General features: G+C 32.5%; 12 protein-coding genes across 12 annotated transcripts in view; 6 read left to right on the top strand and 6 right to left on the bottom strand.

Moving 5' to 3' along the window:
- The window catches only part of HELRODRAFT_77866 (hypothetical protein), a gene marked incomplete at both ends in the record, with an annotated part of 5,198 nt that extends 4,055 nt beyond the window's left edge, over positions 1–1,143 (top strand). Inside the window, 2 exons of the mRNA XM_009018402.1 lie at positions 1–48; positions 1,005–1,143. The exon at positions 1–48 is cut by the window's left edge and continues 152 nt beyond it. Of these exons, the coding sequence (XP_009016650.1) occupies positions 1–48; positions 1,005–1,143 (187 nt within the window). The remainder of the gene's footprint in view (positions 49–1,004) is intronic.
- Positions 1,144–2,440: 1,297 nt separating this feature from the next.
- On the bottom strand, positions 2,441–12,747 carry HELRODRAFT_191446 (hypothetical protein). Its single transcript, XM_009018401.1, has 16 exons — positions 12,425–12,747; positions 12,272–12,329; positions 11,572–11,675; positions 11,388–11,448; positions 11,275–11,323; positions 11,110–11,204; positions 7,643–7,732; positions 7,468–7,510; positions 7,067–7,164; positions 6,516–6,632; positions 6,215–6,359; positions 5,469–5,546; positions 5,028–5,210; positions 4,214–4,297; positions 3,819–4,058; positions 2,441–3,658 (listed from the first exon to the last, which is right to left on the bottom strand). The coding sequence occupies exons 1-16, from the start codon at positions 12,594–12,596 to the stop codon at positions 3,551–3,553; spliced, it is 1,725 nt and encodes a 574-aa protein (XP_009016649.1). The 5' UTR covers positions 12,597–12,747; the 3' UTR covers positions 2,441–3,550.
- Positions 12,748–16,355: 3,608 nt separating this feature from the next.
- On the bottom strand, positions 16,356–20,270 carry HELRODRAFT_171707 (hypothetical protein; the record flags this gene model as incomplete). The annotated part of the gene is made up of 3 exons (XM_009018400.1): positions 16,356–16,472; positions 18,716–18,906; positions 20,165–20,270. 3 exons carry the CDS (start codon positions 20,268–20,270, stop codon positions 16,356–16,358), a joined length of 414 nt encoding a protein of 137 aa, XP_009016648.1.
- A 1,418-nt stretch (positions 20,271–21,688) lies between these two features.
- HELRODRAFT_152409 (hypothetical protein) lies at positions 21,689–26,759 on the bottom strand (the record flags this gene model as incomplete). Its single annotated transcript, XM_009018399.1, has 2 exons — positions 21,689–21,771; positions 26,471–26,759. Coding segments are annotated over 2 exons (372 nt in total), but the record flags the coding sequence as incomplete, so codon positions are not given.
- A 474-nt stretch (positions 26,760–27,233) lies between these two features.
- On the top strand, positions 27,234–28,205 carry HELRODRAFT_171705 (hypothetical protein; the record flags this gene model as incomplete). Its single annotated transcript, XM_009018398.1, has 2 exons — positions 27,234–27,323; positions 27,621–28,205. The coding sequence occupies 2 exons, from the start codon at positions 27,234–27,236 to the stop codon at positions 28,203–28,205; spliced, it is 675 nt and encodes a 224-aa protein (XP_009016646.1).
- Positions 28,206–33,779: 5,574 nt separating this feature from the next.
- On the top strand, positions 33,780–40,959 carry HELRODRAFT_77785 (hypothetical protein; the record flags this gene model as incomplete). The annotated part of the gene is made up of 12 exons (XM_009018397.1): positions 33,780–33,967; positions 35,309–35,460; positions 35,583–35,737; positions 35,868–36,011; positions 36,122–36,203; positions 36,362–36,600; positions 37,198–37,305; positions 37,626–37,798; positions 38,621–38,715; positions 38,917–39,041; positions 40,337–40,498; positions 40,645–40,959. The coding sequence occupies 12 exons, from the start codon at positions 33,780–33,782 to the stop codon at positions 40,957–40,959; spliced, it is 1,938 nt and encodes a 645-aa protein (XP_009016645.1).
- A 1,436-nt stretch (positions 40,960–42,395) lies between these two features.
- On the top strand, positions 42,396–46,629 carry HELRODRAFT_185515 (hypothetical protein). Its single transcript, XM_009018396.1, has 4 exons — positions 42,396–43,048; positions 44,862–45,005; positions 45,182–45,363; positions 46,231–46,629. Exons 1-4 carry the CDS (start codon positions 42,634–42,636, stop codon positions 46,246–46,248), a joined length of 759 nt encoding a protein of 252 aa, XP_009016644.1. The 5' UTR covers positions 42,396–42,633; the 3' UTR covers positions 46,249–46,629.
- A 3,059-nt stretch (positions 46,630–49,688) lies between these two features.
- HELRODRAFT_77652 (hypothetical protein) lies at positions 49,689–53,742 on the top strand (the record flags this gene model as incomplete). The annotated part of the gene is made up of 9 exons (XM_009018395.1): positions 49,689–49,820; positions 49,963–50,000; positions 50,135–50,174; positions 50,260–50,341; positions 51,204–51,280; positions 51,900–51,999; positions 52,355–52,457; positions 53,270–53,414; positions 53,527–53,742. Coding segments are annotated over 9 exons (933 nt in total), but the record flags the coding sequence as incomplete, so codon positions are not given.
- A 2,797-nt stretch (positions 53,743–56,539) lies between these two features.
- HELRODRAFT_171698 (hypothetical protein) lies at positions 56,540–57,154 on the bottom strand (the record flags this gene model as incomplete). Its single annotated transcript, XM_009018394.1, has 2 exons — positions 56,540–56,689; positions 56,828–57,154. The coding sequence occupies 2 exons, from the start codon at positions 57,152–57,154 to the stop codon at positions 56,540–56,542; spliced, it is 477 nt and encodes a 158-aa protein (XP_009016642.1).
- A 1,585-nt stretch (positions 57,155–58,739) lies between these two features.
- HELRODRAFT_171697 (hypothetical protein) lies at positions 58,740–61,424 on the top strand (the record flags this gene model as incomplete). The annotated part of the gene is made up of 4 exons (XM_009018393.1): positions 58,740–58,899; positions 60,380–60,470; positions 60,538–60,707; positions 61,303–61,424. The coding sequence occupies 4 exons, from the start codon at positions 58,740–58,742 to the stop codon at positions 61,422–61,424; spliced, it is 543 nt and encodes a 180-aa protein (XP_009016641.1).
- A 529-nt stretch (positions 61,425–61,953) lies between these two features.
- HELRODRAFT_171696 (hypothetical protein) lies at positions 61,954–65,422 on the bottom strand (the record flags this gene model as incomplete). Its single annotated transcript, XM_009018392.1, has 3 exons — positions 61,954–62,050; positions 64,505–64,923; positions 65,018–65,422. 3 exons carry the CDS (start codon positions 65,420–65,422, stop codon positions 61,954–61,956), a joined length of 921 nt encoding a protein of 306 aa, XP_009016640.1.
- A 1,463-nt stretch (positions 65,423–66,885) lies between these two features.
- HELRODRAFT_191443 (hypothetical protein) overlaps positions 66,886–72,089 on the bottom strand; it is a gene marked incomplete at its 5' end in the record, with an annotated part of 14,041 nt that continues 8,837 nt past the window's right edge. Inside the window, 5 exons of the mRNA XM_009018391.1 lie at positions 66,886–67,221; positions 67,329–67,548; positions 68,572–68,725; positions 69,224–69,304; positions 70,776–70,905. Of these exons, the coding sequence (XP_009016639.1) occupies positions 67,150–67,221; positions 67,329–67,548; positions 68,572–68,725; positions 69,224–69,304; positions 70,776–70,905 (657 nt within the window). The 3' untranslated portion in view covers positions 66,886–67,149. The remainder of the gene's footprint in view (positions 67,222–67,328; positions 67,549–68,571; positions 68,726–69,223; positions 69,305–70,775; positions 70,906–72,089) is intronic.

Genomic DNA, 72,089 nt, shown 5'->3' with positions numbered 1-72,089 from the left:
AAACATTAACGATAGTTTATGCTTCCTCCATCATAATTTTAACGTTTCGTCCACGAGTGATTTTTTTAGTGAATCGTATGAAAACATTTCAGAAGTTGCAGAGACAGCCAGGTGAGACTTGTTCAATAGCCAAAAATAATGCTTTTAATTATCAGGGTGTCGAATTAGAGGTTTGCCGAAGTTTAAGGGATTCGACACTTTAAGAACTGTCGGGTCGGAGTCAAATTTTTTTACATCAAGTTTTGTAAAAGATAAATTGACAAAGTGTATAATTCCAACTGTCCCTTAAATTAATGATAATGAATTTTCATCTATAAAAAGTGATGGCTGACTTCGACGTTATACGAGAGAGCCGTGGCCGATTTTAAAACTTTTTAAAAGACAATTTTTATGTATCACTGTCCTGAATATTTAACAAATATTTTTATGTTATGTAATAACGTAACAGCGTTTGTAAAAATTATTCGTGGTTTGAAAGCCGCGTGCAGTTTTTAATCAGTTCTTTAATAATGCAAGGCATTTTATCATACTTTTATAATATGCCCTTAACGTTTGAAAACTGCGTTTGAATATTTAAAAATAATTACTTCCAAAAAGTTAGTTACCCAAGCAGACAGGAATAAATTAGCTGATTAATTATATGTTGTTGGAGTAGCATTGTGATTCGTATGTTATAATAAATGTGGCGTATTATTATCAATTATTTTAAATTTCCATTGTTTCACGATTTTACTGATATGAACTTCATTTTTCACCAGCTATTTTAATCAAAGCAGAGCAGGGATTACGTAAAATAATACAGATTTCATAAAATTGTCAATAGCAAGCTACCTTTTCTGTATAAGTAGCAGGTTGAGGGTTTGTTTTCATCACGTAAAAGTTGATCAATGCATAGTTCTTGATCAAGTCGTCTGAATCGCCGAACCATTAATAATCCGACACCCTGGACGCAAGCGCAATTAGGATGCAAATTTAATAGAATAAATTATAATGTCACGTGGCAGTAATTATTCCGGGAGTTCAATCTACCAGCTGTCTTACATGTGGTACAGTGCTTTGGCTGTTACGACGGCCTGCCTCTCTGGTCTTGTGGTCAGCTTCATAACAGGTCTAACGCGTGTCTTTCAACCACTTCAATTATAATTCAACTATGTGGTTTATGTTTTTTGTTAATAAAAAAGATTTTTCTACAACAAATAAGCTTGGAGAAATCAATACAGTTATACTTATTTGAACCCCATAACATTAATATTAGTATTACTATTATTATTATTATCATCATCAACATTATTATCACTGGAGACTGAAGTTTTTATAAAGCGCTTTTCTATTGATCCCAAAAGCGCTAACCAGAGTGAGTGACACTAAATGATTTTGGCGAAAGTAGTGAATAAGATTGGTGATATTTGGTGGATAAAAGTATTAAATATATATCTGTATATGTATTATTTATTTATTACTATTCCAGATTTATTTTGAACCAATTTTTGTAAATTTATTTAGGATATACACGACCGTCTGATGTCGATCCAAACCTCCTGAGTCCAATCCTCACGCTCATTTCAAAGCTGTTGCCCGAGAAATTCAGTTTACGACCAGCGACTCAAGTATGTTTAGTTCAAGAATATTCTACACAGTTCATATTCAACATAATATAAAGTAATTGCTATCTAACCCAAGTTGAACGGTTTGTACTTTCTCATTATTAGCCAGACTTCTTTTTTAAAATGATTCGTGTTCTGTAGTTTGTTAGTTTAGCTAAGGTACAAGTTTCATTGTACGCAAGCAGATGCATCGTGTCAGTCAATGTTGAGTTGATGTGTTTTCCTCTTTTAATTCAAAATTTTAATTAGCTTTTGAACAAGCCATTTTGCCCCGGTCCGTCTTAACACCAGCATCCCTAGACGCAGGTCAAGTTTACTTAAATTAAATTATATATTTCCGACCGAAATTTTAATCAACAAAAATATACTAGCACAAGTTTTAACGATATTTCTATCGTCGAAAATCAGCTAAAAACTTTCTTGATACGTAATTCAGGATAAACCATAAAAAGAAGCGCAATCATTTTCAGGACTAATAATAATACTGAGCATGATAAATACTGATATTGTCACAATAAGACTTCAGTAGGCAATTTTTGGTTAGACCATATATTAAGAGTTATTACATTTAATCAATACAACAGGAAAGCTCAAAAGAAATAGTGACTTTGCCGTCAAGAAGATTCGTTGATAAACTGATTGACCGGTGTAGGAGCAACGGCAAGAAATCATTTGATGTTTCCACAGCACATTATAATGGCACTACCAAGAAAAAAATCACTGAAGAAATAATCAGCACTCATTTTTAAACATTAACTACTGAGAGGAACTTATATTGAAATATCATATTTGTATTTATTAATATGCTTGCGAGAATTTTTTAGTTTCCCCACCACGGAATAAAATGTATGTATTTTTATAAAAGCGGATTGCAATTTCATTGAAAACTCATGCAAAAAATTAAGCAGTAAAAATAAGAAACACCCAAAAGAATCAAGAACATGTTTTAACAAATTATCAACTAAAAATTATTTTATTGAGAACAAAACATAGTGACATATTGTTGATTCAAAAAATGAAATGTGTTCTCCAAAATAACAACTACAAATCATTCTTAACGAATAAAAAATGTTAACAACCCTGCATAACTAACACATCATAATGTTGAATAAAACTACCAAAACCTAGTAATGAACTAGATTCATAAAAATCTAAAATATAAAAATATTTTCCTTAGGTAATTCTAAGAAAATATTAGGCTATATTTATTAATACATTCAAAACTATTCTATAATCCGTCAACTTTTTTTCAGTATTAATTTCAGTTCATTTGCAATTTAAATATATTATATTTAATATTGAAAGTGACAAAACGAATTAAAAATAAATTCATTTATATAAAAAAGAATAATTTTAAGTATAAATATATTACGTTCAGCAGATACATTAAACCGATTTAAAAAGATTTGTTTCAGGATACTCTCAACATACAAATAGCGAATTTTCACTTGAAAATAAAATTACTAACACGAAGTGACAAATAAACCAGCAACAAAATTATGTAGTCATGTAATTATTTGAAAGCCTAACAACTTTCTCTGTGCCAAAGAAACTTAACAGATCTCATCTGGAATAAATCAATGAATAACACCTACTAACAATTAAAGAGTCATCAAATTGAAAAGGATGGCTAACCAAATGCATTTTAAATAATATTAACAATGAGAGATAACTGAATTAGCTAGAACATTGAAACTGATAGAATGTTTCCAATTAAATGACATCAGTGAAAGAATCAATGCTAATGATAACTGAACTTTTAGGTAATCCATATTATAATGGAACTTTCCCTTAAGTTAACTTAATATGGCAAAAAATGTTGAAAAATATTTAAGGGCTTGGCTGTATGTTTTAACATAAGTATGTATCCAGATAACGAATAATGTAACATTTTGTTATTATTTCATAAGGTAATATTGTAAGGAGCGATTTAAATAATATAAAGATTATTGTGAAGTGACCTGATGGTCACCCCGATCGCGAGGAGGTGAGACTGACCGAGCCTGTTTTGCTGTTTGCAGGTTCACAATTGTCCTTATGCGAGACAAAGCCCCCTGAATCAAATATTTCAAGGACCATTCATTCAACCAAGCCAGTCTAACATTCAATGTGATCAAACGAATTGGCTACTGGCGGCAATAAATCTTACATTATGAAAATCCGAAACAAACAACAAGGAAGATAAATGAAGAGCAAGAGAGTGTATGAATGTACCTGAGTAGCAGTGAATGTACCGCAGACTTCGACTAATGATTCCTCATCACTAGCTCGAGGATCATCTGTAATTCTAACAATGGCTCCAGTCACCTGTTCAATGTCGCGGGCATTCTTGCCACCTTTTCCAATAATTCGTCCAACAGTACTTTTTGGGATTGTCATTAAAGTCCTCAAGCGAACGTCATCGTTACCGGCAAACCCTTCCATTTTCATTTTCTCAAAAATGAAAAAGCTAGCCTGGCAAAAGTATTATTCCAGAGCATAAGTTTTTAACATATTATTAAATAAATGTTAAAGATTGAAAAAACATAAAATCTCATGACTCTCTTTAATAAACGGTTTTTGGGGTGCCATGTAGAGAACAATATGTAAAAAAAATGAAATGAGCGAACCCTCCAAAATGCATCAGGAGTTCCCTTGATAGTCACACTCCTGTCTGAAGCTGGGTTGGCATCAACATCTTTCTTTGTTTCAATCTAATATACAAAATGGAGTTTTTATAGGATTTGTACAATAGAAAATATTTATCTCGCAAAATAAACTTAAAAACATTTAAATGCCTAAATAGAAATGCATGTTGTCGACGCAAATAAATAGAACGCCGATTTTCACAGCTCCTTTATTTAGCTAAATTTCAATAAATCATTTGATATTAAAATTATAGTAATAGAAGGGTAGGCAATTCACTAGATTCTGACAACTGGCAACCTTTGATGAAACGTATAAATCTACAGGTTTATGTTTAAATTTAAACAAGCCTTCGCCCAAACTCAAATCCTATATGAGAATAACAAGACTGAAAATAATCACATTCACGAAACAAATGTTACAGAGGTGGATTGGGATGCTTGTTATTTGCTACTAACTAAACTGACCAGTTAATACAGGCAGTAGATAAATTGTTTGAACGTATCTATGGACTCGACTGGAGAAATATTTCAACAAGAAGGGAGGTGCGAATTGCCATGACTAACAATTCATTCAACTTTCAATTAAATTTTTTTAGTTAAATTTTCTGCAATCAATTTTCTAACCATTATTTCTATTTTTCGAGGTATAGTTTTTCTACAACAACATTATGACGGATTCACATGCATTTCCTTTTATATTTTTTATTTCTGACTGCAAGTTGTTAGGAGAAACTTCTGATAGAGGCCAATTTTGAGAGTATACTATAAATAATTTGTTACAGAAGAAGAAACGTACAGTAACAAAAGCATTGGAATCTCTGATGATTTGTTTGATGTTTGAGCCTCCTGTGCCGATGATTGCGCCAACCACAGTGTTTGGCACAGTGATGTAATAACAATTTTTTTGGTTGTCCACTCCCGACGACCCTCTGACGCCTGGTCTCTGGCGATCAGCTGGCGAGTATGTTCCTCTGTTTGCCTGCAAAGTAGCATCAACAGCTTACAAAACGTGTCTACGTTGAATTAACATATGCCATTAACTAGTTTTTAAAATCAAACTTTTAAAGAGAACATATTTTTATGACATAAAAGTCTCAGTTGAAAAATTATTGGTAGTCGGTAGTAAAGGATCAATGAAAATTTAACAGAAACCTGGAACATCATTCATATGTAAGAAACAACGTAGGTTCAATGAGGTTAGATTGATGTTTGGAAGAATAACACGAAATGAACTAACCATTCCATTGTATCTTGGAGTGGAGTAACTTCGGCCAGCAGAATATGATGGTCGAGGTGCAACATAGTTATTATACTGCTTGAAAATATAATTTATAATACCTCTTAACAATATTCATAACGTTTCACGGTATTTCAACAACAAAATAAAGGAAAAATTATATAAAAAAGTTTTTCATTTCTACGATCACATATGTCTTTCATAAGGCACATCTCTTAGGGCAGTAACTATTAAAATTTGAAAATCCCCACACCATAGTGATTCAACAAGCACCATCAAAAGAATCTGTGTAATAAAAATAAAGTTTCCAGTTCTGAATACTTGTACAGCTGCCTCTCAACGAGGTTATCATCTTGCCCCTCTAAAATAACAATTTGAGTTGCAAAAATCTATAATATTAGAAAAACCCATCAGCTTCAATTTACATCTAAAACGAGTCCCAGACAATGATTCACCATTATTTACTCACTAATTTTCTAAATGTATGTATCAACATATTATTTTCAGGCTACTCGTGAGGATATTTTTCTTCTTAAAAGTAACATAAAAACATAAGATAAAATATATTTTGCAGGTGGGATTCATAAATCATGGGTTATTATAAGCCTCAGCAACATTCTTATTGGCATTTGTAATTTCTCTCTAAACTTGTCTTTTCAGCTTGTGTTGCAACAAGGCTCTTGAGGCAATAATTAATACATATTTTTAAATGCACGCTATAACTCGTGAGACCAGGTATGTCTAACCATTCCTGTCCCTCTTTGCTGCAGATCTTTCTCCATACATTGGTAGAGAATGGATGATATAGCTTCTTCAGCCCTTGACATGTTATCAACAGTTCCTCTGATGACAATGATACGATCAGGGTAGGTTGACATCATATCGTCGGATCTGTTTGTAACAAATCTTGATCAACTCTCAAATGTTTAAAACTAATACCAAAAAAAGAAAAACTTGCAATAAAGAAAATTTTAATCAAAATGAAGTAAAAAATATTTCTTATTGCAGATAAGCAAATGAAGCCAAATAAAAACAAGACACACCAACCCTGAGACAACAATTTTAGTGTCAGTGTCCTCTCTGATCTTCCTAATGCTCTTGCCTTCTTTGCCAATCACGCGACCACAGTAACGATCATCTGCCAACATCTTTAATACTGCCTCGCTATTTCAATTAAACAATGACACAGACTTCAATATCAATTTCTGCATCTTAGGTGAGAACATAACTTAGTAGGAATATAATGCTTATATAGGCTTAAATGCACCCAACAAAATATATATAATATATGATGGAAATAGATCCAATATACAAACTATAGCAAAATTTGCTTATAAAAGACTCTTTTACAGATTAGAAAATTGAAACAACGTTTCTGAAATTTCAAAGTTAATAATATTAATTAAATTACATTAAACTGCAGAGATTAAGTGAAAAAGCAAACATAAACATGTTTCACTTTTTTTTAATTTTTCATCAATCAGAAATCTAAAAAATTCTCAGAAAAAAAGTTGCACAAACCAAAGTTTTTCAAAAGTTAACTGTGAAGTTATTAAAAAATGAGAAAGAAATGGCAAATAAGATTCGAATGTAAAAACCTTCTATTATTATTAGAAGCCTCTTGTTGCATAATCTTCAATATTTCTTTACAGGCACATGATACTGAACTCAATGACTTGCCAGCAATAAATATTGCCTGAACAAAACAAGTTTAACAATGTTTAACATCAAACTAAAAACTTTCTTTAAATGTAAAAATTCATAGCATAATGCAAATGATGAGGCACCCTGTTTCAATTTCCTGTTAAGTGCTACTTTCTGCAATTTCTTACATTTTCGTAGCAAAATAAATAATTAAAAATACGTTAGAAACTGCCAGCCTTCTATAAGTTAGTTTGATTTAAAAGTGCTGGTTTTCATCCACAGCATACCGACACTACACCATCTTGTCACCTTATTGAAAACTAAATTATATTAAAAATTAAAGTCCCTTGTTAACCTTTTCAATAAAACCCGAGCTATCTTTTCCGTGAACATCAATCCTATATGAAACAACAAAATGAAGCTATATGAATTAATTCATTCAATAAAAAAGCTGTTTTGTTAGAGATTACATTGAGTTAATAAATGACCTAATAAAGAGAATAAACAATAAAACATTAAATGAAACTGACTTGAGCACTTTACTTTCAGATGTTATGTTCTGAATAGTCTGCCCCCTTTTACCAATGATAGCTCCGACATATTCACTTGGAACCAGAAGCCTGTTCCATTTTGAAATTTAAAAAGATATTTACAAGCTTTTAAATATAACCAACAGGTTCAATCAAAACTGAACATTTAATTTATATTCTTTACTGTTCAGTTCTAGACCCTTATTTGTTCTTGCAAAATATGAAAGATAAATCCCAGACTATCAATTCGTCTGGATTTTCATGCCAAGCAACTGAGCTTGAAACGTGTTACACGTCAATAATAAAGAACCACATTTTAATTTGTTGAGCAATTTTCTGTAGTTACGTCAGTGCAGAATGTAATAACCAGCAAAGAGACCACCTGTGAAACCAGCTGTGAGACAACATGCCGATGTTTGACAGTAGCATTTGATACATCTTCAGTTACCAACTATAAACAATGAAGACATTGCATTTTCACTTCAGCAGTTTGCTTGATCTCAAGTTGACAATGAAGTATCAGAATAAAATGTCATGCTGATTAAACTCAAATAATAACATTTCATCAGTCAGTCAGAGAACAAATCCAGATCAGTTGGTTGGAATAATCTAAAACTTCAATTTGGGCTACTGTAATGGTTTAGCTTCTTTTTGCTGATACTTTAAAACTGTTTTCTGAATGATTTGCTTTAAGGGCTCTCAGAACATCAAGACTCTTGTTCAATAGTTTCAATAAAATTTTGAAAACCCATCTTAATTTTGAAGATGCAATATCTTAACCGTTTAATTTCATATGATTTCAGCCATATTTTGACAATATTTTTTTTTATTCAACCTCAAAGAAAAATATCTTGTTTAATGACTGAATTGTATTATACCGCAAGTCTATTGTTTAGTATTTTTAATTCTCGAAATCCATTGTACGATTATGCCTGAAACATGTGTGATCGCATAGGTGTACTCACGCATGTTTTGGGATTATATATCTAAACCACAATATGTAAGCTTTTGTTTATTTTGTACATATGTATATGTTTACATTACGTTTGTTTGTTTATTTATTGGGTATTTATGTACAAACAATTTCGAATGTAACTATGTTCAAAATGATTCTATTCTATTTAACATTCTTGTTAACTTAAAAATTTTCAACTGATCAACAATCAACTGATCAACATATTTGTTAAAATTTTTACTTTTTCTTTTGACATTACATTTACATGTTAATTTGGATTATTTTCTATTAAGGTTACTGTGCACGATGAGTCTCTTAAAGACTCCCTACAGTAGTCCTGTACCTTTATTTTTCTTTGAGGTCGAATAAAAAAATATTGTATTGTATTGTATATTTTGACATCAACTACCTAGTTAGCCTTCTATAAATAAGTGCAAGTAATAATAATAATAATTATACATACTTATAATCATAGAAAAATGCCTTTTCACAACTTCATTTATTGCAGATTTAGACATAATTGTGCTTACCTATGTGCTTAGTTTAAATGTGTTTATACAGTTAGGCTATGAAATTTTGTCAAACTGCTGACAAAAACACTTAGTTAAACTCGTTAAAAACAAAAAAGTGAAAAATTATTTCTGTTGATTACACAATTTTTGATCAAATGTTTGCAACCACATCATGTTCTGATTGAGGTCACATGGTTCCTTTCTAATTACCAAACATTTCCTTGCAAAAAAACTTGTTCCTCTTGGTTATAAAGTCCAAGCACATAAGTAAAATTTGATTCAGAAAAAAAATTTTGACAATGTTTGTTGTGCTTTTACAAAGATGTACAGTTTTCAATAACAAAGAAAATCCCGCATATAAAATATTTTAGTCCCTCTGAGTACACTGAAGGATGCATGTCGTCGTCATCGCATATGATGGTTTGGCCATGTGAAGCAAAGCGGAAACGATACGATAATTTCCGTCACTGAGCACCAGGTGCTTGGCATCCGCCCAAGCATTCGCCCAAATTAGTCCTGGATGCAGACTATACTGGAGGATTGGTCTCTATAGTGTGGCGGTGCAAGGCACTATGGATGGAAGGATTACTTGTAGACCAAGGGGTTGTAGGTTTGGTACCTGGAATGTAGGCACGCTGACAGGAAGGAGTTTGGAAGTGGTGGAGGAGTTGCAGAGGAGAATGGTTGATGTGGCTGCATTACAGGAGATCAGATGGAATGGAGAGGGTACAAGGTTTGTGGGGGCTAAAGGGGGAAAATATAAGTTGTGGTGGAAAGGGGATAATGGTACGGGAGGAGTTGGTGTGAGGGTAAGAGAAGAGTTGGTGGAAAAGGTGTTGAAAGTGAGGCGGAAAAACAATGGTGTAATTGTGGTATTGTGTATAGGATGTAAGAAGTTGGTGCATAAAAGATGTAGTGGTGTGAGGGGGGCACTGAAAAAGGTGGAATGCACGTTCAAATGTAAGAAATGTGTTCATGGTGTGATTAATCGGACAGATGCAAAGACGGGGTTGAGTGGTAATACTAAAAGAGTGGAAAGCTTTGTTTATTTAGGGGTTAAGCTGAACGCAGATGGAGGATGTTTGAGCGCTGTTACGGCTAGAGTTCGTGTGGGGTGGATGAAATTTAGGGAACTGGGTGGGGTATTGTAGAAAAGAAATGGTCAGTGAAGATGAAAGGGAGGGTATATAAAGCATGTGTGAGAGTAGCGATGGTATATGGTGGTAAAACTTGGGTGTTGAGGAGAGAGGAGGAAAGTGTACTGCAGCAGAGGGCTGAAAGAGCTATGGTGAGGATGATGTGTGGGGTTAAAGTGAAGGATAGGAGGAGTAGTACAGAGCTGATGTCAATGATGGGACTGAATGAGGACATTGTGACACTGATAAGGAGATCGAGATTGCGATGGTATGGACATGTGTTGAGAAAGGATGAAAGAGTCGGGATTAGGCGAGCGTTGGAGTTCGAGGTTGAAGGAGTGATAGGAAGGGGTCGTCCGCGATTGAGATGGAGAGAGCAGGTGGAGAAGGACAGGGTGAAAGCGGGGTTGCGTGATACTGAGGCGAGTGACAGATATGAATGACGTCGAGGGGTATTTTGGTTTCATCATAGGTAGCTAAACGCAACCCCCGATCTCGTCTAAACGTGTGTTGTCGTTGTTGGTCTCAAAGAGGTAGATGTAATAGTATGATTGACTTGGCGACAGAAGCTGATGGCTGGAATAAAAAAGTCCAACCCATAATGGATAGAGACTAAAAACGAGGATTGATAAAATATTTTAGTACTTGAGCAGTAAAATAACAGTTACCCAGACTTACAAGCAAAAATAACTTTTCAGTTGGGGTTGCTACACCATAGAAGAATAGTATTATAAGAGTTGCAACAGTATGAAGATTGAGAACTGCTAGTTTAAATAAATATGTAAACCTGAGAATGTATCATATGATACAAGCCATAAAAGGTATATATGTGTGAACCTATAAAAGGTCAAAAAACGTCAGCACCTGAGTATGTAGACACCTTCTGTCTTGGCAGCATCTCCGGCTAACTTGTTGACATGTTTACTAGCGCGACTCTCTCGAATATTCATGAAATCAACCTTTATTTAATTTTGGAAAAAAATTTTAAAATATAATTCCAGTGAAAGAAAATGATCTAATATAACAAACTTGCAACACAGATCCATGATATTCGTAATTGTTTAATTCTTCTAAGGCTCTGAACATTATAAAATTAAAGCATTTTAACACAAATATACAATTAATGATATAAAATGTATTACTTTTGTGCTTCTTCAACTGTATCGTAGACAACAACTAATTGTTTGTCTAAGTTGCTTTTGACTACAAAAAGTACAAAAGGTTACAAAATTGTTATTTAATAATTACCTATCATTAAAATGTTATTTTTATGTACAAAAGCCAAAAATTTAATCAAAGTGAAGGAAAAGAAATCACTCAATTAACCAATATCACATTTTTGAATTTTGCCCTTTGAAGCTAGTAAACTTTTTATGTCTTCTGTGTCCAACTGATCAGGCAGATTGGTGACTTGAATTTTGTTACTCTTCCTAGTTTCAATAAACAGTCATTGAAAAAATATGGTCAATATTCAAACTTAGTAATACAGTCAGTTAAAAACTGATAATCAAATTGAAATATAACAAAAATCAGCTTAAATTTCTATAATTAAAAAATAAAGAAAAATATGCAATAAAATGATTAGCTATTTTTGATTATAGGTCAAGTTGAGGTAAGATAACATTTACTTAATTTTCTCATTATTTATCATTTATAAAAACAGTTTACAGAAAAAAAACTGAAGCAAAGAATGATCAAGTTTAGATTATAAAGTAAAGATAAAAACTCTATATTTAAAATTGCATTATCAATTAATTAAAGATTATTCTGGGATGTGCTGCAAAAAGAATCTTTAAACTTATATAGGTATGTCAGTGAAAAATAGTTACATCTTGTGAGCGGTTAACAAAAAAGCAGAAAAACTAGATATTCAAATTTATGATCATAGAAGACATCTCTCAAGCTATTTGAAACAAAAGCTAAAAAAATTTCCAACCTTTAAAATAATTTTTTTCATAGTTTCTATACTTATTTTTATAAATAAGTAAAAAAATGAATTTGCAAAACTTTTTATTACAGTTTTTACCTTCTTTTGGATACTGTGGAAGGCTCAACTTGCAATTGCAAACCCATGAAAGTAAAACCTTGACAAATTAAAATTTAGTTGTGAAGTCATCATGGTTGTTAGAATGTTTTCAAGTAAATATTCAAAATTAAATTATGATGATGATAATAATACCGTTGAGTTTGTCGATTGTTTTATCAAAAGTGTTCTGGTCCGGACAATCAACGAATCCGTAGCCCTTTTTAATAAGAATGCTGGAAGGCGTCAAGTCGTGGTCACTAAATAACTGCTGCAGGTCTTTCTCAGTAACGTTGTGTTCTAAGTTTCCGAGATAAACTCGGTACATTGTTTTAATTTGGGAAGCCGTTTTGAAAAAGTTTAGGTATTATTATGAAAAATTATTGAGGAATCGGCCTGCGAGGGCACAAATATTTTAATACATTAAAATAACGAAACTTTTTAAATAAAAATCTACGTTACTGGTGAAAATCTAAAAAAGATTCTAAATTGCTTCAAGGTAAATGGGAACTTTTAAGTAAACTGATTTAATACCGTACCGCAATTTTGTGTATATCATTTAAATTATTATATATTCAATGAATTATATTTATTTATTTATTTATTATTATTTTCCTATGAAGAGTTTTTGAAATTTAACCATCAACAAAATGGTTAATTGAAAATTAATATTATGAAAGCATCTCTACCGAACTAAGAAATCGCTTTAAAATTTTTATCAATGAAATTAAAAAACTTAAAATTGGAAAAGCTCAATTAATTAGATATAAAACTGAGTTAGCTAATAAATTAAATGTAATCATAAAATATAACGGTCAAAAAGAAAATCAATATATTTGATTGACCAAATTCATTTTTGGACAGGTTTGGTTTTAAACCGAAAAAATAGGATGATTATGAGAAAAAATTGTTAAAACCTAGCTCAAAAAAGCTAATACGATCAAAAAAACCGTGTACAAAAATTTGATGTCTAATGTACCGGTGAGACACCTGAGACGCCTTCTCCACGTCATTTTGACGTCGCTTAAGTTGGTTATGGATGAAATTTATAAATGTTTAATTTGAAAAAAAATGCCAAAGGTCACTCGTCTTACATTTATAGGAATCAACAAAACGCCACAAACATCGTATACGAATACGTGCTAAACTACGCATCACACACGAAGTATCAATATATGGTAGGCGGGTATCGCTATGTCATATAATCCAGCAGTTCTCAACCTTTTGAGAATCAAGGACCCCTTAAAAATGTGTCTCAACCCACTACTGAAAATTTTGCTACTGGCACACTAGAAAATTATATAAATAAAATTATTATTTCATATGATGACGTAACAGCTACACATAGTATAACATAGTTTTTAGTATAACTATTAGACTTAGAGAACTACAGTTACCACACTTGATTATAAGGTGTATTAAAATTGTTATTAAAAATATTTGCATTTTACACTTTGCACGCGGACCACCAGGCAAATGTGGTCTGGACCACAGGTTGAGAACCGCTGATTTAATCGAATCGAACCCGATCACTGCATTAACTACGAAAGGGCACCAGGCAATTTTAGCCACTAGGCCATCACGCCGCCCGTGTTTCATGGTTCAATTTTGTTTGATTTTTTTAAATATTTTGCTAATTTTGTGACCCACAAATTTGAGGTAGTTGCAACGATGACGGCTGAAATAAATGAACTGAGTTTGCCCGATGTTGAGCTAAACATTTAATCCTAGTTAAAATGTGTAGTTGAAAATATGTGTAATTACATGGATATAGGCAACCAGTTATTGGATGGATGACGAAGAAAGAAGGAAAGTGCAGAGGATTAACACCGTTGAAAGTATTTTGCCGACATGATCAGACGCCACTTCATTTCAATGTATAATCTTTCTCTATGTTGTTGTATATTTTATAACGTTATATATTTAATACATTTTTTTTCATACACAACGCACGTAGCTTTAGCAAAATAAGTTTTAAACCTTCAATTTTGTTTATTAAAGCACGATTATGATATGATGATTTTGTTTGACTTGTAGCCCTCAAGACTAGAGACGTTATTTATTTTTGTTAAATAATTCCTGAATAATTATTAACAAAACTCTTCATTTTATTCCGTTTTATACATTCTTTTCTCTTCCCATGTTACAAATTAAAATTTAATTGATAAATAATAAATTTAAATCGGATTTGCAATACAATATACATTATATATGCGAGCTTATTTTAAGACCAAAGAAAATTAAACCGAAACCAATGCATCTTTGCTGAACGTAAATTTTTATTCGGAGGACTGCGCAGCGTTGCACGTAGACAAATCTCGTCCATGTACAAAGTTAGATCGCTGAATGCATGGTGTAATTTAATTACTTTTACGCCACAATTCGGCGTTTTAATGCTTGATAAAATATCGTAGTTGATGGTAATGTTATTTTAAACGGCAGTTTAGCATATATTTTCATAAAATAAATACAGATTTTGTTCCATATGATTATTGGAGAAAAAAATCTATCTAAAATAGAAAACGTGTTGCTGTTCAGTCGTGAGACCTCTTTCGATTCATCACCTAAATAGAAGATTAAACTTATTTGCAGTTTATTATCTTTAGATTGATTAATTTTGGAATATCATCGAAACGAAGCTTAGTGGAAACCACCGAAAAAGGTTACTTCATAAGCAAGCACGCTCACACAATACGCATGTATTAGCATATGTTGTGTTTATCGGCATAAAATGGTCAAATCGATTTTGAAGTAACCTGTTAAGCAATGTTATATCGTCATTTTATGCTATTTACTTTGACGGAAACATTGCGTGAAACCAACTTTTATGCTGAACTATCAACATTGTGATCATTCTGAATGGCGAGCCTTGAATTGCTTTGACTTTACTCGATTTTGGAATTTGAAAAATAAAAGAGTTTATTCTTTATCTCCCTCTTCTCTTTATTATCATCGTCAACATCTCGAAACCGTGAGTATTAAGATCTGTTTTAAATTTTAAAAAAGGGAGACAAGGCTGACGTAGACGGGATGGAAGATTGTTCCACATTACTAGTAAATAATAGTGGTACATTTGATGTTCAGGATATTTTCGAAAACTAAATAAAATAAATCATGAAATAAAATAATAACCAAATCTTTAATCCGATAAGAACAATATTTTAAAAATATTAAAAAAGTTTGTCAATTATTAACTGATAAACGAAGAACATTAAAATCGCAATAACAAAATTAATTGCTTGAAATACCCAAGTCTAAGATTAATTTGTCATGAACAAAAAAACATGCCAGAGAACATATCTTGTCTTTATAAAGCCACCATCTAAATGTGCTTTTTTTGGACAACTCGTTTAATAGAAGCATCGATATTTTTGAGGCCAGCGTGGTTTTGTTTTATAAATAAATTTTGTTGTTGTGTTGAGGGATGTTTTTGTGTGGAGGAATGTTGTTGTGTTGAGGGATGTTGTTGTGTGGAGGATGCTGTTGTATGGAGGGATGTTGTTGTGTTGAGGGATGTTGTTATGTGGTGGGATGTTGTCGTGTGGAGGATGCTGTTGTATGGAGGGATGTTGTGTTGAGGGATGTTGTTGTGCGGAGGGATGTTGTCGTGTGGAGGGATGTTGTTGTTTGGAGGGATGTTGTTGTGTGGAGGGATGTTGTTGTTGTGTTGTTTAGAAAAATTTTGTACCATCTGTATTATCATTTTCACCAAGCAAATTTCCACTTACACAACGTCAGTGCATATGTGATTATTGCTTCTGATGCTTTGTCAGCTTGTTTACACGCAAACGGGACTGACCTTGTTTTTCATAAAAAAGCATTTTTTTTCAAAAATATCAGAAATAATTATATTAAGTTTTTAAATAATATAATTATTTTTAGATTAGTTTCGAAAATGAATGAATGGTTTTATTAGTTAGGGATAGTTCGAAGAGCAAAGTAACATGTTATTTAAGTCATCCTAGTACATTGATTTTGTAATTAATTTCATTTTCAAAGACAATGTTGTTGGACAACGTGCAGTGGTGTCATTTTGTGTGTAATTGAAAAAAGTTCACCTGAGTATTTTTTGTTCCTTCCATACACGTTATGGCGTGACAAACGTATTCGATGTGATAAAACTACAGAACATGGCGCCCAGAGCTGTTAACTGACTGACGCGTCTGATCGGGATGGAATTTTTTGAATTTTTTTTCTGATGTGTCTGAGCGTTTTTTAAAACTTTAGTTAGGCGTGTTGCAAATTAACAAGTAAACAATATTAATTAAAGTCTATGCCTCTACATCGGCCATTTTCATTTGAACATTCGACAAATATGTGATGAAACGAAACTCAGCACACACACACACACACACACACACACACACACACACACACACACACACACACACACACACACACACACACACACACACACACACACACACACACACACACGCACATACATACCATACGCACACACACACACACAACACACATGCACGCACGCACGCTCATACACACATACACATACATAAAAACAATTATCAGCTATGTGGTCAGGTTCACTAGTAAGTCTAAATAAATAAATTGTTCAAAATTAAACAACATGTCAAGCCACAACCCTCTTCAGCACGTCAAATGAGAATATATATATATATATATATATATATATATATATATATATATATATATATATATATGCAGTAATTTATGAAATATATATATAGAGAGAGAGAGAAAGAGTTTTGTATGAATTCTACCGAATTGTTGGCATTAATCAATTTAAAGTTTGTGTTTTCCATTTTTCTTACTGGAATTTTCTGGAAATTGTTAGATTTGTTAAAAATACAGTTAACCAAGTTCATCATAAAAATTTAACAAAACTGTTGTTACCGAATTCATCAAGCAGATAAGGCCTTATTTCGATTTTTCATAAATCATCATCAGTTCAAGTTTGGAGCAATTTTACTCCGGGTTCCGACTCGCAGAAAAAATTTTCAACTGTTGCTACATAATTTTACTTATTATCACTACTAAATAAAAAATAAGTAAAAAACATTTAATATCGGTCATGTGCTTGCTTTCCTTAGTAAAATTACTTTATATTTATGTTTTAAAACATATTGAAAAAAAGATTTCTATTTTAAATATATTATATGAATAGCTTATTGATATTTGGGTTATCGGAACCAAATGAAAAATATCCGACTCCTGTCCATAAAAAATTCAGATTTTGACTGAACAGTTTTACGGTTAATCACGTGATACTTGAATACAAATTTGGTTTGTGTGTGTATTGTATGCATGCGTAAAAGTGTGCATGTTATGTGTGATTGTGACTCGATAAAGAGTTCACCAAAAAAATGAGAAATGAAGGCGTCATAAGATTTCCAGCATAAATTGAAGCAAGCATAGACACGAAGCAATCCTGACAGTGAAGTCTTGCCCAGGCGAGGAGGAGGCATTGCAGCGTGCCATGCACCACATACTTACGTACAAACGCATATCAACCGTCTAAATACATAATGCTGAATATTGGCGTTCAATAGCAGGAAAATTATTGTAGGCTAGAAATGTATATGTTTCTCCGGCCATGCAATTACAACAAACACGGTCAGTGCTATTCTCAATATTTGACGGTCACTTGCCACAAACTATCTGTTATTCAACGCTTTTGCTGGTCAAGCAAGGCATGACGAAAATTACTTTACAACGTTTTAATATTTTTGATGAACATAGTTGATAATAATTGTTAGTAATGGAACTTTCATACTATGATTGAATCGGTGTGAATATAACTAATGCTTGCATCTTCACATACCACATACCTTTAAATTGATGTGCGTCTAAAGTTGATATGAAAAATCTCGTTGATTCATCCGAATGACATCGTTCGACACAATGTCATTTATTTATAACTCACAACAGTGACGCAACTCATCTCAACAACAAAATTTTTTGAGTCCAGTATTATTTTTTCGTCATCCATATAAATGTACGTGTCTAAAAATTACTTTTAATCCAGCGATAAACGTCATTCCGCTGCAATTATATTTACACATCCATCCTAAAACGTATTACCCTGTGATGGTGCTGTTGAATATACAGCGATGGTGATGGTCATGATATGATGATGATAATATAATGATGGTAGAATGATGATAATTTTATTATTATTATTATTATTATATAAACATTTATATAGATTGCATAAACATTTATATAAAGCTTTTTCTAAACAAATTGCTCAAAAGCGCCCCCATAAAAAGAACAAACAACAAATATACCTAAATAAATAAATACACAAGCCAGGCAAACTACAATGTCAATCCAATTTAAATCCAAAAAAAAATATTAAAAAAAGTTAAGCGTTCGAAGTAGTTGCTGGCTTCATATCGCTTGATTGTATCATATAATTATGTTAGTAGCCTACTTATCAATGATCGAATCCTATCGTTGTCTGACCCGCATATGTTCCGGCCAGAAATTCTCCCTGCTGACCAAATCTGAAAACTTGGCATCAACACAGTGTCGGAATGAGGTCGGCGATTGCGAATCATCGGGTCTGTCTCCATTGTTGTCCTTTTTCAATGTGGGATAGCATGATATCGCGTCAACTTTGATAAACCCGAGATGATCAACCACATCAGATGCCCCTTATTTTGCCGCATTACTAACGTGAAATATTTTCTTCCGAGAAAAAATTTTATCGGTAGAGATCTTAGATTCATTCGCTTCACGAGAGCCAACTACATACAATTACATATTTAGACATAGCGTTTCTTAGTTCGAATACTCCTTTTTTTACTTTCGACCAAAATAAAATTACCAGATTTCAACTCAGCATTCATTTTTGTCAAAGATTTATTTGAATCATTAGTGCGGACATCACTAATTTTTTATGTTCTGTACCCAGGCAATCTTGTTTTCATTCGAAGTATTTAAAACAGCAGCCGTTCTCAAGTTTTTCGCGCCATAACTACTGAGCCTATCAGACAACTGTTGAACATCTTCTTGAATATCATTAAGCAGATTTCTATGGCGGTCCAGTAGTTTAACAACGACCGGTTTCACTTCTCAAAATCTTTTCCTTTCGTATCATAAAAATATCTCTCACAATTACATATTTTCGATACATTTGAAGTCACAAAAGTTGGAAACATTGTTATCCTGTTTAACATCAGCAATAAACTCGGAAAACTGCTTTCTTTTGTCACCATTGTTTGAAAATTCAGGCTAATTAAAAGATATTTTTCAGCCTCTTGTTGTAAAATATCTCGACTCATAACGACATCATCAACTCGAAAAAACACTTCACTAACGAATGTTTCAATTCAGTTGCTGTAAAATTCATACTACAGTTCCGAATATAACGTAACAACTCGTTCAAAATTAGTTTTCAGGCCATCTTGAAATACACACACACACACACACACACACACACACACACACACACACACACACACACACACACACACACACACACACATATATATATATATATATATATATATATATATATATATATATATATTATATATATATATATATATATATATATGATGACAATGATAATGTGATAATGATATTATGATGATGATGATGATGATGATGATAATGACTTGATGGTGAACATGATTTTAAGGTCAGTCATGGAGTTATGAAAAAAGCTGGCAGTTTGTAGCACAAATGATATCATTCGTTATGTTCGCTCAATCTACTTATCTTCAGTATGCGTTAATTATGAAATGTTATTCTTCAATAATTTAGAAAATGATTCATAAATAAATAATTTTTCTTTCTCTACGATTTCCAAAAACTAAATCGACATAATATTAAAGGTAGCATGAAGAGCGTATTCTCCACGAACTCCACAATTAATGTATGTAGTTGCGATGTAAACGATGTCCTTACTTTTATTTAAATCTTTAAGATTAGGCTTCGTATGTTGGTGCATTGCACGGGATGCATGCATCGCTTGTGCAATGTGCAACAACCCTCGCTTCGAAAGTTGAGACATTTTTTGAGATGAGATACATGGCGTTAAATAAATTTAAGCAATTTGTTACCGCTAAGCAATAAATTGGACTCCTTTTTTTTCAATACTTCGCTTTCTTACAAGCACCAAAGACGATACTTGAAAAATTTGAAAACAATAAATTTGTTTGAAAAAGCTGTTTAAACAACTTTGAAAATATTGAGTATTGGTTGGCAAAATTTTTTATTAAATTTAGATATGAATGTCATATCATGAAGCTGAACTGGGCAAACTTTCAAACTAACTTTTTCACATAAACTTTCATTTAACGCCGATGTTTTCCTATTTTAACAACGAAACCAAACAATTTTCAAAAGAAATTGTCAGAAATTAAAAAAGAAATTAATTCATTTAAAAGTATGAATTAATTTATAAATCGTTTACTGGACCAAAAACTCAAATAAGTAAACAAAATATGAAAATAAACTCTTTCATTATATTAAAATTTGAACATTAACAAAAAATTTGTTGATTGATAAAGTACAATTTCAGGCATCACCACGTTTCCCATCAATTACGATGACGAATCTTGTGTCATTTTCACAGCAACCGCGAAGCTCGACTGTGAAAACAACTTTTATTTTTAAACACATGTCGATAAGTTATATTTCGAAAGAAGACAAAGTTTAGCGCTGCACTGGTGGTTCCGTTTTGTAATAACCTTCGAAGAAGTTCTTTGGTTGCCAAAATTTCTGTTCCCAACTCTTAATTTTATATTTTTTATTTGTAGCTTAAATGCTGGGACACTCATTTAGGACTTTGAGCCATTCTCAAAGATTCCTTTAATAATGACTATGACTACATGAAAACACCGACTAGCTTAGAGCAAACATCTGACAGACCCGGTAGGCCTGCTACGATCGGCGGAGCACATCTGATGAGGCGAACCGAACATCATCATTAATACGATACTTTACATATTTTTAAATGAAGCATCGTTCCAACCTACTGTTAACGTGATTGACATTTAATACGCTGATTTGTATCTGAAACCAATTTATTATGATAAGCATTCCTATGCAGAGCATTGTGCATTATAACTAAAGCGTGCTCGTGTACGAAGACAAACACCCAGCCCCATTCATTCTCCAACTTAATGCATGCAACTGCACTAACATCGTTAATTAAAAATATCTCAGCAGCCTAGTTGTTTATACGTTCCTAATTTATGCAAACAAAAACACGATAATGCGCCCATAAATAACTGTTACATGCAGCGGAGTATCTCGGGGGGAACGCCCACTCGCATGTAAGCGAGTGTCACGCAGTCGTCCACGTCTATGTTAACACTGTAACAATTGAGGGAAATCAAGATACAATTGATAGTTATATATATATATAAATGTATGTATGTATATATATATATATATATTTATATATTTATATTTATATATATATATGTGTGTGTGTTTGTTTGTGTGTTTGTGTGTGTGTGTGTGAGAGAGAGAGGGTGAGCGTGCGTGTGTGTGTGTTATGTATGATACTAAAAAAATCCATGCAACGGCAAATGAGCTTCTTTTTCTATCATCTTTCTTTCTCTTTGCCACATGCAAACACACGCGCGCACACACGCACACAATCTCAAACCCACACTCATAAAGATATAACATACATATTGATTACAATTATTCTTTTATGCACTGCATACATTGCTAAAAGTCACGAAAAAATCAATCGATAACAAAACATCAAGATTTTCGAATCAACTTGTCTGCTATTGTTATTTTTTAGTTTAAATTAATAATGAATAACATTTTTTGAAAATTTAATATATATATGTAATACATATATATATATAATAATAATAAATATTATATATGTATATGTATATATATATATATATATATATATATATATATTCAGTGGCGAATCTAGGGCCCCCCGTTGTTCAGCGTTAAGTCAAAGTCGTTTTTAACGAAGAAATTTGTGGATTTGAAGGGAAAATTGACATTATAAGCCCATTGGCAAAAAAGTTACCCCCCCCAGATCATTGACTTTTTTTGGAAATCTTACACTAAACAAAACATGACGAATTATTTTTCTTGCATGAATTATTATTTTAGACTTGTCAAACTGTTGAACTTTTTCCTATTTTGCTCGACACTTTGCTATTTTTCCAGCTATAATCTTTTCAAATAATTTACTTCTTTGATTGTAGTTCGCAGTTAGAGAGTTTCGCAAATATCAAAAATTTGTCATCTAAATCGAAATTTGACAATGTTGGCAAGTTCCTTAAACTTAACGCCCGCGAATTTTTCAGTTGAATTGACCGTAATTTGACTTTTCGCATGCTTACCCTAAATTTTGAAATGTTTAGTTAACACGTTCACTAAGTCTTTATCTAAATATTTCTAATTAAACTTTATAAAACATAAAGCCTCGTTAATCAAATTGTATATACAAGTATGTTTATGTATTGACTATTTTCAACTGCTTATAAAGCTCACGATGAAGTCAACGCATTTGCGCAGCGGTGCTTCAGATTCAAAAGCTCTCGAAAATCTCCTGAACTTTCCGCTATGATTTTGACTTTAGAACAAACTGAGAACTTTTTCATTGTCGTTAGGATGTCAGGATTGGTTAAGTCGTGCTCAACTACTGTTTTTACTTAGATATCCTTTCTGAGATCACACAAACAAACACACACGCGCACGCACGCATACATCTATACATACGTGACATATAAATAGATCGTGACGTCGTTCTGAAAATTTTTGTGTGTTACGCTCGACGGAGCGTGTGTCATGCATTTTCCTTCTTGTCTGCTGGAGAAAGGAAGAGAGTAAGTCATTGAACATATATAAGAAATTGTAAAAACTCTTTAATTAAAAGCGAACAAAATTTTTTGACGTTCGAAAATGCACGACTATGTACTCTGCTACAAGGTGGGTATAAATATAAAGAGCTGTGTCGATCGCGAGCTTACACCGAAAATGAGAGATTGTGTTTTTTAGTTTTTTAGACTGAAGTTTTCGGCATTTTTGGTCAAAATTTGTTATTTCATTTTAATCTTTTAATAATTTATTTATTGTTTTGACTACTTTGCAAAAGTCATTAGACGTTGTTGATAATATTGATAAGACTAAATCAGCAAGAACGTAATGAAGAGTAACGTGAGCAGCTTACTTATTTCCCAAACAACAAACCGCAATCTGCCATCAAACACCGCCAACACTTTAAACTCTCTTCAATACAACTGCAGCGACTACGAAACATCGACCGCGAGAAATACCACTGACTCAGAGGATGATTTCGGGAAGGTAGTCGGTGTATGGTTCAATGGGTGTATATGTATCGTCGGGTCTATTGGCAACCTCATATCATTCGTAGCCCTCACAAATACCTACAGAACGCATTCTCCAAACCTCGTCTATGCTCTCAAGTGGTTGTCTATTACCGATTCCATGTTTCTCACGGTTGCTTTCATCATGTTGACGCTTGTAAACGTGGAATGGTTTGAAACATTGGCAGAATCTCGAGACGCCATCCAAAAGTACGTGTGGCCGGTTTTGCTGATGCTGCAGATGATGTCCGTCTGGTTGACTGTTCTGATATCCTGGGAGAGATATATCGCCATCTGCAAACCACTTCAGGTTAGCTAGTTGATGTTTTACACAAATATTCACAATTTTTAATTTTGTTTGAAAATATACAAATAAAAATATAAATATATAAATACAAATTTACAAATATAAATATGTAAAAAAGAGATTACATTGCTTTGGAATTAAAACCATTCAAGTTTTTTGATTAATTTATAATTAAGATACTAAATAACAATGTTAAGCTATATGGCCGAGTTTAAATATTTGTTCAACTTGTTAAAAATTCTTGTTGATGGTCTTGCTTATTTTTAAATCTACATTTTGCTAATAAAACAAATTTTATTTTCGTTTTCTCAACACAATTTGTCAAATTATAAATCTAGAAATGAAAGATATCACTCTTCATTCTCAGCGTCTTAATTCTCCATAAAGGTTGAAGCTTTGTTCATCCGTCAATTCAAAATGTTGTACGTTGTTGTGCTGTTGCTCATTTTAATTGTCTTTTTTTCAACGTTTTAATGCTGAAATTTAGGTTTTAACATTAAAATTTTTTCAAAAATGATAATAAAATTTCGTCAGGGTTTTAACTTGACTTAATTTATGCTCTTGTTATTACAAATATTATGTGAGTTATAAAAACATCTGTCGTGTCGTCAATACTTGTTACATTGTAACTTATTTTCCATTTATTTTAAATTATAAAAGTGTATAATTTTGAAAGACACTAATCAAATTGAACAAATTTGTTATTTTGTTCTTTTGCGGCCATACAAAATGCTTGCTGCCAAACACTGAACAAATAACTAGGACATTATAAAACCTTAGAGAAGAAGACCACGACAAAAAACTTTAAATAAAAAGCGTTAAGGCAATGTTTGACGCCATCAAATAAACAAATACTCCCATAAAAAAAACCCTATATTGATTGTCTGGATTGTTTGGTTAAATATTTGTTTGTTCCATCCTCACATTCAAAACAGTCGATAAATCTCTCTCCCGCTTCTCTGAAGATTGCAAATTTTTACGGTTCATTAGCTCAATAGAATGTGACTGAATAAATAAATAAATAAATAATAAAATGAATGAATGAATGAATAAATGTGAATGAATGAATGAATGAATGAATGAATGTGAATGAATGAATGAATGAATGAATGAATGAATGAATGAATGAATGAATGAATTTAGTTTGAATAAAATAAATAAACAGATAAATAAATAATAAAAATGAATGACGATGGCCTATTGGCAGAATTGGCAAAAGAACTTCAGCTGCTTCTAGCTTTCTATATTTCTCGTGGCGTCATTAGAATGAAATAAATTAAGGTCAAAAACATTTTAAAAAAGCACTTTAATTTTGTTAATTTATTTTTAACGTTTCTTTTCAATCCAGTGCCTTAAATCGCATTGGTCGGTTAAACAAATAAACAATTCAAACAAAACATACCGTGTTTCCATGGCGTGTCATTTACACGCATTTTACAGTACATTAAAACGTAATAATATACATGATTTATAATATGATAGGAAATTTAATACAGTTTAGTATATGTGAATTTTTTTTCATCAGCCACTCTCGATCCATGCCATATAAACTTGGAACATTTCATTAGAATCTGTTTGCTGGTGTAGAGTCCATAGCTTTTATATTTAAAATTTTAAATATAAAAATTGTCTTAATAGTTATTAAATAGCGGACAGGGATAGCGAGCTAAGTGAAAGAGTTTAAATTAAACAAAGTTTGATCACTTTTGCACTGATTTCAGAATTTAATGCGTGAAATCAGAAAGACAAGAAAAAATATTTTTGGAGAGGTAGTACACGTCGGTTATAATTAGTTAAAATCTTTATCAGTTTTATGATGTCGGCAACAAATTTGAAATATCACCAACACTTCAAGTTGGATTGAAAAGAAAAATGCATGAAATCTTTTTCAAACCTTAAAGACAAAAATTTAAAGAATGTTTTTCTCGCCAACGTGAAATTTTTCGTCCCGCACGATATTTGTCTTATAATTTCTGTATGAAGTTTTCTACACAATGGATCTAATCTTTCGACGAAATAAACTTCAAAATTTAAAGCAGCAAAATTCCTGCCTGCATCGAACTATAATCAGTTCAAATTTTAAAATTTAGTATAATATACAGATGATTTTATTTTAAAAGCAAAAAACTGCATGTTCAGATTGAAAGCAAATATCTGATGGTTCTGTGTTTTTTAATGATGAATTCGCTGCGGTCTGCATTGTCGTCCTCAAGACGTCAGACTGGCTGTGCTCTGTGCAATGTGCCCGTGAACGAACGCAGACAGAAAAAACGAAGTCGTTTTTTCATTTCCCGACTTAATTTCTTTTTTTCAAACTTGTTTTTAGAAGCTATTTTTTATTACAATAAAGTTACAGAAAATAAATGATAAGAAATTCAATGACATAACTTTGCTGAGCTGAACAAAATTGAAAAAAATTCTACTACGTTCTTTAAATAAAAGTCTACTGATGGAGGCAATTCTCTAAGAAAGATGATGTTTTACATTTTTTGATAAAGATGTTCTTGGGTTTAGGCATTTTATAGAATTACTTCTTTTTCTTTATTCAATTCTGTCATTGCTTTGTAGTGTAACAAAATTAAAAAGAAAAACTTTTGTGTTGTGATGTTTGCACATGTAAATGAGTGGTGATGTTGTCAATGAGTTTGACAAAATTAAAGGTATGTGTATGTTGTACTGTTGTTGCATACGCATGTGTATGTTGTAATGTTGTTGCATAGATATGAGTATGTTGTAATGTTGTTGCATACGCATGGGTATGTTGTAATGTTGTTGCATAGATATGAGTATGTTGTAATGTTGTTGCATACGCATGGGTATGTTGTAATGTTGTTGCATAGATATGAGTATGTTGTAATGTTGTTGCATAGATATGAGTATGTTATAATATTGTTGCATATGCATGTGTATGTTGTAATGTTGTTGATGCAGCTTGGACGCAAACACGAAATTATGATTGAATTTTGAATGTGGTTGTTCGTAGCGGCGTTCGTGGCTAATGCACATACAGATGGGCAGACAGAACGGTTTTGACGAGTTGTCCTATTAAGAGGATACACTTCACGTAACGAAAAAAATGTTAATTTGATAGTGCATTGTTTGGAAATTTCATTAGAAATAATCACAATTTATAACCAACCAATAAATGAATGAATATAGTGAATGAATAAACAAAGGAATAAATAAATTTTTGCGTATTATTACAACATTGTAAGCAATTGGTTGCTTCATCTTTGTGAAAGTGATAGTAGGATGTATAACCAATATAACTAAAACATTTCGAATCATCTGTAACCGGCTTGTAATCATATCACTGATGCATCCTTCATACAATCATTTTAATCTCACGGCACAAATGCTGCACCTGATGAACAGGGACAACTCGAAGATGACATTTTTGTATGCATTTTTTATAACTGCATGCAACAAACATGCCGAAAATAAAGTTAGTGCGAGATTGTCAATATAAATTTCTTTAAAAGCACTCAATTTTTGTATTCTTCAAGCTGATTTATTTTTTCAAATATGAAACAAATAATATTGTCAGTGAAAATAAGTTGAATGTTCTTCATAGATATGTTGGTCGTGAGATGGTTTAGAAACTTTAAAAACTTGAAAATTTTTAACCAATAAATAAACTGTAAAATTTATTTGAAATTGTTTTTTAAACAATTAACAAATTGAAAAATTATGAAAAAAAAATTAAAAAAAACATTGATTTTTTAAAATTTATTTCTTACAGATCAACTCAGTGTGCACAAGAAGTCGAATGCGAAAAATGATAATCAGCCTACTCTTATCATGCATCGTTTTCAATGTTCCGAGGTTTTTGGAGTACACTGAAAAAATGGAAAAATCAGAAGTTGGAGAGAATTATTATTACAGAATCTTATACTCTGGCCTGTTGTATGCCTGCTTATTATTTCTAGCACCTCTCTCACTTCTCTTTTATTTGAACGTCAATCTCGTTCTCGTCCTGAGAGCGAATCGTCGAAATTGGGAAGAATTCAAGAAGACGCAGCAGCGCAGAGAGCAATTTCTCACTAAAGTACCTTTAACAATCGTATTCATCTTCTTCTTCTGCGGTACTCCGTCCGTGCTCATAAACATCACCGATTCAGTTGATCCCGAGATTTACAGTGTGGCATGTCTGGTCCTCGCCAATTCTCTCCTGCTTATCAATTCGGCATCTAATTTTATTATCTACTGCATGCTTGGTAAGAAGTTTAGAGGTGAGTTTTTGAAGTTGCTCTACTGCAGATGTCTCACCACAAAGTCGCCGGCTATTTACAGATTTGCTTCGGAATACAAAACTGATTTGAAATAAATATTATTTTGTTTCCATTACATCAGAAACATTTCAAAAACTAACTCTTCATTTATGAACCTATCATATTTTTTACAAATAGTGTATTTGTTGTTTTGTATCGTTTGTAATGGTTGCAAAATGATTGTTCATAAATATTTATTTTTAAATATTATTCACTTAGACAAGTTTTTAGTTTTGGGGACGAATTTTGGTTCTATGATTTGAAATAATAATAATATATCATCAATATCAAAATAAACACTCTGATTGTTTATGCTTATCTGACATGCCTACATTAATATTAATTTCTGATTCCATCTATCCAAACATGGCCACAAAATTTAAATTTATAACGTTATTGTAAATATTGTTATATCGGCCGGAATGGTCGACATTAGTTATTATCAATTAATTATTGTTATCTTGTTATATTTGTTATCTTCGCTATTTGTCATTGATTGTAAACCCTTGAATTTTTCCATACCATGCATAGAAGATTGTAAAAATCTAGTGTAGAGGTTAGGAGGAGGTTAGCAGCGAAGTTTGAAGAGCAGTCGTAAATGTGATTTATGTAGTAAGGTAGATTAGTTTGGTGTTTCTATTACTGTTGATATTCAAATAAACGTTCAACCAAGTTTACGTTTGAAACAGTTAGGTTCCTTTATCTGGAATCTTTAACCTACGGAATAATGACGATTGTTGGAAGCTACAACACTGGTGTTGGATATAAAGAGATCTTTTAAGTTATAACATTGGTGTGTTTATAACAATAACAATATATATATTTAAAAACAATATATTTCAAAATGCTGAGTAACTTTACTTTTAACGTTTTCAAAAGATTTTGCTCACCAGCAACAGTTTTTTTTGTAACTGAAAACTGCGAACAGGATCAACAAATTTTTTAAATTATTTTATTCTGCTCAACATTGTTGAAAATTAACTTTTTATTTTAATTTTTTTTTATCAAAACATTAACTGTCATAATTGTCGTGTAATTTGAACTGAACACCTGAGCAGTTTTTTTTCAAAATTTTTTTACAAAATTTTAAATTTTCATAACAAGCAGCAACGCGGTCACACTGAAAGTACGAATCAAATTAACCCCGTTTGCGATTTTTTTTATCTTGCTTCGGTGACGATCCAATGTATTACAAAAACATTTAAAACAACACAATTTAAATGTTGAGCGCATAATTGATTGGGAGTGATGACTCACATTTTATTTGCTCATGGAAGTTTCATTGTTTAAAAATATTCTAGAAATAGTTTTGTCTTAAATACGTTTTGATATTCACATTGTCGAACAATTAGAAGAAACTTGCTACTTGTTTTTGTATATTACCCTATACGAACTTGAAAAAATATTCTGGACAATCATTTCAGTGTGGTTTACTTCAAGATTTAACGTCTAGCAATATTACAAAACGTCACATATTCTCTATACAAAACCTCTCAATGGATGTTTAAATATTTTCTGATAAACTACTTGATCTGTTGAAAATAAAATACATTCAAGGTGTTTGTTAGTTTGTGCTCATTGAGTTTTGACAAACTTCATTTAAAAAAAATTAATAAAGGGATCATGATGACAAGACACAAATACATTTATACATCATTTCTTCATAACAAACAACAAAGATTAAGAAAATTATGGAAAAAATAATAAAAACACTTCATGAACATTTTTTTTAAGTTTTGAACTGCCAGCAGTAATAAAATTTATTAATATTTATTTTCAAAGATCTTAATAAATCTGATTTCATTGAAATCTACTTCATCTTATTTTGCTTCATATTAAATTAAATATAAGAACTTTTTTTTCGAAAAAAATACGAATGTATTGGCTTCCATGTCATTTCATCTTAGTTGCTATGGCAATCGCATTTGTACCTTGTTTATGCCGGCACGTAAATGTAAAAATGATCATCTAAATTCGGCCTATGACAATTTGCAGTGCATCAATGCTGTTAACTGAACTGCCTGCAGACCAACCGTTATTAAAGACGAAGCCATTAAAAACGCTAGATGATGAATTGATGAAATGATATTTTTGAAAATATAAATAAATAATAAATACTCAAATAGAAACAAAAATATTAAATAAAATTCCACCCATACACGTTGTAGCATGTAGAACACATATTATAATGAAGGAAATAGAATTTTTATAGTGAAAACATTTCCTCGGAGAGGGAGTTTGATTTAAATCAGAGGAAGAGAAATATTTGTAATGTTTAAAAGTAGCAATTATTTTGACGTGGAAGCCTCGTGGCGTCTTCAAAACAGGGAGCAGTTGGATAATCCCATCTACCGATACATCAATCTCCAGAAGGAAGGAAGACTCGCTGACGCCTTCAACAGGTCTCCCTTTGAAAATTTTTAAAACTTTAATGAAAAGTTTTTCAATCTGATGTTATTTAATCGAAATTTTCGTGTCTGGTTTTGCCAATTCAACAAAAAACATTGCGTTATTGAAGCCCATTTTAAATGTTCCAAATATATGGCACATTAAATTAAGAGTCATTAATATCCGTTATTTGTTTAATTATTTCTATTTTAGATATTATTTACTTTTTTTAAATTTAGTTTATTTTCATTAAAAAAATTAACTCAATAACTGAACACATTGCTACACATATTTATACCTCGTTCCCACACTCATTATTATAACGTTTATTTCCTTCGTTCCATTATATTTCACCTGTATTTTTTATTTAATTTAACATGCATGTTATTGAAAGCAGTAACGAACCGAATGTGGAAGGAGGGTGCTCCTCTATAACTTGTCAGCAGTCTTTCTAATCCACTTTTACAAAACTACATGAAAACAACTGTAAGCTATACGCAGTTGATACCATGTATACAACAATTTAAATAAATTAACTGAACAATCTGAAGTAACAGTATTTTCCAACGAAAATAATTTTTGTGGTTTTGCGATTTTGTGCGATTCCATTAGAAATGTTATTATAAAAAAAATTTTTGAAATAAATTATCCAAAAATTTTAAAATTAAATGCGTTTTTACACCCATTTTTTTTTACTCTACGACCCAGTGCCCAAGGCGGCCACCCCTCTGCCCCTCCCTCGGTGCGCCACTGCTTGTAACAGTCTGTGACAGTCTGTTTTTTTATAGAATAAAATAGTTGTTTGCTGTTAATTTGATGTTCATGCATTTTCAGTTAAAAGTTGTGACATGAAATCAGTTTTAATCCTATAATCCTCTCACAATTTTTTTATTTTTCACTAACATAGAGCTCAATTTTTTGCCCAGTTTTTATCCTAAAGCAAACTTTTAACACGAATTTTGTGAAAACATACTTTTGAAATACATGAGCCAGATGTGATTAATTGCATGGGTTTTATTTTGATATAAATTATGGTAGATGAGTGTGCTGACGAAATGCTTGCTAACAGGTGTGGTGTAGAGGGTCTTGAGCAGCTGGTTCGTGACGAGTTGCCAAACTTCATGTACAACGCAGGAGCCGGGGCCGTGATAACGAAGAACGAATATTTAGACTGGGTCAACGTTATTGAGTCGAAGATGCAGGTTGCCTTCAGCCTGTTTCATATTTCAATTATTAGATTTAAATTGCATTTAAAATATTGTAAAAGTGACATATAAGTAACTTTGAATGGTGATTCAAGAAAATTCTGACAAAACTATTTTGGGTGCTAGGAAATATATATTCAAATTCCGTTTCTCGTTGACAATGTATTAATACATGTAGTCAATTTTTCGTCCAAATGATGAATGGTGGGTTTTTAAATCATAATAATACGTGACACTGACAACCTGATAAGAGTTATTTATCGGAATTTCTATTTTTCAATCGTTTAAAATTCATCTTTTTATTTCCTGTTATTTAAAAATCGTTCATTTTTCATTGTTTAGCAAAAAGCGTTTTGTTTCAAGATGACCCCCTCAATTGCACGGCAGTGATGAGCGGACGTAGCACGCACTCGACGATTTCAAGATAAGAATATTTGTTTAAGCTACCTACCGAGTGCGTGGCGAGTTTCCATGGCAGCGCTTATATACATCCGACATGAAAATCAGATGACAACGTACGATCATAATTCTGTGAAATGAGACGATTTTATGTTCGTTACATCAGAGGCAGCGTTCAACGTTGTACGACTGAAGATGTGCAGTGTACATATACATGTGTGAGTTACCTTTATTAGGTCATGCAGGGAACACTCAACATTGAAATATATTAATGTTTTAAAACGTATCAATAATAATAATAAGAAGAAGAATAATAAAAAATTTGTGAAGCGCCTTACGCATCGCCACTTCAGAGCCTACGTAAAAAAAAATTACTAACTTTATTCAAAAGAAAAAATAAAATAAATTGTGACAATTCAAGAGGCAACCTATTTTAAACATTTGGAGCAGCTGAATGAACATAGTGAATCAATAATAACTGTCTAATTTCTTTATTAAAAACTAAAAAATTATTTATTAATTTTTATCTTAGGAGGTTTAGGTTCATCTCATATTTTTTAGGTCTGTGTGAATTATACTAGGCTGAATAAGTTTAATTCTAACTAAAGTAATATTTAACGTTGGCTAATGTTTTGTTTGCAACTTTATTTCGAAAGACTTTAAAATAAGATCTGACTACAACTGATAAATTTGCGCGAGTGTTAATTTGTCAGACTGTCATTGTTTCAGCCAACTGGTAACTGTTGCTCCAAATTAAATTGCAGTCAGTGCAGTAAATATGGCTATGTGAAACTAAAAAAAAAATGTTGTTTTCAAGAATCTCATATTTGCCATCGCTTAGTTGACGCCATTCCCACCACATACAAGAACACCTCAAATATTAGTCGACACAATGAACCAAATTAATGCTAAGTTAGATCGGGCGCTCTAACCACTGAACCGTTGTGTTGCCTTATATTTCTATTTCTAGAAGCAGAAAAGTTTAATAAATTTAAAGCGAAAAAAACAGGACAGCAAACAAAATTTTTTAAAAATTTTAAAAATTACTATAAAAATTAATTACTTTATCAAATTAAAATATTTTATTTCTGGTCGTAAAACTGATCAGTTTTAAATAATTAAATATTTAATTAAAATTAAATTAAATTAAATTAAATATTTATTAAAATATTTTACTTTTGTTCAAAATATAAATAGAACAAACCGTCGAAGAAGGAGAAAACGGGGCAATCATTCAGATCACTAAAGAGCGGTTTGTCCATTTCAAGAAAATTCAAAAGAAATCACTTGGACAGAGTTGGACCTCTGAATGTTGAACATTTAACTAACAATGATGGCAGTTTATGGATCGATTCAAATCTTTCTAACAATTATTATTTTTTCGAATCGACAGGCAACGTTGAACAAAACAATAGCTGTAATGCCGTCACGGAACTATACAAGTTCACGCAAAGTGAAGAGACTTGCAATGTCGTCAATAAACTTCGAAGCAAACACAAGCATGATGAATTAAGCATTGACAATTTCATTAGCAATGGCATTAGAAACCATGTTAAACTAAATAATAACATCGGCATTCTCAACAATAGTGATGACAAAAATGATTGCGACACTGTGCCAGTTAAGCCTTTTGTAAAAATGTTCAAGGAGCACGAAGGATGCTGGCAGTTGAGGAAGAGAGGCAGCGTGGGAGAAAGCATCATCCATCTAGCCGTTTTGTACTCCAAGTCTTCACACATCTACAAAGAAATCACAAAAGTTCTTCTCAACATTTTTCCCAAACTGGCTCTCGATTTGTACGAAGGAGAAGAATATTACGGTATGTCGTCTCAAACTTCTTCACTAAAATTGTTTCCAAAACATAAAAACATAATTTTTCATCAAACTCATAATCAAACATTAATTATTTCTTTTTCATTGCTTTATGCTAGTTATACAATCCATTAAACTAATGAGTTTGTAACTAGTACTCCAACGACAAAATATAATGTTGGTGATGGCGTGTGGCCCATTGCATGTCAAATTAATTTATGCTTGCATATGCTTGGTGAAACTTTATTTTCTTTTATAAAACGTTTTTATTGGAAAAATAAACAATATTAATTATTATAACATAAGGTTAAATTATTTTTCAAGGCATGCAAAATTTCATAAAAATAGCTAAACCAGACGCGCTTCTTTTTTAGAATAGCAAAAATGTGTCAATTAGGTTAAATGTTTGTGCACAATAAACTGGAATTATTGCTTTGTAACATATTCCAGTGGAGAATCTAAATTGTTTTCCATGAGATGTCGATTGTTGTGCAGTAGTACAAATCCCAGTTTTAACCAGCCTCCTAGCAAATTTTAGCCCGCTCCCCATCAAAGTTGTTTAGATCCATTGAATCGTGTAATATTTACAATATAAATAAAACAAAATGGATAAATTCAATATTTATGGGACATAGTTATAGTGAATATGAAATTCTTGCTCGGCATTTGGTTAATGAAATTTTGTTTGCACGTTTGCGTTCAGAATTTATTTATAGACATATTATTATCAGTCTTTTTAGATAATTATTAAATGAATATGTGATCTAAATTGATTTGAATGGTGAAATGTTTCGTTTTAAAAAATGTTCAACAACTCTTACCAACGATATAAAATGATATATAATAGTTTGCACGCAAGTCACTTTTTTATAAGAAAACCCGAAAAATGTTCTGCTCAACAGCCCGCAGCAAATAAACATTATTTGGTTTAAAGAATAAAAGCGATTCATTAATTATAAAAATACAAATAGTGTTAAGTAAATAAAAAGCAGATGTTTTATAAGATTCCCTCAAGTGTTCCGATTCCATATTCCATCCTTTAGAGTCCAGTCCAGATACTACTGAATGTTTAAAAAGAATTTAATTTAAGAAATACTGCCTGCTATATAATGGGCTACTGAACTCTATTCATAAGAAATGCTAAATAATTCCTGCAACACAATAATACGCAATGCAACCTAATACAATACAGCACAACACGACACAATGCAACACAATGCAACACCATACAATACAATACAATGTGTACAACACAATACAACACCATACAATACAATACAATGTGTACAACACGATACAACGCAATATAAAGCAGTAAGACAATCGGAATACATAACAACATAAACAGGAGAAAGTGGTTTGCACATAGCAATAGTCAATGGAGATTTAGAGCTGGTCAAATTGTTTGTTGAGAAGGGGAGTGACATTAGCCAGAGAGCTACCGGCAAATTTTTCTTACCAGATGATCAAAAAAATGGACCATCAACCGAATCAACAAATTATTATGGTTTCTTACACTAATTTCAAATACCAAAAGATTTATAAATTTCTAATAGAATTTCATTAAATTTTTATTATTCGATAATACATTCATGGCATAGAAATAAATGTTAATAATTGATTCTAAAGGACGAGCTTACTATGGAGAATATCCGTTGGCGTTTGCGGCTTGCTTTGGTTATGAAAGCATTTACGATTACTTGATGGAGCAGGGAGCAGACCCTGACCAAGCAGACTCATTTGGAAATACTGTACTTCACATGATGGTCATCTGCAATCAAACGGTTTAGAAATTATAATTATTTGTTTTTATTCATTGTATAAACTCTTTAGCAAACAAATAAATGATCACAATTAATTAGCGAGCCATGCAATTTTTATCTAATGGTAATTGATTGTTATAACAACTGTTAGGCAATGTTATCGGCAGCCATGAGACACCAGTTCAAAAGACCTAACTTATGTTTGGCTAACCAACAAAACCTTACCCCATTAACACTAGCTAGTAAACTGGGAAGAATGGAAATTTTCAGCGAAATTATTGAACTGCAAAGTTATGTGCGTAAATCTCAGTTCTATGTTGTTGAAAAAAATTTTCAGATTTGAACTTTTTTTATATGTCTAAATTTACTATCACTAAGTACAGATAGCATAATATTTATTTGCAGGAAATATGGCGTTACAGCAACATCACGTGCTCAGTCCATCCTCTTGGACCACTGGACACGATTGGTCAAAACGGAGCTTTCAGTGAGCTCTTTCTCGAGGAACTTTAAAAATATCATAATCCATTTTCAATTATTTTTAAATTAATTTTTTTTAATTTTTGATAATATCTTTTTACATAAATTAAAATACAAAACACAAATGAGTAGCTAGTGACAACATTATTCCAACTTGAATAAAAGACCCAAACGCAGCTTTAGTTTATATAACGAACGGGGTGAGTGAAAACCACCTGGAGATGTTGGACGATGGAATCATTAAGCAGTTGCTCCTCGACAAGTGGAAAAATTTTGCAAAGAGAAGATTTTTGGAACGAGTGCTGCTTGCTGTCTTCCACTTGTTGGTTCTCAGCGTGGCCATTTATTTGAGAGATGATGTCGTCTTCGTCGATTACATCTTTCCACCCAACGTTACGGATATAGTAAGCGGTATTTATTCTATTTGAAATAATTGAATATCGATAGTGCCTATAATAAATAGTTTGCAGTGTAATTAAATAAATCAAATTTGGAAATCGTCTTCATCCTATTTTTATTAACAGGCTAAAACGCATTTAGTGGCAATGTAGTTGAGTAGTCAGTCAGCTTGGGCGTTGAAGTTTCATGGATTTATTATTTTTCGTTAAAACTAAAAAGATTGTAATGCCGTTTCTAATAGTTTTTGAAAACAGATGGGTCTTGAGATCTGCTCTGAACTTCGCAAGTGATAGAGAAGTAGTCAGAGAAGTAGGTAGAGAGTTCCAGAGAAAAGGACCAGAAAAAGCAAAAGCAGATTTGGCAAAAGAGTGTTTAACACGAGTTAAGAAAAAGCGAGAAGAAGAAGACGATGGTAAACCGGGGCGTTTAGGTTCAATTAATATATCTGATAAATACTTAGGAAATAATTTAGATTGAGACTTATACATGAACGTGCAAATTTTAAAAATTATTCTATAGTACATTGAAAGTACATTGAAAGTTTGCACCAGACCGAGAAAATAAATTCTCACTGCTAATTTTTGACATTTCATACCAACCAGATTCGATATTTTGCCGAAGTCGTAGTGCTGGCTTATTGCTTAGTAACGGTTGTGATACAAGTTTTTGAAATGAAAACGCAAGGGTTGTCTGCTTATGTCCAGAGAGAGGTTTGAAACACACCCTATATTTCCAGATCTGTGCTTACACATTAGCATTCAAAAAAATATTGACTTATATAACTTATAAAATTCTGTGGTGATAGCTATATTTTATTCTTAAGAAAAAATTTTAAAACATTTTTTAATATATGATATTTTAGTAAAATACGCTAGCATCTCTAGAAAAAGAATCAATGAAAATAGTAAAAAATAACGTAGCCGTCATCATTATTTATTTAATGTAAATTTTACGTGCCCATAAAAATTTTTTTGAAAAAAAATAATAAATGATTTTCTCTTATGACATTTGCAATAAATGAAAGAGAGAGACTCCAGCGAAATGTGTATTCAACGTGTCTTGCGTCTTCATCATAATCTGTCTGCCTGTCAGGTGCCTTCATTACCAAACAGCTGAAAAAATTCTTCTTGCCTTGGCGGCACCATGTGCTTGGGCAAATCTTCTCTTTTACGCCAGGCTAGATATATTTTTTTGCTTTTTTATGTTATTTATTAATACTCGATTGATCATGAGTGAAGTTTTACGGTTTTGTTTGTGCTTATATTCTTTTTAATTGCAATCTATTAATCAATTAACCAATCAATCAATCTTTCATGACTTTTTAAGAGACCGTTGATAAAAACCGCGTCCACCTTTATTGTCATTTCAGGTCACCTTATTGTGGTTGGCAACATAATTAGGACTAACTTGAACCATTTTATTGATCATTTTTGTTCTATCGATTTATCTGTCAGATTCTGTAACTTTTTGGCTCTCTCCAGTTCTGTCTCAGTTCATTTGAAATCCCACCTGTTTTTGTGCTCTTGTATAAATTGCATAAAAATATTAATTAATTTAAATTTTATATCAGGCTATACAAAACCGTTAATAGTAATAAATACAAATTAAACATTCAAGAAATATAACAAATAAATGCTTTCAACCAAGAAGTTATGTACAACTTCGACCTCTAACGAATTTTGCTCAATATTATGTCGGAAAAATGTTGATCCACACTTATATCAATTAACAAAATTGATTTTATTGTTGTTATTGTTTTTTGTTTTATTACTCTTAAATTCATATAAATAATTGTCAGCTATTCATAAAACTCAACGTAGCACGTCCCGTAGAAATTCAGACATGCAATTCACCCACACATTTTGAATATTATTTCGTTGAAAGTTATTCGAAATTTCAAATGTTTTAACATGCGTGCGTGTGTGTCAATCAAGTTTCATCTTAGCTAAAGATCGAGACATGATTGAAAAAAAAGATAAAATATTTCACGAACACAAACACCCAAAACAGGATTTTCTACTTCAGCGGGGTCTTCGTTGTGGTATTTTACCAGATGCTCCGCGGAGATTTAGCGAGATTTGGCATCATATACATAATATTCTTCATCGGGTTCGGGCAATGTAAGAATGCGTTACTTCAATGCTACGATTTTGAAAAATTTCAAATTTTAATAGTTTTTTCGAATTAGTCATTTGAAAAAGTCATGTTTTTGATTGAATATGAAAGATTTAATTTCATTCATAATGTTGATTATTTTGATCAAGCTGAAAATTTTGGAAAATATTTCACATATTAGTTGAATGTTCAAAACATTTCATCAGCATTTTCCTTCCTATTCAAAACGACGAAACCAGCCACTCCGGACTGCAAAGCGAGTCAACTGCCTTTCGAAACTATCGGAGGAACAATAATGAAGTTATTCGAAATGACTCTTGGTGATTATCAGGTTGTTAAAAAATTTTTTAAAGTTGTTGTCTTAATTTATTTTTAATTTATTTTATTAATCTTGTGGCAAAACTTCATAACTATCTTGGATGCATTTATTTATTTGCATTTTTTTTTAGTTACATAAATGCTTGGTTAGAACATATCCACTAGAATGTCGTTTAGGCAGTTTTATAACAAACAGAAGATTTGTCGAATAAATAAATTTACCTTTTTTTAAACAAACATATGGAACACGCTCAAATTATTTATCATTTAACCAAAGTTTATTCAACATTAATAATTATGAAATCACTAATCAGACAAATATTATTTTCTTGCATCATTCCATGGATCTCAGGAAGTGAGTCTCCAAATTTTCATGTTTAAAATTTTTTCATAAATAAACATTTTGATTTTTAAATATAAAATGTTTAGCCATCACCCCACTAAGTGGTTTGTTCTCAGCTTGTGTTTCTTAAATTAAATGGAGAGCTGGTAAACTGGTCATCATATCAGGAAGTCCATATTTTGCTACCTAAGTTTTAGATCCAGAAGGGATGCAAAGATGCAACTCCCATTACACCATGAAAGAAGATAATATTGTAGAGTCTGGGTAAAAAAAGCATCAACTTGACATGTTGAATATCATCCTCCATCGAAACAAAAATTAGTGGGAAGAGGTCATCACTTAAGAATTTTGAAAATCTCCAGCCGCAAAATTCTTGATCCGCCACTCTGTGTGTGTGTGTGTGTGTGTGTGTGTGTGTGTTAGTGAGTGAGGAGTGAGTGTGTGAGTGAGTGAGTGTGTGAGTGAGCAAGTGAATATATTGGTAGAGCAAGTATATTGGTAGAGTGTTGAGTGTTTGTGCACAAACTTAGAAAAAGTCCAAAGTGGACAGATTGATAGAATGGTACATGGAAATTAAAGTTATGTTCGGAAAATGTTTTTTAAAATTTGTTTAATTAACCGTTAACTAATTTTCTGATGGCAGTATGCTTTGACATAATCACGTTAATAACTAAATACCTTGTTTCATTAATGCATGCTCTCTGGATTTCGAAGGTGGTTAGTATCTTGTAAAATATTTAGTTCTGTTCTCAAATCTTCTATTATAACCAAAATATTATTTAACTCCGTCAAACATTAAAATTTAAAAAATTGTTTTCACTTGTCTCATAAAATATATTGTGTGTATTGTGTGTGTGTATATATATATATATATATTATATATATATATATATATGTATATATAGTTCGAAGAAATATTAATTTCTTTATTGAACGTGTCATAACTTGAAAAATTCTATTCATAGTACGAATCGTTTTCAAGAACGGCGAATCCAATACTGACAAAATTGATTTTCATACTTTTTGCCATCATGGTGCCGATCTTGTTGTTGAGCATGCTCATAGCCATGTTCGTCCACACGTACGAACAGATCATTAAACGATCTGAAAAGGAGTGGAAACGTCAGGTACTTTAATTGCTCTTAGGAGATGAAAATGTATGCAGTTTGATTTTTAATCCCTAGTTTTGAAAATTTAGAGAATGTACATTTTACACAACTTTGGTTTTTTTGAACTTTTAAATTTCAAACTAGTTTATTTATTTTGACAAAAGTGGGCCAAGATCATACTTGTTTTGGAAAGAACCTTCTCTCCCAAGCAGTTGGTACACTTTCAAGAAAATTATTCAGTCTGCATAGGAGGAAACACAAACCCCATACGGGGCTTGATGGTTATCAAAAACACTTTTAAAACGAAAGCGAGACAGAGAAAAGATGCTCTTGCAAATTGGAAGGTTAGGTTTTTACGAAAATTATTTTTTAAATTTTTAAAATATTTTATAAATGTTTCTAAAGAAACTGTACAAAATGGTAAAAAGAAGGTTAGTTTTCACTCGACCCTTACTTGCTGGGCAAGAAAATTTAAATAACGAACACGATGATGGTTTGAGAAGAAAGGACACTTACATTCTTCATAAAAATGTTACAAGTGCAAATACTTCACCTATAAAATATATCGAATCTACCAGTAGATCAAACAGTCAAAACGAAATCAATAAAAAATCCAAATTAAGCAATCCGAATAATGTTGGGAATGTTTCTGGCTACAATGAATGCTTATCTACGAATGAAGTAGATGGCACTCAAGTCCATTTTCTTCCCGATATCAGTGCCCAACATCTTGAAACACAGAGTTCCGAAGAAAAGATTAGAAATAAAGCTGCGGACAGCAACAAAAATATTTTTAAAAATGATATGCACTCAAAAATTGCTGAAAACAACAAATATTCAATTTCAAAAACGATCCCATCTTCAAAATATTGTACAGCCGTGCCCAGAAAAAATAAAGTTACCCCCATCAATGTGACTTCGAGTTTATTGAAGAAATCGTCTCAAAAATGCGAAAGAAGGGCTAGTAATGAAAGGAATCAATCACAGTCAATAATATTTACGATTGGAACTTCCTTATCGTCAGACAGCCAGGGCAATGCACCATTACAATCACCTCAGTCTTAACTACTTACTTTATTTACAGGAGCAACTCTAGAGATAACAGTTTGAATGGGAACAATCGGATATTGCTTTTTAACAATTCATTTATAAGTTTTTAAGTACAAAAATTGGTTTTAGAACAATTACATAAAATTTAAATAAAAATACAATAATTTGTTTTAAAACGGTTCAAAAATATTCAATCATTTGATTGAGTTGCACTGATGTATTACAGTTAGGAAGGAAATAATGCCTCAATTCAATCTCACCATCTTCATCGTGCAAACTTTATTCCACAACATCAGCTGCATTATAATGAACAGCAGAAGTTACTGAAGAAATGTTAGGCGTAAGTAAATATTATGCAAAGTAGTTTGTGCGAATGTGCGAGTCTGTTCGTGCGCATGAAAATGTACGTAGGCTTGCGCTCCATATATATAAGGGTGTGTGTGTATTATAAATAAATAAATATATATATATATATACATATATATATATATATATATTTATATATCCAATAGAAATTGTACATATTTACGTCTAAGATCATATTTAAATTTGATTATTTTCAAAAATGTAATTTAAATTATGATTTGAAATACTTTAACTTTCATTTTTAATTTTTTTTTGTTACCAACATCAATAATTAAATTGGAAAATATTTATATTGGCATGTAGTTGCATATAATGTTGCATAGGACTTTTTAAACCACATTAATGACATAAATTTGGATCCATTCCAAAGATTTCGCACATGCATTTGAACTTGTAAACATCGTAAACGTTCAGTATTGTAGTACATAGCAAATGTAAGGCATACATGTATCTTGAAATACTCATCCATGAGATGTTGTGGCATTTGTTGTGGGATAACCAATCATGTTTATTCAAACTGTGCGTGAGTTAACGTAGCTGCATAGATAAGGATAGGGTTGTTTAGCAATGTTTGAGAATCAACGTCTTTAAGTCGTTTTGTTTTCCGATTGTTTTGTTTTGATGAAAAATTATTTTAATACGGCACAAACTAATTTAATAAAAAGTACACTAAAACAGCGGCAAGCAAGAAAATTATCAAATTGGATTTAATTGGATTACACTCGAGTTGCATTATTATGAAACTTATCTGTCTGTGGGTTTTTGTTTGTTTGTTTTGGGCTGGATCAAGGGCTGAAAGTTGTTTGTCGTGCAATCCCGAAGAATGTCTGCCTGTGACTGATTGCGTGGCAGGAATCATAAAAGATCAATGTGGATGCTGCGATGTATGTGCGAAATCAGAGTTTGAACTTTGTGACCACACGCGTCTCCCGTCGCTCAACATGTATGGCAAGTGTGGAGAGGATCTGGAATGCACAATCAGGACAGATTTGAATGAAGGAGAAAGCCAGGAAGCGATTTGTTATTGCAAATCCCAAGAATCAGTCTGTGGCACGGACAACTTTACTTACGATAACATTTGTCAGTTGAGGGCTTCAGCTGTGGTGACCAAAAGCGGAGTAACTTTAGCTAGGGAAGGACCTTGTAATACGGGTAAAATTGAATGTTATTTCAGATAAAAATAACGCAAAAATCTTTGAAAACTATCAATCAATACAATTTGTCAATTCATTCATTATATAGCGTAGCAATTGTTGATGGCAAGTCAATCAAATGTTTGAATTTAGAGTTTTGACCAGTCTCAGCCGCAGTTTCGGTTTCAGCTTAAAACTGAGTTTTTTTAATTATTAGTTTTATTTTATTAAACGGTAATTTTTTTCAAAAAATTGTTTATGAAACAATATCTTTAAGGTTAATTTCTAAAATAATATTACTTCAAACAAATTAATATTTTCGTTATGCCGTTATTAGCAAATGGAAAGATAAACTTCACATTACAGCTTTTTACATCATACACAAAACCACGCTTCACGAAACTTATTTTCGTGAATTTTTAACCAGCATTTTTTTTCTATTTATTTGTCAGAAATTGAATTTTTTAATTATTAACAGTACCTAAGAGTTTGAATACTTTAAATTTCATAGAACTACTAGGCAATCTACTATGAGAAGATGTAGAAAAACTTTTAAGCGTATAAATTTTTTAAATTTGACTGGCAAAAATAGAAAAAAGGTCTTCCTACGTTCAAATAAATCAACAACGCCACAAACAGCATATAAGAATACGTGCTAAACGACGCATGAGACACCAGGCATGTGATAGGTGGAGATTCTTTTGTCTAATTCAACCACTGCAACGCAATGCGAACAGCACCGGACGGCCTTAATCGCTGGGCCATCACGCAGGCTTTATTTTATTATGAATAATAATAAAATAGAATAATAATATTTTGCAATTTTTGGCCACGTGAAAAATATGGTATCTTTTGATGTACCGTTCCATGCTTTAATATTCTTGAAAAGGTTCGGATTTGGTTTCGAGTGAAAGCAATATTCCAGTTTCGGTCCGGCACTAATTTATATTTCAATTTACTCTCATGCTAAATATTTGATTACCACGCTGTTTTACCACTCTAATACATTTGTTGCATTTTGTAACAGTAATACTCATTTATTTTTGTTCTCAAATCAGTTACAGTTATGTAGAAAATTTTAATAAAGGCCAATTACTCTTCAAAAGTCGAATATTTCTATATTTGAAAAATCTCTTTCTCTGATACTTTTTTTATTTTCAAACGTCGCTGCGGGTATTGTCTTGTTCTAAAATGTACACTCGTGTTTTAGCTAGTGTTCAACAACACGCCACGAACATCGTATATGAATACGTGCTAAACGACGCATCACACACGAAGCATATGATAGGCAGGGATCTTTTTGTCATATTAGAACCCGGTTAATGCGAAACAGCACCAGGTGACCTTAACCAATAGGCCATATTATTCAAATATATCAAAAGTGTATCTGCTGAAATATTTATTTAATTGTTCAGTCAAAAATTCAAGGTTATTAATAAAGTTCGGAGACGAAGGCCAAAAATTCGGTTACAATTTCGGCCAAGGTTCTTATTTGGTCGGAAACTAATCCAGAGCGTGAATATTTCTATATTTGAAAAATCTCTCTCTCTCTGATACTTTTTTTATTTTCAAACGTCGCTGCGTGTATTGTCTTGTTCTAAAATGTACACTCGTGTTTTAGCTAGTGAAAAACATTTTGTTTCATAAAAAAATTTTTCCTCTCTTTTATAGTTGAAATTGACAATCATAACGAGTAAAGAATACAAAATTTTAAAAATTTATAAAATTATTTGCAGTTTTCAAATTGAGACAAAATTTCATAAATATTATTAAAATTGATCGTAGCTTAAACTAAAATAGTGTTAACTATCAATTGTTTTTAATTTTGAAAGCTCCCGTCATTATTGTTAACCCTGAAAACGTGAAAAACGTAAGCGGATCGAGCATTTCATTATCGTGCGAAGCTAAAGGCTTTCCAATCCCAGTCATCGAATGGACCTGGACAAGAGTGGACAAACAAACTGTCACCCTACCAAGTAGTTTCAATCAATTTAAATATTGTTTTTTTTTAATTGGCGACCGAATTCTCATGAAATATATGTATGTGTATGTAGCGTTTGTAATAGTTATATAACTTGAATTAGCGTATTAGTGTGCTATCTATTTTTGATAATTTGGTGGCAAAAAAATTAATTTGTCGTTTTTTTTCAAGGTGATGACCTTCACGTTTCGATAAACATGAGAGGAGGACCAGAAAAATATCACGTGTCGGGCTGGCTGCAGATCATAGGACTGAAGAAGGAGCACGAAGGAGATTATTCTTGCATTGCCCAGAATGATTTCGGATTCGTGAAGAGTTCCGCAAGAGTTAATGTTGTTAGATCTGGGGATCGTTAGTGAATTTTTTTATATTATTGTTAAACTTGAAGTTCTGCTCATTGGTTTTTCAGTAAAATAATTTTTGTTTATATAAATGTATAGAATTGTATAGATTCTCTAGATATGTTATGATGAACAAAAATTTGTTTATTGATGATTTTTTGGATTAGGCAAGTGGAAATGATTTTGACAAAATTCAATTCTGCAATGCTCCAATAACTAACTTCAGAGTTCGTGATGTAATTGACGGTCATAAAATGTTGGTGCAAGAAAATTAGATCTTCTAATTAAATTGGCAAAACTCGACGATAAATCGAACAAGAAAAAAGCGTTTGATGATATATTGAACGTGTACAATCATTCTTTATAGACAGTCAACATAATCCTGCATGTATGATGAATTAATGCTTTTGATTGATGATTTATTCCAATCTTTCAAGTCGTCTTTTTGATAACGTAGTCAGGATTGGTTTGCATAATTTTTCTAGCCATCTACAGTTATTTAACATTTTCTGACAGATTTTATAATTTTTAAAAAGTACAACTGGTTTTCCTATTTTACCTTTGCATTTGTGACTAATTCAGTTATTTTACTGCTCCTTTTATTTCTATCCTACGTTAACATTTCAGTTATTTCTTTTTTGAATGTTTCAATCTTTGTCTGTTATTATTTTTGACATTTCGCTTGCTGCTTGGAAGCTTCTCTCAGTGCGTCAACCAAAAATTTTGGAAATGGGATATGTATAGATATAATTCCCACTCATCTCCACTGTTACTTTTTACATTGTTAGTTTGATATAACGGTTTGAACTGTCAAATTTATGATTGTTGGATTTAATTGATGAAATTTTTTATTGTTATCGTTAAATTTTTTACACAGATTTTAAAGGTGAATTCTAGAATAAATCCAACGCCAGACTGAAGCGAATTTATTTATACATACCTTTAAAATAACAGTTTGTTTTGACAACCACCAGCTTTTTTTTATTGTAACTTTTAATAGAATGTTTCATTTATTAACGAATTTAGATTTTTTAGATGTTATGTCTTTATCTCCTGGCACGATTTCAAATATTTTGTAAACGAAAAAGTATGAGTATCAGTATGTTATCTGAAATGATAGGCTGTTAATGTTTCTAAAAAGCAATGTAGGCTGTGTTTGCCAACCATATAATGAATAGTAATGTTAAACATTTAAAAGTTATCAATTAAAATTAATTGTTTTATGAAACTTGAAATAAAAATTATTTGTTTTTATGCATGAAATAGTTTTTACTGACGAAATGCTTGTTTAATCTCCAAATAGGATTGTTGTGTAGAATATAAATCGCAATCGAGGGGTGGGGCGCATATCAATGTGAGTTATAACGATGGACCATTGTTTCAAATCAGTATAGAAAGAATTATGAATTGGATCGCTTTTTGTAAATTTTATTTAAAAAAATCGTTGCTTACAGTGTCGGATTTGGTTGAAGTTGGAGATTTTGCCGAAGTCGAAATTTTTTGAGAGGCCGGAGACGGTGTCAGATATTTTTCATCCGACTTCAACTCTGGAAAGTGTTAAAATTTGGTCAGAAAATATATGCATTCATTCAATCAATAAATCAATCAACCTGTTTCCACGATGTCCAACAGCGCTTTTCAATGAATTTCGCTAACCAGATGGTTTTGTGATTCTTAACTTTGTAAGTAATGGCGAAGTAGTTAGAGAAAGAGGTAGAGACTTAGAGAAAAGCGTAAGAAAAAGCAAAAGCAGATTTAGTATAAGAGTGTTTAACAGGAGTTAATAACTAGTGAGAACAAGAAGACGATTGTAAACCGGGGCGTTTAGGTTTAATTACTATATCTGATAAAGAAAATAAATTAGATTGAAATTTGTCCATTAATGTGCAAGTTGTAAAAAGAATTCTATATTTGATATGTAGCCAGTGTAAGAGAACAAGATGTGGAGATATATGAGAAAAGAAAGGAGCACTAGCAACAAGACGAGCAGCAGGGTGGAGAGTAGAATCAGAAGGACCATAGTAGAGCGAGTTACGATGATAATCAATCCAAGATAAAACTAATGAAGCAACAAGAGATCTTTCGATCCATTGATTAATAAAGCTTTCTTGATTTTTGCTTCTAAATAAGTGAAATAACTGAAATTTAATTTTTACCGAAATCATTTTTTTATATTTTGTTAATATTATATTATGCCTTATTCTAGAGACTTTCTCTTACTCCAAACAAGCTTTTTCATAATGCCTGCGTAGTTTTGTTTGTTTTCTATTTTTTCTATGTTTTCAATTTTTTATTATCGTTCAGTTTCCTTGCCGTTTTCACTCGTGGTCGTTTATTTTTTATTTTAAAATTGTTCTCTTAATAAAAAAAATGGTTCTTACAAGAGTGGTGTAAGTTTTTTAATTTTCTGTTTAACAATTTTTAAATGTAATTTTTTTTCAGAAAAAATTTACCAGATTTTTAAGTCATGTTGTCCTGGTCTGTCTGTTCTGTTGTTGCTTCTCGCCTATGGGGTGTGCCTTAGTATAGATAGTTAGATGTTAAAAAATCGAGCCGCAGTCATTGGGTCCGCCTAAAGGTGGGCGGTAGTGAGGGTGGTGGAATTTGCATAGTAGTTAAAAAAACTTGTCTAAATTAGCCAGTTAACAAATGCTCCTAACTCTGACATTAACATTTTAGAATTATTTATTACTAAGTAAATAAATATCATTATAGAATAGCTTTAAATGATTTATTATTTTATAAAAACATTTAATTTACTATATTTTTTATTTTTCCAAAATGGCTTAAAATGAAACGTTTGCTAATAAACGTTTGCTGGCTTTTCCCAAGTGTTGAAAAGATGTTGGGTAGTATAATGTTAGGTGAGTGACAGAGGTTGCATTGGTCGAGAATGGCATTATATATTTAATTAATATCATTTATGCAACTGAGGTGGGTAGAGTAACCACAGTGGAGATGTAATAAGATAAGATGGTTCTTGTTTTGCTGAATAGTAATGCTTCAATTTTACTCATAAGTAGAAGTTTGGTTTTTGCTTCAATTTTACTTATAACTAAAAGTATGGTTTTAGAAAGCTGATGGTATTGAGGACTGTGAGAGTGTGGATTTGAGCATTTGTTCGATGATGCAGGGCGTTGGCAGGGCATTGACTATATTATATGAAAGATGATGGCATGGATGATTTCTATTTAGGCATTGGACGAGGCATTGGTCTGCGAGTGGGGTGAAGTGTTGGAGGATGTTAGTTTCTTGGTATAGGCTGCCATGAGGAAGCAGTCAATTTGGGTGGTTTGGAGTTTTTGAAGATTTGTTGTCTGGCTGTTGTAGTTGCTTTTGGTGTCGTGTTGTAGTGAACATTAAACATTGAAACAACTAATTTGATAGTAATTAAAATGCATGATTTTTCAATTGTGCCTAATATTTTAAAGAAAATTTTGGCAAAAAGTATACTTTTTTGAGATTTGTAAAAGGATAGTATAGTTTTGCTATTGAGTGAGAGTATAGATAAAATAGACAAATGTGAACTTAAATAGCTAATAATGAGCATTAGAATGTTAATTGTAATTATATTTATATGGAAATAACACATTTATAATTATATTATTAACAAATACAGGTATCTATTTTCATAAAAATATATATTTAGTGATGTTTTAAACACCTGTCATTGTCTCTAGTCATACAAAATTACATGTCAGCTTTCCAGTTAAATTTAGAATTAACATTTATTGAAAAATATCTCATTTGTTTTTAAACTCATGCACGTTATCAGAATTGACCAAACCTTCACTCAAATCTTCAATCCACATATATATATATATATATATATATATATATATATATATATATATATATATATATTGAAGAAGTAGATAATAAATAATAGTATTAGTATGGAATGGAAGTGTTGTTGGTTTGAATTTATGCTCTCCTGTTCATTTGCTGGCCTTTAATGTTTCAGGGAATCTTTGCTTGTCTTTGATGTTGCATTGTGTGGAAGATGTATCTTAATGCCGGAAGCTTCAGAAATCTCAAATGGACTTTGTACTAGATATATGTGTTTGCATTCTTTGATCATTCAGATTGCTCTTTACTGCACTTTTTCAACTGCCTCATACTGAGTTCTTTAGTTGTCATCTGACTAAGTTTTTATACAAAAAAAAAATAAATATTTCTACTGTTACTTTTATAATATTTATTTATTAAACCTAGTATAAAAATGCTCTGTGTCTATATCGATAGTTTTAAAATGACATTTTGAGAAATCAATTAATATTGGTTCAAATCAATATTCAAACTATGAGAGAAACCTTTATTGATAAATTTTCTATAGAAAAGCTAAAAATCAACGCTCGAAACGTTATCTGGAAAAGTGTGAACCTCAAATACATGAAAATGATAAGAAGGCATTGTTTATTAAAGGTGGAAGAACGAGTGAAACTGTTACTAGGATTTTGAAAGAATTGGTTAGTTAACCATCTGTTTATGGGTTTTTATTTAATTATATTTCCAAAACATGCTTCTGACATTATCATATTTCCACGTTCTGTCTCAATGATATATTGTCTTTGGTTGTTAATTATAAAAATATATTGATTTGTATTGCAGGCGTCATTAAAGAAACCAAATTCGACAATGTTTCAAAAGTAATAGCTTTGGTTGAAAATTTAAAATATTTTGAATAAAAAATAAAGCTCGTTGTTTTTATTTCCTGACAAAATTTTTTTGTAATAGAATTTTCTAGTCTGGTAAGTAATTTAAAACTTTTGAACTATTTTAGAAAAAACATGACAAGACCTTTTGATGATCCAACGTCCATTGTTAGTTTTTTACTTTTTCTGGAACTGACATGGAAAATAAATTTCATTAAAATCAATAAACTGAATTGCTTGTGTTTTATTTTAGGAGTTCTTCTCAAGGAAATGTGACAGCTCTTTGTTCATGTTTGGTTCCGACTCCAAGAAGAGGCCTAATAATTTGATTATTGGTTATTTTTTTTTCAAATGTACTTTGTTATCATGAAATTGCTATCACAATTGTTGACTCTTGAAGCAGCAAGGAAAATTTTTGGATGTACAAGCTAGCCACTTCCCCTTCAACAATCACCACCTTTTCAGCTGTTTTCTATCCTGCACTGTCTTTTCTAACAACAATTTTTCTAACCAGAACTAATCAGAATTCACTGTTCACACCTATATATCAAATCAACTGTCTTGGTTGTTTAATTATAATCTACAATGCCAGTTCATTTTTCAATTTTTAATTTCATTAATTTAATTATAATAATTATTTATGTTATATGTACATTAATTATATCAGTTATAATGTATTTTTAAATCCATTTTTTTAACTTTTTTGTTTGTTTTGTTTTTCTTAACGGATTTTGTGCTCTACTTCCATAACTAATAACTGTTGCTATTTTTAATTTACATGTATTAAAGGCTGGTCAACAAATGTGCACATGAAGATAATTTTTAATCATGATTAAAATACTTTAGAAGCTGATCACTGTCTGCCACTTTTTCATATTTTTGCCACGAATTCATGAGATATCCCAAATTTTTCCTTTTACTTGTATTTATATTTGTTTCACCTTCCATCATTCATTTTTATATTTTTTTAAATTTAAGTTGACAAGTCATTTTCTTCTGTTAAGAACCTTTTCGTCTAAACAATTTTATTTCTTGGCACTCAAAGTTAAACATTCAGCTTGGTTTGATTTTTAATCAGCATTGAAGAAATTTTTAGGAACACTTGATTTCATTAAAATGCCTCAGTGAACCACCTCAGTTATTATTACATAGATGCTTGGCTGGATTATTTCATTTTTTAATGTATTTTCTTTTCAGGAAGGATGTATGATTTTCAAATTCTTGATATGTTTGAATTTGGAGTAGCAAACTTCAAATCTCTACAAGAGTTCAAGGTGCGTAATGTGTACGTTTTTGTTTTATGTACTACGTTTAAAGGAAATAAAATTTGTTATGATTTGAGCTTCTCTAAAATTTTCATGTGTTCTTAAAAACTTACACAAGATGTAATAAATCAAATAAAACTTGGAAGTTGCTCATACAGCTCAAAGTTCCATAGAACTTCTGGAGCATATCACAAGGCCTGGACATGGGTCAATGTGATCCACCATCTCAAAATGTATTTATTTGTTCTGCAACAAATATACATACACATAGAGTGAGAAAAGAGTTTAAGAATTTTTTATTGGTCGCACATATGTACCACCATGGATTTTGTGTCCAATGCATAATGATGCACCATTCAATGAAGTGCAATTTATGGACAGAATTAAACATTAGTCTGAAATCATCAACAGTCTAGCATGTGCTGCACAAAAATTTGTTATCTTGATCTGAAATGGAGTAGCTAATGCAAATTGTGCACTACATTCTCTCAGCTCTTAAGTTATCAAGGCATTCACAATGTGATGGACCTTTGGCTATTCATGATTAATAAGGCTGTCGATGTTAAACATTCAAGCCTGATAATTTCTGTTAAATTAACTATCTATTCTAATTTCTTAATTATTCCAGGAAGCTAAAGTGGCCATTGGAACCAAGCCATGTTTAATTTTTTCCGGGGAGCAGTTTGAAAAAGTTGAAGAATTTTCCAGATTAAAAAGTCTATTAATTGGTGGTACTCCTATTTTAATAGTTGTACTATTTATTTGCCATTTTTTGTTTTTTCTTCATATACTGGTAATTATTATATTAATAAGGCCGTCATTCTTTTTTACTTATATTAATATTAATAGTGATGGTGGCTTATTATGCTTACACGTGCACTGTTACTCCTGCTGAATTTGTAGGATTTTCAAAAGTTGTCATTGAATTAATCATTCTAAGTTTTTACAGCCATAACATGTAAGCTTTTTACGAGCAGGAATTTTCTTCTAGTCAATGTTTTCGATTTTCTCTTATGGTCGATATAATTATTGGATATTACTTTCACCAAATAATTTTTTTATTTTTAAAAATTTTCTCGCAAGATTTTTTCCAAGGACCCCAAGTTTCCCAGATCAGGTTGTCTGGAATTGAACATGTCTTTCACTTTGTGTTGACTGATGAATGCCTCACTATAAGAAGTTACAAGTATGTCTGGTTTGGTAGTGTTGGTACACGGTTATAATAGTTTGTACCAATGAATTAATGTGATTTGATAAAAGACATAACTGCATCACCAATTTAATAAACAGAAATCAATTTTAAAATTATTCATTTGAACTAGTCATCAATATTGTTGTATGAATGTCGTGGTATGAAATACAATGAAAGACTGAGGTTTTTAAATTTATCCACACTAAAATTTCGTAGAATCAGAGGAGATTTGATTACTTTGTATAATATTTTGAATGATAACTTAAATAGTAATTTATATCCAGATCTAAAATTATGTACAGATTCAATAAATAAAAAACATAAGAAAAAGTTAGAACGAAATAGGGTTAGAACAAACATGAATAAATATACATTTGTTAACAGAGTTACTCATATGGAATTTTTTATGAAATTGTAATAAATTTCCTGTGGTAAAGAATCCGTAAATCAATTTAAAGTTCTGTTTGACAAGTTCACTATTGGATTTGAGATGAGATGAATGGCGTGCAAATTATCCAGTTTGATTGATTTGGTTGGCATGTGAGTATGAGTGTGGATATGCTTGAGACGTGTCTATGTAGTACTTTTATTATTACTTGAACAATTTAAGCCTTCATTTAGTTAACTAATTTTTGGGCTTATGGGTTGTACACCTGCGCTCATTAAATTTTTTATGTTACGTTATGTTATGTTATAAGTTGGAACAACTTATGTTTGTTGAAATCGTAAAGACATGCATGAATTTTTATTGACTGGGCAGTAAATGTGTCAATTTGTTTCTCATTTATCTATATTTTCATCTCAAGAATTCTTTTAAAGAAATCTGGAACGAAAGTACCAAGGATTGAGTTGGATGAAATTGGTCCATCGTTGGACTTGAAATTGAGAAGGCGAAAGATAGCTGGAAGCGACATGTACGAACTTGCTAGAAAACAACCAAAAGCTGCAAAGGTAATTTTTTTTATTTTTTGAGCTTATAACTGACAGTCAAGGTTTTTATTTTATATTGTAACCTCTCTTTAATTTTATGTTAATTTTTAAAAGTATTTATTTTTATTTTCAGATCAAAAAACAAAAAAATGTGAAGCAAAATCCGTTTGGCTCCAAAGTTGGACAAATTCATATGAAACATCAAGATTATGATGAGCTCCAAACCAGAAAAATGAAAGGATTGAAAAGGAAAAAATTAAAAAACCAAACTGAACAAAATAGTAAAAAAATGAAGTTGACTGAGGACGTCGATGTAAATAATAGCAATGATAATGACGATTTGGAATAAAAATTTATGATCAATTCATGTATTTTTAATTGTGTTTCATGGACGTTTTATATTTTTTGCCTAAAATTTTTAGTATGAAAATTTATTGTTTCAAATTTGAGGGCATCGTTTTGAATCATCTGTATCTATTTTTTAGTGCATTTGTTGATTTCTTTTTTTTTGATTTGTTCTGATCTTTATTACCACTTGGAAAAAGTGTAGACAATCGACCTGAACGCTCAAACCGTTTCATTGTTTTGGTTTCTCAATCTAATTGCTGTTTTTGTTGCTAATTTCAGGATTGCTCTAGCTTTGAGGTAGCGCCAACTAATTTTGGTGCTTCAATCAATCATCGTTTAGCGTCCAGAGACCCAGTTCTCCCGAGGTAGAATGTTGTTTTCTTTGCCATCACTTTTTTGCGCCAAATAATGCGATCAGTAGTATCCATTTCATTTAAATTTAGGGCTTTCATGTTTTGCTCGATTGTTTGCGATCAGGGACTTCTTTGGACGGCCTTTGGGACGTGTGCCAGGTACTTCAACATCTGTAAGAGAAGTTATGGCACTGTTTCCACTTCGTTTGACATGACCAAACCACCGCAGACGGTGTTGCCGGCATTCGTTCTTTATATCATCTAAACCAGAACGACGCAGGATAGCGGTAGATTTGATGTGGTCCTTCAGACTAATTTGTTGCATCCATCGGAACATTTTCATATCGGTTCGGTGAAGTTGTTGTTCCAGTTTGGTTGTCATTGGCTATGTTTCTGCACCATATAACAACACCGGACGTATCACAGATTTATAAAGTCTTGATTGTAGTGGTAGTGGGGTGTCACGCCGCATCAATATAGAGGCAAGGAGATGCCATTTATTCCAGGCTGCACGTATGCGTGCTCGAACGGCAGCTTCAGCTGTTCCAGTACAATCCAGAACATCCCCTAGATATTGAAACGATGTTACTTTCTCTGCCTTAATGGCTTCAAAAACATTGCTGGTTTGAATTTGTTGTTGTGGATTGATGCAAGCAGTCCAAACAAAATTGGACACTTTAGATAAATTATCAATTATTTTTGAACAACGTTTGTGACACCACTGGTTACACTGCTGACACTTGATTGAATTGTTACCTACACCAGCTTTACAAACTGAACAGGGCCATCGTCCAGTAGCTGTGGTTTGGATGGGTTCACCAGTGTTCATTGCTTTGGTTTTGCTGATGTTGACTTTGAATCCATAATCGGCCAGTCTGGTGTTCGAATCTTCAAACATCTGTGCTGCATTCTGCTCAGACGTGGCTGTTAAAACAATATCATCAGCATATATTAGATTCCAAATGTCACCAGTGCGTATTGGCTTTGTGATTTCTTCAATCACAGTTATAAATAACAGTGGACTGAGAATCGAGCCTTGATAAACTCCAACGCCGTTGTCAAATGCATCTGTTTCCAACCGTTGTGCTGACGAGTCTTGGTATTCGTATACATTTCCATCACAAGTCGAACAAGATATTCTGGAAGGAGTTGTCGACGTAGACTCTACCTGAGTGCTTCACGGAGAACTCGATCAAATGCTTTTTCAAGGTCTACAAAAATGTGTGATAGTTGTTGATGCTTTGCGAGGTACTTCTCTTACAGTTGCCGAAGGATGTGAATTGTGTCAATTGTTGATTTTCTCGCTAGGAAACCAAATTGATAATTTCCGATTGTGATGCACGACGTTAATTTTCTCAATGATTTTCTCGACAATTTTTAGGGAGTGTTCTAACAGACGTATACCCCGATATGATGAACAGTTCAATGGATCACCTTTATCTTTGTATAGCGGGACTGTCATGCTATAGTTCCATTCAGTCGGCGTTAAGCAGTTTCTCCAGAATTCACGGCAAAGTTGTAGTAACGTTTGGATACATGCAATACCAGATGCTTTGATAATGTCATTTGTGAGTCTAGAGGGCCCTGCTGACTTTCCATCCTTCATTGCTTTCAGAGCTTCTGTAAGCTCCTCTACAGTGATGTCTGGAATCGGACCTTCGATGGGTAAAGCGTCAAAGTTGACATTGATGGGATTTGTTTCATTTAACAGACGGTTGAAGTATTCTCTCCACTCTAGCTTGATCTCATCTGGTTCAAGAACCATCTCATTTTTGTAGTTTTTTATACATGACGCACCAACTATGTCTTTTTTCGTACGCTTTGCTTGTTTTGCTATATGATACAGAGATTTCATTTGTTCACTTTTGCTTTTAGTGAGCCACTCTCTGCACTGATCTGTCTGAGCCAGTGCGACTTGACGTTTTGCATAGTTGCTCTTCTCACGGAAAATTTTGTGGTCATCAATAGACTTTGATTTTTGCCATTGCTTGTGTGCAGCTTTTTTTCAGCTATTGCATTTTGTACACTGTCATTTCACCACTACGTGTCCCGTTCATGCTGGCGTTTTGTACCAGTTTTCCCACAAACTGTAGTTGCAGCGTTTATCAAAACGGTTTTGTATTTACTCCAATCTGTACTGGATTGCGATTGGTGGTCTAACTGTGTGGCGACAATCTGTTGAAATTTTTCTCGATGAATATTGCTTTTCAGCTTCCACAATTTGATTTTCCAAGGCATTTGTTTAGACTTATGTTTTGACAGTTTGACAACCAGGTCTGCTACAAGGAGTCTATGTTGGGCGACACATGATTCGCCTTTGTATAACTTTGACATTTTTGAATAACCTTCGGTTTTGTTGCTTGACAGCGAAGAAATCAATTAGCGTGGCTGATGGTCCACTTTTGTATGTTATGAGATGTCCCAACCTCTTTTTAATATATGTGTTCAGTAAACAAAACCCGTGACTTTCAGCAAACTCAAAGATGCGGTTGCCATCTTCATTCCGTTTTCCATAGCCAAAACGCCATGCACGTTGTCAAAACCATCTTTTTTCTCTCCAACGTGGCCATTGAGATCGCCTCCAATCAGAATCGCCTGTCTGTGGTGCGTATGCAGAAAAAATAGTCATTGTTTGCTTTTCTAGGCGAATCTTGATCTACATGAGACGTGAGTTAATCCTTTTAATATCCAGTACTTCTTGGGCTAGCGGTTCTTTGACAAAAATTCCAATACCATTTTGGCCGTCTTTTGACCATTCCAGAACAGTTTATATTTTTCTTTGTCTGAATTGATATGACAGACACCATTCGATTTCCATCGGGTTTCCTGAAGGCAGCAGATGTCAATCCTTCTATGTTCGAGCATTTCTGCGATTTCCATGCTGCGGCCAGTCAGCGATCCAACATTGAGCGTTCCAAGTCTATGTACCGTAGAGGGGCCATTCTGAATTTTTCTGCAACATCCCTCCGCCATTGCATACTTCCTAGGGATTCTTGGCACCCCTTGACCACTTAAGGCCTGTTGGGGACTAGGGGCCGTTGTTTTTGTTTGTGATGGCATGGAATAAATTTTGGGAAAATTTTTTACATCCGGACACCCATCCTAACGACAACCACCAGTTATAAGCGGTGGGCCTAACCTTTTGCTCAAAAGCACGCAAGACAGCGTGGATGCAGTTTTATATCGTGCCCAGGACTAATTTTTGTACTTGCGCTTTATTTTTGCTCGAGTGCCGATTTCAACTACTTGTGTTTGTGATGTTATTATTTGTTATGAAGCTCTGGTCCTGATATATCAGGAACTGCTTGAATATTTATTCTATACTGATAGTTAAACTTTTGTGCCGCCATCCATGCCATGCATAGGTACGCTTTTTGTATGCTGCCATACAAGCACCGCCTCATATAAGATGCGCGTACAATATTTCTTGAGTTTCGAACTGACACTATTCAATCTAGCCCTTCGCGTAATAACAGCGCGAAATAGGGCACTTCTAACGACTTATCTAAATTGCCGAATGTTTTGTGTTGTACTTGAACTGCTTATCTAAGTGTTTTTCAAGTGCAATAATTTTCTTGAAAGCAATTATGTTTCTATTCTTTTGGTGATCTGATAATAGATAGAGGGCTATTCCAAATCAGTGGTTCATTAACGAAAACAATTTCTGTGAACAAGTTAGTGTATCAAATTCTGCAAAATTTGTATGTCGACAAAAATCCACCAACAAAAGCAACCACAATTAATAATCAATTCCAAGTTAGTGTATCAAATTCTGCAAAATTTGTATGTCGACAAAAATCCACCAACAAAAGCAACCACAATTAATAATCAATTCCAAGACGTATCAGAATTACAAAATTTGATAAGAATATCATCAATTTCCAAATACCTAACAGGCTAGTTGGAAAGTCTGTTGCCAAGTAACGGATAAAACAATTTCAGTCATAGTATTTTATTTGGCAAAATCCATGTAAATACATCAGATAGCAACTGATTGTCAAATAATTCTTTGAACGAACTGACAGCTGGTAATGATCTAAGTATCATCTGCAATTTTTGTTGTCACTTCGTAAACATCAGCTGCGTATAATGAAAACGAAAGTGGTTCAAGGTTTTTGTCACAACTCAGAAGAATCACTCGACTTGGTTTGTTGTGTGATAGAACACGTAAGATATATTCCACGATAACCACTCCAGATACAGATATTTATGTTTTTAGATTTATTTTTTATTCAAGTAAGAAAATGCTAGAATCTAAAATAAGATCAAAACTACTAAATTTGGAGTTTGTAAGTCAGATAAAATGTAAAACACGAAAATAGTCTTGTACGATAAAGTGAAAGTCTAATCATTTAAATTGAATAATTGAGTTTGGTGAGCTCTTATATATATACAATTATGATTATACATACTTATAAATAAGTTATAAACATCTATCTATGGATATAAATGACAAAAAATTACTCATATGATATTTAAAACAAAATTCTGCAGTTGGCAGATAATGATTACTTTCAATTAAAAACTCTATAAGTGCTGCTGGTCACTGCTGGTCTCACCTCTACATTTTACCATCGATGCAGTGAGCCATTTGTTTATTCTTAGTGGAGCATGCCGCTGCGAAAATAAAATAAAGTTTGCCGAAATGACTTCCTCTCACGAGAAGTCCCCGGTGAGTTTGTTCCAGGAGTGGTGCGCAAAAAAGTCCATTATACCTACATACGAAGTTAAAGAATCAGGCAGTTGTCACCCAAAGGTTTTTGTTTGCAAATTGTTATTTAATGAAGAAGTTTTCTGTGCAAACGGTTTGTAATTTATTTTTTCAGCAGTTTTTTCTATTTGAACTATTGAATGCCGAAACATGTTTTGATTTGGTTCTCTTGCTCTACTGGAATAACAATAACTAATTATTCTAAGATCTCTGGACGAATCTTTCTCTAACTACTAAAAACTAATATTATAACAAACAAGAAGTCTTCTTAGCAGATAAAACTTAGCTATTAGACTTTTTCTTAAGTTAAAAAAATAAATTTTAAGATAAATTTGATAATTAATTTAATTAAACTATCCTATCTCTTTCGTTGGAGTCTAGTATTCTTATAATAATTAATAATTAATCTATTTTCTATTCTTTTGGTATAGGTATTGGCTTTGATATTGATTGTTTTTATAGTTAAAGTTTAACCGTTAAACTTAATTAAAATATTTTCAAATTAACTAATTTTTTTATTAAATTAATAATTAATTAAATCATATATATGTGAATCATATGATTTTATTGACTTGAGTTCATGTTTGGACATTTTTTTTATTATCTTCATTTATAAAATATATAAAAATTATGAATATAAGATAAATAATTAAATTTTGTTTAAACTAAATACATTATTTTTTTACATAATATATATGGGTTTCATTATTTAGGCCTTTACTTTACTATTACTTGCTTCAATTTTTTTGCTTGACAATATTTTATTTTACCATTTCAATATAAACTTTAATCATCTTTTTCATGAATTAAAGATTAAAAAAGAACTTTACAATTGTTATTAATTCAGATGCTTATGTTAAATGTATATGCACCTTTAAAACATTTATTTATTTTATGCCAGTGAACATTCAACTGATATCATTTTGAGATTCATATTTTCAATTTACGTGAAACGTCACATTGTTACTATTAGATTTTGGCTCAGATTTATGTTTTCAATTGTTTATTACGAGTTAATGATTTGAGTATTAATTTGAATCCTTTCCTTATTTAGATTCTTAGATATAGTAATTGCCAGTAAAGTTTAATTTTGATAATTAACACAATATAATTTTTTTTGGATCATTAATAAATTTAGGATTTTTATATAAAGTCACTAAGCATGCCTCGGAGATGTATATATCAGAAATGTCTCTATTGCACATTGCACATAGGGCAAAACTCTACTGGCCAATGAAAAATTTTTAAAAATTTTAAAATTGTATTCTGTTTTTTTTTTAAATATCACCTATAGTCTGTTATAATTCTTTCCTTCATTGGATTGATTACATGTGTATTATTATTGTATCTGTTGTATAAAGAAGTATTATATGATTATTTATTAATAAATTAATTTTTCTTGTTTAATTTAATCTAATCTATATTGTATATAGCTTTTTTTTAAATAATTATCGGTATGCTAGATATATATCTCTTTTGTATACAAATTAGTGACTGACTGGATTGTTTAAAAATTTTTTGCTGTTATTTTAAAATAGTTTTTATTTTATAATATTATTAATTTTAAATTCCAGCTTCAAGCAAAAAGAAAGCTAAACAGGAATCAGCATTAATGGCTTTGAAGAAAGTTTCTGACAAAACAGAGAGGATTAACTTAAAATTAAAGTTCAGCTCACAAATTTTCACTAATCCATTTGGCATTCTAATAATAAATAATTTATTAATCTTCTAGAAATCAGAAAGAAAATGCAGGAAGTTATAAGTTTGAGAAGAATTATGTTGGAGAGTTGCATGAAATAACACAGAAACGATTGTTGCCACCTCCTACTTTCCAATACCAACAAGATCAAAAATCTAAGCAGTATCTTTGTACAGTCAATCTTATGCAGTTGTCCATGTGTGGTAATTATTTGATTAACTTTTTTATTCATGAATGTTATGAATTGAATGATAATTGAAACCTGCACTTCACATAAATATTTTTATTAATGTTTGGAATTGAATAATCCCGTATAAACTCATGTGCATTGTTGACTTACTTAAAAAATAGTGACACACCTTTTTGAAATGTTTGCCCTAAAAGTCTAAGCTAAGCAAAAAAATTTAATTCTGTTGATGTTAACTTTGGGTGTAAGATAAGATTGGCACTTAAACATCAATGTTCTCTGCAAATAACTAATGCAATTTATCCCAATCTAATGCCTTTTATACTTTGGTGCGGTTTATAATGTTTCAATTTTTACTTGATGACTTCATTACTTTGATGTGCTTACATGCTCTCCAATTAAGTTATGAATTAAAAATGTTATAAATAAATAAATATATGAATGAACTAACTAGTGAATAAATAAATAAATAAAAATAGATAAATTTCTTATATTTACGCATATATTTATAATTTAAATTTTGTGTATATTTATGCACACGTGTGTTTTGTCCAAATTATGATACAACTCTTTACCTGGCCACATAGAAAAAACTTTCAAAAATTTTTTAGTGTCCGGGCCATCTAAAAAACTTTCAAAAAGGAATGCTTGCAAGAGGTTGTTAGAGGAATTGAAAATTGAAGACCTGAACACAACTTTGAACCAGACAGCTCTTTCTTTAGATGTTTGTTGAATTTCTATGAAAGGCCGTTGTATCTCTCTGTGACAAAACTATGGGTGTTCAAAAAGCATTTTATTATTTTTAAAATTTAATCAAATTCGTAACTTTTGGTTAGGTTTCTCTTGTGTGCTTACTTTTTGAATTCTTTGACTTTTTTGAGTGAATTGATTTTTGATCAAAAAGTTGACTTTTATGTTCATATATGGTTATTTATTTATTAACTGAACTGTTTTATTTAATGAAAATTTTGTTCTAAAAATATTTATTCAACGTGAAAGTTCTGGAGATTTTGTGGCAACCCAAAATTTTTTATAGACAATCTTGTTACAGGGAGATGCACATTTCTTTATATTATTAAACTGGTATTATTAAACTGATAGAAGATTTATTTCGTTATTAAAACATTCTTTATATTAAGAATGCAGAAAAAAAATTGGTTGAAAGTTCATCCTTCAAGCCAGTTTTAAAGCATGATATCAAGTTAAGCTTACTACAGCCAACAAGAGTCACCTCTCAATCTTATTTGAAGATGATGGAAGATTTAGCCAGGATTCACAAATTTGAAGTTATAAATGTGAACATTAGTGAACTCAACAGTAAAGGTAAATAATTTTTTGAGTTTCGTAAATGTTTTCAATCTAATGATGGTAAATAAAGTTTATGGTTATGTTATTTGCAATATTTAGAGACAGTAGATGTCATATGTTTGTTGAAAATCTAATGCCTGGAATCATTTTAATTTTTGGTTTTTGAATTTTTAACAAATCAAACTTTAAACATAGCAGAAGTGCCATATTATAATTTATAAGATATAACAAACAACAACACACGTTTAGACGGCATTTTCCCCGAGATCGGGGGTTGCCGTTTGGCTACCTATGATGAAACCGAAATACCCCTCGACGCCATCCACATCTGTCACTCGCCTCAGTATCACGCAACCCCGCTTTCACCCTGTCCTTCTCCACCTGCTCTCTCCATCCCAATCGCGGACGACCCCTTCCTACCACTCCTTCAACCTCGAACTCCAACGCTCGCCTAATCCCGACCCTTTCATCCCTTCTCAACACATGTTCATACCACCGCAATCTCGATCTCCTTATCAATGTCACAATGTCCTCATTCAGTCCCATCATTGACATCAGCTCTGTACTACTCCTCCTATCCTTCACTTTAACCCCACACATCATCCTCACCATAGCTCTTTCAGCCCTCTGCAGTACACTTTCCTCCTCAACACTCAAGTTTCACCACCATATACCATCGCTGCTCTCACACATGCTTTATATACCCTCCCTTTCATCATCACTGACCATTTCTTTCCACACAATACCCCACCCAGTTCCCTAAATTTCATCCATCCCACACGAACTCTAGCCGTAACTGCGCTCAAACATCCTCCATCCGCATTCAGCTTATCCCCTAAGTAAACAAAGCTTTCCACTCTTTCAATACCACCACTCAACCCCGTCCTTGCGTCCGTCCTATTAATCACACCATTTCTTACATTTGAACGTGCCTTCCACCTTTTTCAGTGCCCCCTCACACCACTACATCTCTTATGCACCCATTTCTGACATCCTATACACAATACCGAGTTAGCCTTCACTCTCCTATCACATACCCCACAGGGGTCTATTTTACTTATCACTCGCTCCCCACCTTCTCCACTCACCATTACCTTCGTCTTACCAATATTAACTTTTAACCCTTTCTTTTCAATAACACTTTTCCATCTGTCAAATTTTAACTGCAATTCTTCCATGCTATCAGCCATCAAGACTAAATCATCTGCATACAAAATCTCAAATAACAACCCCTCCATTATGTTTCCACACACAACATCCATCACAATTGCAAACAGAAACGGTGATAACACTGATCCTTGATGCACTCCTACCTTAACACTAAAAGCGTCCGACATCCCCCTTCCAACCCTCACCTTTGTCTTTGCCCCTTCATACAGCTGCATCACAGCTTTAACAAGTCTCTTATTCACTCCTTTCTTCCTTAACGCCCATTCAATGACCTTCCTTGGTACTCGATCAAAAGCCTTTTCTAGATCCACAAAACACATGTACAATCTTCGTTTCTTCTTTCTATAATTCTCCTGCAACATTCTCACCATGAACAACGCATCCACCGTTCCCCTACCAGGCATAAACCCACACTGCATTTCATTAACTGTCACCATACTTCTCAACCTCCTCTCAAGCACCCTCTCCACTACCTTCATTCCGTGCTCTAGTAATTTCACACCCCTGTATGACCCACAATCTCTCACATCTCCTTTGCCCTTATACAACGGCACCAACACACTGTGTCGCCAATCCTCAGGTATACTTTCATCATCAAACATACTGTTAGCAATTCTCATCATAACTTCAATTCCTATCACCCCACTCGCTTTAATATGTTCTGCCGCTACTTCCGAAACCCCTGTCGCCTTACCTAGTTTCATTTCTCTAACTGCTTTCTCTACTTCCTCCATCGTCACCTTCTCTATAGGTCCGTGTGTGACCGCGGATTCCACATCTCCATCCCACTCATTCTCTTCATTCATCAACCTTTCCATATGAGCTTTCCACACCTGAGCTTTTTCATCCTCATCTATGCACATCTTGCCAGATCCATCCCAAACACATCCATTCCCTATAACATCTTTCCTATCCCTCATTGACTGCTTTGCTACTTTGAACATTTTCCTCGAACTCACATCAAATTCCATTTCCTTCATTAACCTATCTGATGCTTTCGTTATTGCAGTTGCCACTGCCTGTTTTGCAACCTTCTTAGCCTTCCTATACTCAGACTCCGCTTCCTCCGTCATGTCCCTTCTCCATACCCTAAACCTCTCCTTCTTGACTTCCAAAACCCTTCTTATATCTTCATCCCACCACCACGTCTCACCATGCCTACACTTTCCTTTCGTCCATCCACATACTTTATCTGCCGTAGCCAACACACAGTCCCTGTATCTCTCCCAAACATCTCCATCCTTACCACTCTCCCAATTTTCAGCCACCTTCACTTCAAATGCCTTCCTCACCTCTGCATCCTGCAACTTCCATGTCTTTCTCTTTGCCACAAACTTGCCCTTCTTCCTCCTCCCCATTTCTTTTGATGTCACATCCATCACAACCATACTATGCTGCAACATACCAGGTATCGCCTTCACATTCTTCACATACTTCCTATGTTTGGCCCTTACCAATATATAGTCTATCATCGATCTATGTTCCCCTGACCTATAAGTAATCAATCGCGCTGGTTCCCTTGTGAACCAAGTATTCCCCACCACCATGCTATGTGCATCCGCTAACTCCAACACTCTACGCCCTTCCTCATTCCGTATACCATATCCCCATCCCCCATGTACACCTTCATATCCGTCTGCATCCGCCCCCACATGACCATTAAAATCACCCAACAACACCACAAACTCATTCAACCCCGCTTGCCCAATCTCGTCAGAAACATCATCATAAAACCTATCCTTCTCCTTTCCTTCCTACTTNGTTGCGGAGCATATCTGATATCACCCTCACTATTACTTTTCCAAACACCATCACCACCACAATTACCCCATTGCTTCTCCGCCTCACTTCCAACACCTTCTCCACCAACTCTTCTTCTCTTATCATCACACCAACTCCTCCCGTACCATCATCCCCCTTCCACCACAACTTATATCTTCCACCTTTAGCCCCCACAAACCTTGTACCCTCACCCTTCCATCTGATCTCCTGTAATGCAGCCACGTCAACCATTCTCCTCTGCAGCTCCTCCACCACTTCCAAACTTCTTCCTGTCAACGTGCCTACATTCCAGGTACCAAACCTCCAACCCCTTGGTCTACAAGTAGTCCTTCCATCTATAGTGCCTTGCACCGCCACACTATAGAGTGGGGTGCCAGTAGCCAGACCATCCACAGGGCCTTGCACCACAACCCCATGGACTGGGTCTCCGGAGATTCTTCGCACCCTCTTCTGCCGGATACTGAGGGCCATTGTTTTTTCCGTCATCATAAGTATTATTATTTGGCTAGTTTTTACACAGGACGCCCTTCCTTACGCAACCACAGTTATAAGCGGTGGGCCTTGCCTTTGATGATCCAACATCACTCACAAGATATTGAGGGTCAGTTTAATGTCTTCTGTTATAATTTATAACATGCAAAGAAAAAATGAAAATTCCATCGTCTCTCAAAGTTAACACGCATCTGTTCTTCTCTTTAGAAAGTGTGCAACATCATGATAACCCAGAAAATAATACTTCAGCTTTTCCTTCTTACTTGTTTTCACACCACAATCAAGCCACTTCCTCCACTTCATCCCAAGGCATGGTGACCTCGATATTTTCAAACCTCATTTTGTGTCTTCTGGACTCAGTTGCCTGTCTAAATGAACGAGTGTCTGGACTCTGAAGAAGGTATCAAATAAAATATAGGTAACGCCGAGATCGCCATTCCTTTCTTGCTCCAACCCATCAAAGAGTATTTTAAACATACGTGCCAGTAACAGTGCCACATACTTCCAAGTTAGTCAATCTTTCTCAGGTTGCTCATTTCTGATACTGTCTCAAAGTAATGCCGCCTTCCTGTTCTTTATTAATATACATCGACCACGCCCCGCTTCCATAAAGCTGGCAATTCTAGCTGCAAGTCCCATGTATTACATTTAAGTTGTACGTGTGAAGTTCTAGTGCATGCAAGTTGGTCATCCTCCTTAATTTTTTATCCTATATCAATCATTGTATTACACACCCTGACTCAGACATTGGAACGCACTAACTTTTTCATGAGCAGCTTTCATCAAGTCATCTATTCTCTCACTCAAACTCGTTTATTTCATGTCCAATGCTATGATTAACTAGACTGGCGTTGGTCCAGTTGCTTCAAGCACGTCAAAGTCAGTTCTTTCAAGGAAACAAATAGTTGATGTTAAATGATTTCGTGTCACAATGCAACGATCTCATATGGAACATGTTGATGAATAAATATTCATTATATTATGTATTGAAATAAATATTGGTGCCTGGCTCGAGTTTAATCAACGAAATATTTACGGTTGAGCCAGTTCCTCTATTATAATATTATGCATTGAAATTCTTTTATGCTATATTACACAAACAGTTGTGATTTGGTTCTTATTGGTTATTTAAAATTTACGAACAATATTTTATCAAATGTTTGTAGGTGAACACCAATGTTTGTTACAAATTTCGTTATATCCGGTCATGATATTCAAAGGAACGGGTACAACGAAAGATGAGGCTTACAGTGATGCTCTGGTCAATGCATTTGGCTTTTTACACAACTTCGTGACGAAAGTTGAAAAGAATGAGACAAAATAACATCTACGTGTATTAAGTTAATATTTAGGTTTACTCTTCAACGTTCCTCTCGTGTTCATATTTATTTAATTCTTCATCCACTTGAACAATTTTTTTAATGTGAATTGAGATATTTTTTGATTTTTATGTCATAAATAATTTTTCACAATTACTTGCACACAGAAATGACAATTAAATCAGTTGTACATTCCATATTAAACAATGTTGTTTTCTACTTATTAATAAAATATCAAATATCAACTCCTAAATAGAAGATTTTCATTTCAAACCGGCTGGTTGTGCATCACTCGTTAGTTTTATTTATGGCTGAAATGTGGAATGTTTCTTGCTCGCTATTTTTAAAATGTTATTCGTTTTTTTGTTTCGTAAAACTTTCAGATGCTTAAATTTCACGTTTAAAAGACGGCAAGACTATGTTATAGCTTCTAACGGCTTTTTGATTCTCTAGTATAACCTGATTGATTGGTTATTATAAAAAATGAAAAAAAAGAATTTGAAAAATGGAAAAGAAATGTTATGTTTTTCGTTGAATTTAATCTTCAAAGCAAATGGAATGCTTACCGTTAAGATGTGCTTAATGTCCTGACGTGTTCTTTGCTCATTTTTTGCGCGTTCGTGAAGCCTCTGAAATCGAACATCTAAGTTTTTTAATATCTTCTGCACCGAGTCTAGTTGGGGAAGGGTGACGAGCTGAACAAATCCGACGTGGACATGCATTTGTTGGTTTGTTCGGAAGGATGAATTTGTGTACAGTTGACGCCATCGACCTAACTTGTTTTGCCTTTTAAACAATCGATATTGTGTTTTTGATTTGTGTTTAGCATTGGAGATGATATACATTATTTAATGCACTTTTTATTTGTCAACTCTCTATTCACTAACTTCTTGCATCAAACTTTTTGCCTATAGTTGACCGACAGTTAGGAACCAAAAAGTGAATCAAATTATTGAACCAAAAAGTCAGATGTGTACATTTCGCGTTTGTGACTTTTGAAAATTGGAAGAATTGGTATATTAATAAATATGTCATTTACTGTGCTGCATATGGTGTGCATATATGGCACAAAGAGGTATTGTGCAAATAAATATTTAATATATATATATATATATATATATATATATATCAATCAATAGGAAACTTATATAGCGCCAATTAAATGTTTTCAAAAATTATATACATATATATAATTAATGTTGAGACAGTCGCAGATAATTTGTTGAGAAATATCACTTCATTTTCAGCTTTGATCAGTTTCTGGTTCAGTTTGTCAACACAAACAGTAATGGTTTGGTTTTCGTATCGTATTTTTTCATTGTTTTTTAACTTGAGTTTAAACTATTTTTTTATTTATTTTTATCATATACAGAAAAAGATTTTTACTGTTGGTTGTATCTTATACTTATATCTGTGCGTTCCCACTTTATTGGCTACAAGAGATCACTTTGCGTTGGTCCATTATTTCTTTTTATTAGTAGTATCTTCGTCGGTAGCAAAGTTACTGCATTTTGTTGAATATTTATTACAGGGTTTTCTTTGCAATTTTAAGTTGAAATGTATTCCTGTTGCGCGACAGTATCTTTGTGTTACTGTTGAGTATCTCTCTAGTAATTGCTGTTCCGTGCGCTGACCAAAGCTGAAAATGCAGCGATATTTCTTAACAATTATATGTGATATTTCTTAACAATTATATGTATACACGTTGAAAGAATATTAGAGCGCTTCTTTTTTACTTAGATTCAATAGATTCAAAAAATGTGATTGCATGAGAAATACAAAAATATTACAACTCAAGAAAAAACCGACCTAGTTTTGTTTTGCCTTTGTTTGTTTTGCATTTGTGATGGTTTGAGGCTAAGCCTTCTACCGATTGGTGCGTTGTTTGTAACTCTGTCACTCGATTTGGAAGTGGACGATGATAATCGCATAACTTTGTTCCCGGGCAGTAGTCCGTCCTTATCTTTATTTTGGTTTTAAATAACTCTGTTAAAACTTGAAATAATATCAATAACAGTTCAATCAATCATTTGATTGTAATTATGAGGTATCAAAACGAAAAAGAAAAACTTGTCCAATGGAATATTTGATGAGAAAATAATCGTTGTTAAATAAAAATGATAAAAAGCAAATAATACAGAATATTTAAAATCATGGAAAATCTGACAATGAAGAAAAGAAGAAAGAAGCTGACAACAACCTGAAAATGATAAAAAATACGAATGGCTTGATAGTTTGATAGTTCTGTTATCGTACCGCTCATATTTATTTTACATTATTGCATTGAATGGTTAGAAAACTTGGCCCTGCGTTGTACAGAGATAACCTGCTTAAAGATTATGATACACTGTTTGCCCGCATGCATTCGCAAATGTAGTTGATTGATTGTTTATATGGTTGAATGATTGATTGATTGCACTTCAGATCTGGAATTTGTGTAGAGTAATATAACTGTAACCACCTGGGTCTTTGAGCTGTCCCGTGTATGCCTCATTTGTGAACTGAGACACTGGATCACAGATCACTGCCGAAACTTCTTTGTCTAATAAAATATATAAAGTGAACATTTATTTATGTATTATTTATATAAGGGCAGTTTTAATATATTTCATATCTATCAGACAACAATAATAAGCTTGTTTATTCAATGGGATCATAAAATATGGAAATTTTTAAACAAAATATAATAATATATATATGCAGATTTTTAGTTGAAAATATGTTGCGCCCGTTGGTATGGCCAATGGCAATCCTTGGCTCGGAAGGTTGGACACTGAAAGAGAAGATGAAAGAAAAATTGAAGTTTTTGATATGAATGTTTAAGAAAAATACTAAAGGTGTCATGGAAAAACAGAAAAACGAATTAATGGGTCCTAAAAACGACTGAAATACAACAAAAATTACTGCCTGAAGTAAAAAAAAAATTAGGCTACTTTGGTCACATCTTCGGGAAACACTAAAGCAATGAAAAAGATATAATACAAGGGACGCTGTCCAAATCAAAACGAAGAGGAAGGCAAAGAAGAAGATGGATCGATGACATAGAAGACTGGAGGGATTTTAAAATGGGAGAGTTGTTGAGAAAGACGCAGGACAGAGTCACCTGGAAAAAACATGAATGGTTAAAGATAAGACAAGTTGAAAAAACATTGAAAATATCGGAAAAATGAAATTGAGTTAAAAGAATAAAATGCAAATTTAGAAAACAATTATTAATTCCGGAAGTAAATGGGTATTACCGAAGAATATCAAATCCTTCTCACCTTTAAAAAGAATTCATGTCTAAATAATTTATGTTTTGCATTGAGAAGATCAAATTATATTCAACACAGAACTAACGAAATGACATGTTGATGAAGAAGCCAATCAAGAAAAGAAATATATTTTAATGCTAGACAGATGAAAATACGAATTCAGTAGCATTATTTATTCGCAAAGACAGAGAGATGTTATAGAATTGAAAATATAATAAAATGTAAAAATATAGATGAAATTGTGAAACAAATTACAGTTTGTAAACTTGTAAAGATATTGATGGAGAAAATAGTAAAAGAATTTTAAGATTTATTAAACAAATTGGTTCATAATTTGAAAAATTTAATTTAAAATACATTCAATTACTCCAAAAGTAATGAATGTAAGAAATAATACTAATATATCCAAAACCACAGTTACAGTGCATTTCAGTGCTGAAAATATCTACATAGTCGGTGTATAAGATAAAATGAATAAAAAAAGTTGTTAAATTCTTTGTTTTCTATATAAATAAGTTAAAAAATTATGAAAAAATACGATACGAAATATTGAAAAATTGAACCAGAAACTGATCAAAGCTGAAATATATAAAGTTTATATAATTATATATATATATATATATGTGATATGTGTGTTCTGTGTGTGTGTTTATTGTTACGAATAATTTATATGGCTTCGATGAGTTTATAACGAAAAATTTCTAATAGGCAATACTATTAAAATCATTTAAAATTTTGCAGGAATTTGAAACTTCTTACTTTCTTCTTTCATTCTTTCAAGCTTAAATAGATACCTCCTAACAAGCCTCTGAAGGATGTCGGAGTAGGTATTCAGGTAGATGCCTGTTGAATCGTCGTCGCTCGTGCAGGAATCGTTCACACGTTCCACCTTGAAAGTTTTCGATGATTTTATATCTACCGCAATAGTTTCAGGTGAACGGTGAAATAGTTGAATTAAAAATTTAAATTAATTTATATCAAATTACGTTGAGCAAATGTAAAAATCAATGACACAACATTCCAATGAGCAATAATCAATACAACTGAGAGTATATATTCAGTTGTACACATAAACTTTTACATTTATGATTAGCGTTTCATTTAATATAGATTTAAATAAATAATAACACTACATATCTTTTCTTCGAAAACCTTGAAGAAGAACAGATAGTAGCAATACCATCAGTGCAGTGAAATTTATGCTGGGGACCAGAAAGTAAATATAAACTTTTCAATTAAAAAAAAAACCAAAAAACAACTTGAAACACGTAAATTATTATTTTTCTAATTCACTCAGCCCCGTCTTCTTACTCTATTGACTCCAAAGAATTTTTTCTTATTAATTAAATCGACTAGTTTTTTGCAAAATGTTTCGTATGCACATGTTTGTTTGAAGGAACGACAGATATGAACGAATATAAGCTACCTGAATCTTGAAATACACTTGAAAGTATGTATATCAGCCTTCCGGCATCAATTTATTACGAATTTTTGTAATAAATTTTCAAACGGTACAATATAACACAAAAATAAACTGCCTGCTAGATGTCAAACCTTGAGATTATGTTTCTGGAACGTTAATACTATTTATATACTGTTGATCAGAAAAAATACGACAAATAGTTATTTGATTTTATAAGAAGATATACGTTATTGTTGTACTGTAGCATGATAAAACAACGATGGCAATACTTAATGTGGTTGTTGAATGAAGCATATGCACAAATTTCATGAACAGTAACATAAAACGATCGTGACAAAACCACATGATAATATTTCAAGCCGAATGACCCAAATTGTCCAGCGTTAATGTCATTTCCAAAGCATACAAACGTACACTCACATAAGCAATAACTCATACACTAACATACACATACATACGTACACAAACAGCACGGCCAAAAAACATTAACAAAATTGACCAACATTTTATAGTGAGGCATTCAATGAAGTCTGAGCGGCTATCCAATTGTTACATACTTACATGCATATTACACACACACACCACACACACACACACACACACACACACACACACACACACACACACACACACATTAGATTTCAATTATA

The sequence above is a fragment of the Helobdella robusta genome (assembly GCF_000326865.2).
Source record: "Helobdella robusta unplaced genomic scaffold HELROscaffold_21, whole genome shotgun sequence".
NCBI lineage: Eukaryota > Metazoa > Annelida > Clitellata > Rhynchobdellida > Glossiphoniidae > Helobdella > Helobdella robusta.
Note: the sequence above shows the minus strand (reverse complement) of the source record. Positions and strands in the feature narration are given on the sequence as shown.

Excerpts from the sequence above, each read along its gene's own strand:
- HELRODRAFT_191446 (XM_009018401.1), bottom strand. The coding sequence starts at position 12,596 with ATGTACCGAGTTTATCTCGGAAACTTAGAACACAACGTTACTGAGAAA. Across the intron at positions 6,360-6,515 it reads ACTAAAATTGTTGTCTCAGG|ATCCGACGATATGATGTCAA; the intron begins GTTGGTGTGTCT and ends TGTTACAAACAG. Across the intron at positions 3,659-3,818 it reads GTACATTCACTGCTACTCAG|GGGGCTTTGTCTCGCATAAG; the intron begins GTACATTCATAC and ends TATTTGATTCAG.
- HELRODRAFT_185515 (XM_009018396.1), top strand. The coding sequence starts at position 42,634 with ATGAAACTTATCTGTCTGTGGGTTTTTGTTTGTTTGTTTTGGGCTGGA. Across the intron at positions 43,049-44,861 it reads GGAAGGACCTTGTAATACGG|CTCCCGTCATTATTGTTAAC; the intron begins GTAAAATTGAAT and ends TAATTTTGAAAG. Across the intron at positions 45,006-45,181 it reads ACAAACTGTCACCCTACCAA|GTGATGACCTTCACGTTTCG; the intron begins GTAGTTTCAATC and ends TTTTTTTTCAAG.